Source organism: Erythrolamprus reginae, chromosome 5 (assembly GCF_031021105.1).
Source record: "Erythrolamprus reginae isolate rEryReg1 chromosome 5, rEryReg1.hap1, whole genome shotgun sequence".
Taxonomy (NCBI): Eukaryota; Metazoa; Chordata; class Lepidosauria; order Squamata; family Dipsadidae; genus Erythrolamprus; species Erythrolamprus reginae.
Window position 1 is genome coordinate 85,390,738 of NC_091954.1, and position 72,089 is coordinate 85,462,826.

General features: G+C 39.4%; 1 protein-coding gene across 1 annotated transcript; it reads right to left on the bottom strand.

Moving 5' to 3' along the window:
- Window positions 1–2,221: 2,221 nt before the first annotated feature.
- PCOLCE2 (procollagen C-endopeptidase enhancer 2) lies at window positions 2,222–43,182 on the bottom strand. The gene is made up of 9 exons (XM_070754095.1): window positions 43,031–43,182; window positions 36,440–36,545; window positions 14,549–14,804; window positions 13,760–13,884; window positions 10,031–10,167; window positions 5,994–6,148; window positions 5,296–5,379; window positions 4,335–4,502; window positions 2,222–2,509 (listed from the first exon to the last, which is right to left on the bottom strand). Exons 1-9 carry the CDS (start codon window positions 43,132–43,134, stop codon window positions 2,379–2,381), a joined length of 1,266 nt encoding a protein of 421 aa, XP_070610196.1. The 5' UTR covers window positions 43,135–43,182; the 3' UTR covers window positions 2,222–2,378.
- Window positions 43,183–72,089: the final 28,907 nt, after the last annotated feature.

Sequence of the window (72,089 nt, forward strand, 5' to 3'; positions counted from 1 at the left end):
TGTACAACTGGGTATCATCGGCATATTGATGATACCTCACCCCATGCCCTTGGATGACCTCACTCAGCGGTTTCATGTAGATATTAAATAGCAGGGGGGAGAGGACCGACCCCTGAGGCACCCCACAAGGGAGAAACCTCGGGGTCGACCTCTGACCCCCCACTAACACCGACTGCGACCGACCAGAGAGGTAGGAGGAGAACCACTGAAGAACAGTGCCTCCCACTCCCAACCCCTCCAGCCGGCGCAGAAGGATACCATGGTCGATGGTATCGAAAGCCGCTGAGAGATCAAGGAGCACCAGGACAGAGGACAAGCCCCTGTCCCGGGCCCGCCAGAGATCATCCATCAATGCGACCAAAGCAGTTTCCGTGCTGTAGCCGGGCCTGAATCCAGACTGCTGAGGACCTAGATAATCGGCTTCATCCAAGGACCGCTGGAGTTGAAGTGCCACCACCTTCTCGACAACCTTCCCCATGAAGGGAAGGTTGGAGACTGGACGGTAGTTATTAAGCACGGCTGGGTCCAGGGAAGGCTTCTTGAGGAGGGGGCGCACAACCGCCTCCTTATAAAGTGGCGGAAAGGACCCCCTCCCCAAGAAGGCGTTGACAATCTCCTGGACCCAGCTCCGTGTCACCCCTCGACTGGCCGAAACCAGCCAAGAGGGACACGGATCCAGTAAACAGGTGGCGGAACTCACAGCTCCAATGGCCTTGTCCACTTCATCAGGTGTCACCAAGTCAAACTCCTCCCAGACAGATGGACAAAGACGTTTAGCCCCAGTCACCTCGACTGACTCATTGTCAGTCGACTCTGTTTCACAATTGGAGTCGAGGTCCGCTCGGATCCGGGCGATTTTATCAGCGAAAAACGTGTTAAAATCCTCGGCACTACTCTGCAAGGGCTCCCCAACTCCCCTCTGATTAAGAAGGGAGCGGGTTACCCTAAACAGAGCGGCCGGGCGGGATTCCGCTGATGCAATCAAGGCGGCATGATACGCGCATCTTGCCGCCTTGAGCGCCACTTTGTAAGTCTTAATATGAGCTCTTACAAGTGTTCGATCGGATTCGGACTTACTCTTCCTCCATCGCTTCTCCAGACGTCTCTTCTGGCGCTTCAACACCCGGAGCTCCTCGTTGAACCATGGAGCTCTACGGGGTCTAGTGCCGCGGAGAGGTCGCAACGGCGCAATCCGGTCAAGAGCCTCCCCTGCAGCCTTGTTCCAGGCCTCAGCAAGAGACTCTGCCGAACTGTGGACAAGTGTATCTGGAATAACCCCAAGCGCCATCTGGAAGCCTTCTGGATCCATCAGGCGTCTGGGGCGGAACCTCCTAATTGGTTCCGCCTCCCTGCGGGGAAGGATTGGAGCCAGGAAGTTAAGCCGCAGTAGGAAATGATCTGACCACGACAAAGGCAGCACTTCTAAGCCCCTTAATCTCAGATCATTACTCAGTTGCTCAGAGAGGAATATCATATCGGGTGCGTGCCCACCCTCGTGAGTCGGACCCTGAACTACTTGAGTCAGGTCCATGGCTGTCATAGTGGCCATGAACTCCTGTGCCAGTCCAGAGGAACCGCCAAGCAACAGCAGATTGAAGTCCCCCAGGACGATAAGTCCGGGGAACTCCACCGCCAGCCCGGCCACCTCCTCGAGCAGCACAGGCAGGGCTGTTAACACGCAGCTGGGAGGCAGGTACATGAGTAACAAGCCCACCTGAACCCCTAAGTCCAACTTCACCAGGAGGGACTCGCAACCCGCAACCTCTGGAGCAATGAGCCTACGCAGGCCAAGACTCTCCCTGGCTATAATAGCCACTCCTCCCCCCCTTCCCTGGGGTCGAGGTTGGTGCCATACCCGAAACCCAGCTGGGCAAATTTCAGAGAGAGGAACTCCTCCCTCCGGGCCCAGCCAGGTTTCGGTCACACAAGCCAGGTCGGCCTCCTCATCCAGGATCAGATCCCGGATGAGGAGAGCTTTATTTACCACCGACCTGGCATTGAGTAGCAACAACTTGAGCCCAGGGCCAGAATTACACTCATCACCAGTGCTTTGAGTTAAGCTCATGGAGCCTGAAGAAGGGATCGCTACTAAGCAGCGATTCCTCCTTCCCCTGGAACGGCTAGCTCCATGGCTTCCGCCATACCTGCCTCTCCCCAGCAAGACCGGGATATTTTGACCCTCTGCCACCCCAGAGATAAGTGTTCTTTCAAGTTGCTGAAAGGTTTGAAATACACTTTGATTACTTGCAACACAAATCAACCAATCAGTTAGGATTATATTGCTATAAAATCCAGAAAATATATCAATTTGGAAAGTGCAAATTTTGTGTTTGAATTTTTTTAAAAAAAGATAACAGATGGCTTCAAAAGGTCTTACATCAACACCTTTTGTTTTTTAAGGCATTCAGGATTTTTTGATTCTTAGTCTTGAAACTCATAGTAAAACTGCTGGGCAGGAGTTTACCTCTGCCATCTTCTTCTACCTGGCCCATAATGACGTAATTTAGACCTATTGAAAGAGAAAGAAATGATAAATTCTGCTTTACAGCCCCCTAAGGAGAATATGACTCAATTAATTCTTCAGATGCAACTGAATTCTTCAGATGCAAACAAAGACTTTAAAAAGCTCAAGTTATCAAACTATGCAATCAATACAAATATGAAAATATTGGTCAAATACAAAAATTGCTCAAATGTTTTATTCACTATTAAAAATCGCTTCAATTAAAATTTATTTGGCTCTATTTTCCAGAAGTCATTGCTTAGTTGCTTTCTGCTATGGTCTCTCATTTAACATTTGATAAAATGTTATGACCACAACTGGGATTGGAATTACCATTGCTAAACCATGAGTCATGCCTAATTCTATGACTTTTTTGACACTTCTTAATTAAGCAAACAACATGGTTGTTAAGTGAACTTCAACATCTGAAAGTCTGTTAGTTGGAAGCCAGATGGAAAGGTGGCAAATGGTAATCAAATTACCTCAGGATAGTGCGACCATCATAAATGCAAGCCAGTTGCCAAACACCTGAATCACAATCACGTGACTGTGGAGATGCTGTGACAGTCGTAAGTGCAAGGATCAATCACAAGTCACTTTTTTCAGCACTGTCGTAACTTTGATCAGTTGCTAAAGGAATGGCTGTAAATTGAGGACTATCTATGTAGCATTTCTGTAGTTTTATGCCACTAATCAGATAACTAGTTGGCTGTAGTGCTTATTTAGATAATTTTCATTCTAAAAATAGGATTCTTATTGAACATATCTTGTTGGTAAACTTAATCATGGCGAATGAGCAAGCATGAATTCTAATTGTCCCTAACCCTAACCTCTAGTAACCCACATTCTTATAATTGATACCCAGAAGATAAAGGGACCCTGCTTAGTGGAGTGGACTGTTCTATAGAGCAATAGTCCCCAATCTTTTTGCTATCAGGGGCTGGTTTTGTGGAAGACATGGATCCAGAGTGGATGGTTTTGGTTCCACTTGCTTGCCTGCTGCTGACCCACAGCTGTATGGCCTGGTTCCTAACAAATCACAGATCATTACAAGCCCATGGTCTGGGGGTTTGGGACCCTGGCTGTAAAATGCTGAGTAAGAAAAACAAGGCCAGATTCAGAAATAGGGCCAATCCTGTACAATTTTACAATTACTGATGCAAAGATTATTATCCCATTTACGCAAAGATTTTTTTTTAGTATTCATTTAATGTTTAGCTTTTCACTGTCATTTCAACACTGTGAGAACCAACAAAATGATTTTAACATCTAATTAGTTTTATTTAAAACAGAACAAGTCCATAGTCTAAAAATTACAATGAGCAATACAATCTCAAATCTTAATTTATATGCCTATGGTCCTAATAATAGAATAGAATAATACAGTTGGAAGGGACCTTGGAGGTCTTCTAGTCCAACCCCGTTTAGGCAGGAAACCTACACCACTTCAGACAAATGGTTATCCAACGCCTTCTTTAAAATTCCCAGTGTTGGAGCATTCAGAACTTCTGGAAGCAAGCTGTTCCAAGCATGCCTCTTTTAATTTATTGAGCTACCTATTCTTTCATGAGGATCAAAATGGCTTAAGCCATCATCCTGTTTCAACTCACCTATTTTATTCACATACAATATGTACAAAAACTAAAAATATGTTAAGATAAGCAAAATTTCTGGATGTTCTCACTCATTTTTCTTTTTATTGTAATTTAAATAATTTACTTTTGTTCTGTGATTGAGAAACTTAAATATAATTTCTGGGGAAATATAAGCATGAAACAATAAGGATGAATATAATTTGAAAAATTCAGAATTTGTCTTTAACTTTACTTACCTCTTCTGATAGCAGGACATTGTTTACAGACAACAATAATCTTGGCACTCAGATTTTTCCCTGCTTGTTGAATTGCTAAATTTCCTTCTTTGTATACATTAAGGATTGATACAGTTGCATATAAACTTCCACTTCTGATGTTGGTTGTGATAACAGATCCAGTTATTACTAAAAAGGACAATTTGGGAGGAATAGATTGAAATAATCTTTCAAAACAATGAAGCAGTTTTTTACACCATTCAGAGATGAATAAGCATAAATAGAAAATGTAATATGTATAAGAATATATGGATAACTAAATAAACAAAACTGGAGTAAAGTTGTTATTTACAGAATAAATAATGGAAACAAAATGCTATTGCATAGTACACCTTTAGTAACAAGAATAGCCGCAACTTAAATATCCATGTTTAACCATGAATGTTGGAATACATGAGTGTTGGCTTAATATATGGCATACAAATTGCATTTGCAATTTCTAAGATATGCATTGGCATCCTTCAGTCTCAAAAGAAAGGTATGATATTTATACTGAAAAAAGAGGGGATATGAACCTTTATCTGACATCATTAATTATAATGATACTAAAGAAACATATTCAGCGGATAGCAAGGAATTAAGAGCAAAGCACTATATACTATAAATTTATCACTTTGAACAAAAACAAAGAGCTTTCCAAGAAGGCAACATGCTGATGTTGTCACTAAATCAAAGTGTTCATACAGCAACAGTCTCCTTCTGTTTAGTCATTTGTGTTTAGATTGGAAAAAACATCTGACAAAAATTCAGTCTAAGTAAGGAACTAAGTCATAGAGTTCAGTGCAAGAGGTACAGTTGTATAAGATGAAAGAACTTCCTTGTGCACTAATGGTAGCTTACAGATAAATGCTTCAACCGTCTCCTACAAACATACTTCTGAAAGTCACTTTTTGGGGGGTGGGGAGAGGAAATCTGATCTTACCAAAATTGCTCAAACAGTAATTGCTCTCAAGAGTTCCACTCCTTTTGCATTTTTGCTGGCACAGGCTGACTGTAGGTTTCAAGGCTTTCAAAAGAGACCCAAAATGAAAAATTAAGTGTTTCAGAACTTTTCTAAAAATGACTTTCATTTTTTATGTTTTGTTTTTATGTTCAGTTACACAAAAAAATCTCCTTCAAAAACAAAATTCCGAACAATATAGACAAACCAAGTTTTACTTAACTAATGTTCTATACTAGCTCTGTATGAATTATACAATTATGTAGAACAGTGATGCCTGAATTCATGGTAGCACAGATGATGCTCCTACTGGATTCAATTCTGAAAGAATGTGCAACACCTAATTGGCAAAAAATAGTCTAATTTGTCGCTTGTGAATCCAGAAATTTCTCATGATTTTGATCAGAATTAAGGCAAAGACATTATTTGGGGGGGGGGGGGGGGGGAGGTTATTCTTGAATGAAGAATACAATTCCCATACTTAACCATTATAAGAGCAGATGAATTATCAAATATATGTCCACACAAGCAATACCCACGTGTGGTGTTCCTGTCATGTCTAATTAATCTAAATTATTTTTGGTCACTTAGTTACATTAAAATTATAGCAAATAAGAAAAAATGACATTATAATAGCTTGATTTTTTAAAATTCGATTTAAATGAAGATTCCATACTCACCTGTGATAGTAGGACGAGTTGTGGTGGTGATTGGTGATGTGGTAGTTGGTAATCTTTTGGGTCTGAATTTATAATAACCAATAAATCCATCAGCCGTTAAACTTAAATCAGACAAAAATTGAATAACCAACTCATTTTTTTCAGATATAATGGGCCTAAAAGAGAATAATGTTTTTATAATTAATAACTCTGCAGACCATAGTAAATATATAACCTGCACATATAAATATTTTGAATGAAACTGAATTTCTATATGGAACATACAGATTTACTATGAGAGAAAAATAAGCTTCACAATTCCTAAATAAATCTGTCTACAAATCTTACTTTAGCTCTTGGGAAAACAATAAGAAGAGAGAATAAGTGGATCTAAAACTGCTAATGGACCCATATACAAAAAGTGGAATTGTATAAAAATGCAAATGTTCAGCTTGTGTTAATCATTTAAAACAAGTTTTATAGTTAATTCAGAAATACTCTACTGGTATTTCTGTAGAACATCAAGAACCTCCATCTCTGTGTTAATATACCTATAGTGACTATAAAGCCTTAGTAAGCTACAACCTGGAATAATGCATTCATTTTGGTCACCACATTATAAAATGCATGTTGAAACTTTGGAAAAAGTGCAAAGAGGAGCAACTATTTTCCGAACGCCATCACTCTACTAAACAAATAATTCCCTCAACACTGTCAGACTTTTTACTAAATCTGCACTTCTATTCTACTAGTTTTTTTCTCATCATTCCTTTCACCCATTTCCTCCCATGTTGACTGTATGACTGTAACTTGTTGCTTATATCCTAAGATTTTTATTAATATTGCTTCTTCATTGCTTATTTGACCCCTATGATAATCATTAAGTGTTGTACCACATGATTCTTGACAAATGTATATTTTACTTTATGTACGCTGAGAGCATATGCACCAAGACAAATTCCTTGTGTGTCCAATCACACTTGGCCAATAAAAATTCTATTCTATTCTATTCTATTCTATTCTATTCTATTCTAAGAGATTAAAGGCCATAGGACGAATATATGAAGAATGGTTGCAGGATCTGGGTTTGGCTAGTCTAGAGAAAAGAAGGACTAGGGGGACACGATAGCAGAATTCAAATATTTCAGAGGTTATTGCAAAGAGGAGGGGGTCAACTTATTTTTCAAAGCACCAGAGGGCAGGACCAAAAACAATGGATGAAAACTAATCAAGGAGAGAAGCAATCTGGAATTAATTAAGGAGAAACTTCCTAACAACGAGAGCAATTAACCAGTGGAACAGCTTGCTGTTAGAGATTATGGGTGCTTCTTCACTGGAGGCTTTTAAGAAGAGACCGGAAGGACATTTGTCATGCGGTCTGCTTGAGTATAAGACGTCCAAGGTTCCTTCCAGCTCAATTCTGATTGATTTACTGATGATCAAGAGTGAAGAGGTGAAGACTGAAATTCACACTTAGACTCATGTAATTGGGTCTAAATTCAGTCTCAGCTTTCAAACCTGGCATTTTCATTTTCTTATTCCTATGCAGTCAACCTAATGTTTAGGACAAGCTCAGATGGGATAAAGTATTATAAACAATATCAAGACTGATGAGAGCATGATTGATTGAGATCAAGAGAATGGAAGAGAAATAAAGAGAAAAAAACCTGGGCTTAGCTAGTTGTTGAGCAAACTCACTGGTTTCTAATAGGCATAGCCATAGCATGCATTCTGTGATCTTAGACATTTCAGTTCTATTCTATACTGACAGACTGTAAATTGCTAATAAGTTGATCAGTAAGATCACAAAGTCAAGTATGATATTAGATTAATAACATGTGCATCACAGATTCAAGCATATTCTGAGCATATGCAATGGTGATCCTGGATAAGAAATGTTGTGACAACTATCTGTAAGGGCCAGTAAGGGCAAGTTATCAAATAATATCAATGTAAAAGCTCTTCACTGAATAACATGGAATAAACAATAAAAATATCTAATGTATAAACGTGGGCTCGCAGTAGCAGAATTTTTGTATCTATCGCTTTTTGAACACTGAGGTACAAAATTAGGATTTGGGAGGGGGGAAGTGGTCAAGATAGCATGATAATAGCAGCACATATTCTTCCCACTTCTTTTGTACATTTATATGCATCATGGTGTTTGTCTGTTGTTCTTAATCTTATTTAACCTGCACATTTACTTTAGAAAATTGAAAAATAGCACAGGATTATTTATAATTAACGTGAGTCATCAGTATTGTAATGAAACAATACTCTATTGACAAAATTTGAAGCTATAGTAACTTTTAAGGAAGAGAAAAATCAGCTTTAATCCCTAAATTTGGAAAGCTATTAAATAGATAAGCTCTCTTGAGGCTCTAACAGGCTTTCATTTAATATAAGTATAAATGTAAATACCGTATATACTCGAGTATAAGCCGACCCGAGTATAAGCCGAGGCACCAATTTTTGCCACAAAAACTGGGAAAACGTATTGACCCGAGTATAAGCCGAGGTTAGAAAATGCAGTGGCTACTGGTAACTTATAAAAATGGAAAACAATAAAATTACATTAATTGAGACATGTTTTAGAATATTTATTTTAAAGAAAACCAGTAAACTAGCTCTGTAAATTTAAAAGAGGGTAAACAAATTAACAATATTAACAATAAATTAAAAAGTAAAAAAAGTAGCTCGATCAGGAACAAAGCTAAAACCTAAGAGTTAAAATCCTTCAAAACTGGATTCCTTCTCATCATTAATTGGATTTACATTATTGTTCTGTTTTTATATATGCTGTGAGCCACCCTGAGTCCTTGGAGAGGGATTGCATACAAATCCAATTAAATAAATAAACAAACAAACAAACAAATAAATAAGTGTATCCAAAGAAGAGCTTCAGCATTAGCTGCTGTGAGGTTATCAGCATAGAAAACCAAATAGATAGATAGATAGATAGATAGATAGATAGATAGATAGATATAGATAGAAAGATAGACAGACAGACAGACAGACAGATAGATAGATAGAAATAGATACAGATAGATAGATAGATGATAGATAGATAGATAGATACAGATAGATATAGATAGAAAGATAGATAGACAGAAAGACAGATAGAAAAATAGATAGATAGATAGATAGATAGATAGATAGATAGATAGAAATAGATACAGATAGATAGATAGATAGATAGAAAAATAGATAGATAGAAAAATAGATAGATAGAAAAATAGATAGATAGAAAAATAGAAAAATAGATAGATAGAAATAGATACAGATAGATAGATAGATAGATAGAAATAGATACAGATAGATAGATAGATAGATAGAAAAATAGATAGATAGAAAAATAGATAGATAGAAATAGATACAGATAGATAGATAGATAGATAGATAGATAGATAGATAGATATAAATAGAAAGATAGACAGACAGACAGACAGATAGAAAAATAGATAGATAGAAATAGAGACAGATAGATAGATAGATAGATAGAAAAATAGATAGATAGAAAAATAGATAGATAGAAAGATAGACAGATAGAAAAAGAATTCCTGTCTAGCTCTGCCTCATAACACATTATTAGATCCTATCCAAGCAAGGACAGCAACTACCACAAAATACCATTTTTTAAACAGTTTAAATCCTTTCAAAGGAGGGGGAGGAGAATCTGACAGCAGGGGGCCTTTTTAATCCGACTAAGGGTAATGCAGATAGAGCAAGGAATAGTTACTCACCATTGCTATTTCCCCCTCTCGGTTGGAGCAAATGGCTGCCTCATTTGCTTGAGGCAGGGAGAGGAACTACGGCGTGCCAGAGGGGACAAAAGCTGGTGCCTCCTCGCTCTGGCTCAAGCAATGGCGCCCTCGTGTGGTGACTTTGTCAATGACCCGAGTATAAGCCGAGGCTGTGTTTTTCAGCCCATTTTTTGGGCTGAAAAACTCGGCTTATACTCGAGTATATACGGTAATATAAATATAAATTATCCATCACTTTGTTCCATCACTCTTGCAGAATTTACAAAAAGATGTTTAGTCAATGAGCTTACTTACGTTGGTGGACTGTCTCCGCAATATTTCCCAATTCTCCTGGCATCATTAATCTTGCCACCATTAAAAACTGCCACATAGTCATACCTGCAATAATTATCTCGTTCCAGATCAAATTTTTCAAATTTTAATTCTATGACCTGCAAGATAATGAGTGGCGTCGTTAAAGCACTTGTTAATTTATTACTAGTATGAAAATCTCTTTGAAATCTAAAACATATTCTGACCTACATCATTTAAAGCCATTCTTAAGCCACAAGGATTGTGTTACCTTTGTTTTAATTATTTTAATTATAAAATCCGTAGAAAAAAATTAAAACACTTGGTACTGGATAAAATAGGTCCTGGAATCACCTTCCTCCACAGGCATATATTTTATATGAACTGAATCGAAGTAAATCTGATATGTCATCCCTGATATATGGTTATATAAATAAATGAAAGCTTTTTATAAGTTTGGGGTTATGCTGGAAAATATTCTTTTATCTCAAAGGTATTACTTAGCATTGTATTTGCCTTTAGTCATTATCTGAATTTCCATACAAACATGAAAGACTGCTTAAGTAACTTTTAGGCAGGCACCTTATATTGGGCATCAGTAACACAGGAAGATGTCAGAAGCAGATAATCAAGTTACGGACAATGATTAAAGTTATCAATTGAGATTGTGCAGGGAAAGGCAATAGTAAACCACTCCAGCATTTTGACCAAGAAAACCACTGGGATACAAAATCCGAATGATTGATGATATAGTGCAAGATGATAGGCCCCTCAGGTTAGATGTCACTCAAATGGAGGAAGAGCTAAGGATCTTTCAGAGTACTATTGGCATTTATGAAGTAGTTAAAGTCTTTAGTTGCTGATGTAGGATAAAGATCTGAAGCTGCAAAGACAGAAATACAGTAGGAATGTGGAATCTAACAAATATAGAAATATAGAAAAGTTCAACATAATGAAAATAAAGTGAAACAACTGCAAATTGATCTCTTAAGCATCAGCTAAATGAGATAAACTGGGATAGGGTACTTTCAATCAGAGTATTACATTGTTTTTTACTCTTAACATGAAAAACAAAGAAGAACTAGTATTGCTTTTATAGTTGTATGCCGCCCGAAGTCTAAGGAGAGAGGCGGCATACAAATAACAAATAAGTAAATAAGTAAATAAATAAATAAATAAATAAATAAATAAGTTAGAAAAAGTAGAGCAAAAACAGTACCTGCCTGCAATATAATCATCAACCATATATCAGAAAGTCATAGAGCATTCCTCTAACAAAAGTTCATTAAATGCTTCCAACATTGGATTACACAATTTTTTCTTACAGTTCTTTATATAATTCTTCTGGTAAGCCATCCTCCCATTCTTTTGCTTCTCTTAACTGTTAACTTCATCATTGATGGAAGCGCAACTTTTTCTAAATATTGTTTTATTTTCTCTTCTGATATTGACTCCAGATGATATAAATTCTTATAGTAATTTTGCATCACTTTCTTCTTATCCTTGGTTTGGTAGTAAGTTTTCCCATCATTGTCCATTAACATATCTATAATTTATTTCTTTCCTATTTTTTCAGTTTATATGCCAACCATCTTCCTGGTTTATTCGCATTTCCCAAAATGTTTTGTTTAGCACTTTTAATTTTCCTTTTGCTAGATCTTCTTATTCATCAAGTTCAGTTTATGCGTTGTTAAGTCTATTTGATTCTTTATATCCTTTTTGTGGTTTTTGTAGTTTTACAGTTTCTTTTTGCAGTTCTGTCTCTAGTCTCTTATATTTTTTTTGTAACGTTCTGATTTTGTTACTTTTTTCTTTTAATTTTCCTCTATATGCTATAGATAAACTTCTAATATATGCTTTAGCTATGTCCCATACACTTTGTAACAATGTTTATTCTTTTCTATCTCTTTAAAGAAAAAGTCTAGTTCTCTTTTCATGAATTTAATACATTATTTTCCTTTTAATATTTCTTGATTTGATATCCATCTTAGTAGTCTCTTTTGTCCTTTCCATATAACTTTTATTTGGATCTGCCCAGTTATTTATTTCTATAGTTATTTCTTGAATATTAGCTTTCAGTTCCGCTGTAATCCATATCCTATCTATTCTTGATGAGGACATATATTTATTTGAATAAAATAAATATTGATTTTCTTTGGCATATCTTTGGCATTTCTGGCCAAATGTCTTGGCGGCTAGTTCTTCCGCCATTCTGAAGAAGGTCTTAGGGAGTATTTTCCTTGTTTTTTTGCTTACTTTTCTGGTTTTTTAGTCCATTTCTACATCTACAAGCACATGAAAATCTCCCAAGATACATGTATATTCCAATTTTGTTATACAGAATTCATGGATAGAAGCATATATTATCTTTATACTGAAAGAAGATGCAGATTTATAATAAATAAAAAACTATAAACCAATATGTTGTTGAATGCAGATTATAAAATATTTGCTTCAATAATGGCAGAAAGACTAAAACGATTTTTAAACCCATTTATACATCCAGACCAATTTTTTTAAACCTAAAAAACAAGTTAAAGATAACATGAGAATAATCTTGAGTGCTTTTGAGTATTATGAAGTACATCCAGAGAAACTAATGGTGTTGATTTTCTTAAATGCAGCTAGAAAAGATGGACTTTGGGAAAATATTTGTTAATATAATCAAGCAATATACCATAAACAAACAGCAAAAATAATTTTCATGCGCTTATAGATTTAGAAATGGACTAAAAAACCAGAAAAGTAAGCAAAAAAGTAAGGAAAATACTCCCTAAGACCTTCTTCAGAATAGCGGAAGAACTAGCCACCAAGGTAAATGGAGGTATGACTGAGAAAGTTAGCATTAAGAAAAGTACAAGAAAAGGATGTCCCTTGTTCCCATTATTGTTTATACTGACACTGGAAATATTAAACAGGAACATTAGACAAGATATGGAGATAAAAAATGTTGTGGTTAGCTCTGGCCCAGCACCTGCCCCAACGAATGTGCAGGTGGATGTGGAGGAAACATCCACATGCCGCAGGCCTGTTTTGCTCCCAATGAGATCTGCCGATGAAGCCTCCTCTGACCAAGGAAGCGTGAGTGTCAGGGAAGAGGGGAGTTTGGCAGACAGCCCAGGAGGAGATCAATCATCTGTATCATCCTTGGATTCTGAACAAGAATTAATGACACATCCACGCATGCGTAATGCATAGGAGACAACAAATGAAGGATCGTTACAGGAGAAAATGAGGCCACCTGTGGTTGGGTGGGGCTGCTGTAATTAGTGCTACAGATAAAAAGAACAGTTTATCTGATTCATTGTTTCGTCAAGATTGTGGTTTGTGTGCTGTTCAAGATTGTGTGTGGACTCTCTGGACTTTAGAATTGGACTCAATTTCCCAGTTATTGGGTGAGCAATTGGATTGCATTTAACCTGTGCCTTGTGTGTACCAGAAAATCCCTTTGACATTTAAAAAGGGAGCTGTTTCTGTTTTTCTGTTTATAAAAACTTTTGGGTTTTCCTTTTATCATGTGGTGTGTGTCTTCCTGGACTAATTACCCTATAATTACGGGCAGTTGAAACACGCCGGCAGAACAAAAGATATGGAGATTAAAAAGATCCAAACATATCCAGTTGGTTTTCATGCCTAAAATGGGACTAGAGCTCATAGCCTCCTGCTTTCTATCCTGTTGCCTTAACACTGGATCAAACTAGTTGGTTTTTTTTTAAAAGAAACACAGCTCACCTGGTTCTTTGGAGCCACAATGTGCCAGGAACAGGTCACTCCTGCTGGGTAATCACGATCAGGCCAATTAGGAGTTTTAAAAGATCCGGTTGGTTTATCTAGTCGTCCACCACAATATTGGTCTCCTAAAAATACAAAACACATAGCTAGTATAAAATATTTTCACATAGTAGATTTGCTCAACTCTCAAATGAATTCCATGGCAATCTACATCAAAGCTCATTATATCAGTAAATAATATACAAGTATTGCAATTACATTATTCTACAACTGGAACTATAGAAAAGTCACAAAGTGTCAACAAAGCTTCTAGCATTAATTCTTTATCAATTTCTTATTAAATCTTTATATGAAGAGAATGGTCTTTTAATCTATTAATTCTTTAACATTTTTTCCTTAATTGAAGTATATTTTAAAGGGAGCAGAAAGTGTAACTATGCCTCATCTCCTGTCACTAGCGGCCACATTTATTATACTGCTGAACTATATATTGGACTTTGGGGCTGAAGGGTGGATAATGCCTGATGGAATCAGTACTCATCAATACTCATTCAAACTTATTCATTTTCCTATGCTCTGGAAGTTTATCCTCATGCAAACAGACTAATTCTAACATGATTTTTAAATGTTAACTTTTTCTACATAAAGAATAAATTGTTTTAGATAAATGTTTTTTGGATGGCTGGTAAGCAAACCAAATTCTATATACAGTACTCTTGTCTTTAATACTTCTGCCATGAAAATACAGTATAAATCAGAAGATTCCACCTTTAAAAACTTGAAAAATACCTCTTTCGTGTGGTTCTGCTGCAGAATATTTTGCAACAAAGCCATTTCCAGCTGTATTGGCATCTGAAATCATTTGCACCAACATCTTATTGCTGTTAGCCACAAGAGCACCAGGCCTAAAAGTGCCACAGAACCGGCCAAGGCGCTGCCCATTGACATGGCCATTATATACATCCACAAAGTCATACCGACATAAATTATCACTTTCCAGGTCTATGAACCTAAAAGAAAGAACAACAACTTTCCCCTCAGGAACCTGTAGGGGAAAAAATACCAGCACTGAATAACTTTTTATTAACAGCTCTTAAGATATAAAAGCTATTTTTATATTATAAGCATTATCTTGTTATAAAATAGATTAGGCGTTGATTGCTTACCTGAACGCCTCTTCTCGTACGGTGAGCGGGTACAGCAGTCACATGGGTTGCTCATGTCCAATCCGGTGGAACTGAGCCTAGTATTAAAAAAGCTTGCCGGATCCGCCCCTTCCCCAGAATTCGCGAATCCATAGACTAGGCTCAGTTGTGAAGCTCTGTAGTGTTCAACTCTCATTGTTAGAGGAAGATAGATATAGAAAGGTAAAGAAGACACATACAAGGGCGGGAAGTGACTGCTGTACCCGCTCACCGTACGAGAAGAGGCGTTCAGGTAAGCAATCAACGCCTATTCTCCGTACTGAAGGAGCGGGTCCAGCAGTCACATGGGACATACCCAATAGATGGTCCCTAGGGTGGGATTAGCTTGCTATCGTGTGAGATAACGGATTGGAGTACCCTTCTGCCGAAGGCAGCGTCCGCTGAAGCGTAAGAATCAATTTTGTAGTGCCTGATGAAGGAATTTGGCGAGGCCCAAGTGGCTGCTTTGCAGACCTCCTCCAACGGGGCTTGAGTCGCCCAAGCGGCCGAGGTGGCTGCGCTCCTGGTGGAATGCGCAGTGATGTTCCTTGGAACTGAGAGGGAGGCCGACTCATAGGCCTTAGATATAGTCCCTCTGATCCAACGGCCTATTACTGTTGAAGACACTTTGGCCCCCATGACTCTGGGATGATAGGCTACAAAAAGTGCTTCTGACCTCCGAAAGGGTCCTGTGCGTTGGATATATATTCTCAGCGCTCTGGTGAGATCCAGGGTGTGCCATCTAATTGCCAAGGGATGGTCTCGTTGGAGGCAGAAGGAAGGTAGGACAATATCCTGAGATCTGTGGAACATGGAACTGACCTTGGGTAAGAAGGTAGGGTCCAGTCGCAAGACTACCTTGTCCTGATGGAATTGACAAAGGTCCTGCCTGATTGAGAGGGCAGCCAGCTCCGAAATGCGCCGGGCAGAGGTAATAGCCACCAGGAAGGCTACCTTAAAGGATAGGTACCTGAGGGATGCCGATTTTAGGGGTTCGTATGGTGCCTGCGTGAGGGAATGGAGAACCCGTGGCAGATCCCAGGATGGATACCTGTGGACCTTGGAAGGTCTGAGGTTGGCTATGCCCTTGAGGAATTCCTGAACTTCAGGGAAGGATCGGAGAGGCTGTCTGCGGGGACCCCCTAGGACAGATGAAATGGCTGCCAGATGACGCCGGAGGGTGCTGGTGGAAAGTCCTTTATGGAAGCCTTGCATAAGGAAGGAAATAATTCTGTGTATGGGGATGCACAGAGGGGAGAGACCTTCCTGTAGACACCACTGGTGAAACTTGGACCACGTGTGGTCGTAGATTCGATTGGTCGAGCCCCTCCTGGCCTTTAGAATGACCTCCACTGAATCGGGGTCATGACCACGCAGTTCTAAATCTCTCCTGATAACAGCCAGGCGGTGAGGTGGAACCACTCCGGGTCTGGATGGAAAGAGGCCCCCTGCCGCAGCATATCCCCCGAAACGGGGAGTCGCCAAGGGTCCTGGACGGACAGCTGTTGGAGATCCGCGAACCAGGGCCGGCGGGGCCAATGAGGGGCGATTAAGATTACTCGGGCCCTCTCGGTGAGGACCTTGTGAATCACGTCCGGGAGGATTGGAATTGGAGGAAATGCGTAGAGTAGGCCTGGAGGCCATGGACTCCGGAGGGCATTGATTGCTTCCGCTCCCGGGGATGGAAATCTGGAATAGAAGCGAGGGAGTTGGGCGTTCGCATTGGTCGCGAAGAGATCCAGGACTGGTAGGCCGAATCTGAGGGTGATTTGATGGAACAGGTCTTGATGGAGGTTCCACTCTCCTGGGTCTATCGTTGCTCGGGATAGCCAATCCGCCTGGACGTTGAGACTCCCCGAGATGTGATCGGCTAGGAGCGACTGGAGATGTTTTTCCGCCCAAAGGCCCAACTTGAGGGCCTCCCTCATGAGAGCCTTGGATCTCGTGCCCCCCTGTCTGCAGATATGGCTTTTTGTGGCAATGTTGTCGGTGAGAATGAGAACGTGCCGGTTGGGAATGCGAGGAGAGAAATGCTTCAGAGCCAGGGAAACGGCTCTTAACTCTAGCCAATTGATTGGCCTGGAAGCTTCCTCCGGGGACCACGTGCCCTGGGCTATCATCCCCTGGGCGTGGGCGCCCCATCCCGATAGACTGGCATCTGTGGTGATGACAAATTGATCCGGGCACCTGAACGGGGATCCTCTGTCCATGGCCGGAGACTTCCACCACTTGAAGGATCTGCGAACACTCAGAGGGATGACAATGCGTCGATTTGAGTTGCTGTGCCCCGATCTCTGAAAAGGCAACAGTAGCCACTGGAGTTCCCTAGCATGAAGGCGAGCCCAGGGAATGATGCCTATGCATGACACCATCTTCCCCAAAAGGGAAGATAGAGTAACTATGGATACTGAAGGATTAGATAAAATGTTAGAAATTAACTCCACTATACTGAGTTTTCTCTCGGGAGAGAGAAAAACCTGGGAGGATTTTGAATCAATAATGGATCCCAGGTGAGAAATGGAAGTGGAAGGTTGGAGGTGACTTTTATCAAAGTTGATGGAAAATCCATGGTCCTGAAGGACTGACATGGTGACAGAAAGGTCTGTTTTCACTCTCTCTAGGGAGTTCCCATGAATTAAAATATCATCAAGATAACATAAAATGTGGATGGGAGACGCCCGGATATAGGCCGCCAGGGACCCCAAGAGCTTTGTAAAGACCCGAGGGGCCGAGGAAAGGCCAAATGGCATCGCCCTATACTGGAAATGCCTGCCTTGAAAGGAAAAACGTAAAAATTTTCTGTGGCATTTGGCTATAGGAATGTGAAGGTAGGCCTCAGTGAGGTCTAAGGAGACCATGAAATCTCCCGAGTGAATGGCGGCCAAAATAGAAGACAAGGAGTGCATCTTAAACTTCCTATATTTGATGAATAGGTTTAGTTTCTTTAAATCCAAAATGGCTCTCCAACCTCCGGAGGACTTTGGAACCATAAATAGGATGGAGTAAAAACCTAGGCCCTTCTGACCCGAAGGGACCGGTTGAATGGCTCTGATGGACAAAAGATGAGAAATGGTCTCCTCCATACGGTTACAATCTGAGGATGACCTGGGAGAAGGGCAGGAAATAAAACGTTTAGGGGGAGGAGAAATAAATTCTAAAAGAAGGCCTGTTTGAACAGTGTCAATGACCCAAGGGTCCTTGGAGGTGAGACGCCAATTAGAGGCGAAATGAGCTAGGCGACCCCCTATGGGAATGGAGGTAAGATTACCATCTAGGTTTTTTTGAAGCTCTGTTAGAGGAAGCTCCCCTTTGGAAACGAAACCCTCTACCCCTGGAGTTCCTACCTTGGGAACGAAAGCGGGGGGAATACTGACCTGGAGATCTCTGATAGGAAGCCGCTTGATCTTGCTGGCGCCCTGGGCGACGAAAGGACTGCGTTTTGGTAACCTTTTTGGTGGTTGGACCCAAAACCTTCTTCTTGTCCGTGGTCTCCGTGAGGAGTGGATCCAGAAGATCACCGAAGAGAAGGTCGCGCTTTAAGGGGCCCTGGGATAACTGCCACTTTTGGCGAACTCCCGCTTGCCAAGGGCGAATCCATAGGAGTCTTCTTGCCGTTGTAGAGGCTGCAATAGACTTAGCAGAAAATCTAGTAGATTGCAAGGTGGCATCAGCCACGTACTGGGCAGCTGCAAAGACCTTGTTGAAGTCTTGTTGACCTCTCAAGTCATCGGGAGGAATGTGCTGTTGAAGTTGGCGAAGCCACAGCAGCATGGCTCTGGAGAAGAAGGAGGCCGCTGCCGAACTTTTAATGGCCCAGGAATCAGCGGTGAATCCTCTTTTGAGCATTTGCTCGATGCGCTTGTCCTCTGGGCGGAGGACTTCCTCCGCCTCGCCTGGCACAGCCGCTGCCGAGTGAAGAATCTTGACAGGTTCATCTGGTTTGGGAAAGGATAGAAGCTCTTCATAGGAAGAGGAAAGTTTATACAACTTTCTGTCCTTGGTGGAGGGATTAAGGCCAGAGGCTGGAAAATCCCACTGTTTGAGTAAGGCATCTTTAAACAATTTAGGCATAGGAATTACCTCGTTATCCTCCTGTTCCTCTGTGAAGTAAGGTAAATTCTCCTCCGGGGGATCAGTGGAAGTGGAGGCTTGTTTCTCCTGGGCCGCTAATCCCGTAGAAATTCTAGCTTTGAGGAGGAGAGATTTGAATAGTTGAGAAGGAAAAATAGTAATTGGAGGAGGGACTTTTATTTGGGATTCCTCATCCTCTGATAAGCCCTGAAAAGGGTCTTCATCCTCCTCTACATCCTCATATTCATCCTGGGAGGAATCTGAATCATCCTGAATAGGAGCTCTGACCGCTGGGGAAGAACCCAAGGGGCGGGAGGAACGAGAAGGAGGAAGAGGTAAAGGAAGCTCATTGATGGTGGAGAGTTTGGCATCAATGGCTTTGGACAACACAGCAAAAATAGATTGGAACTCAGGAGGTAAACTGGAAATATCAGCAGAAATGGCAGAAGAATCCCTAAAGGCCTGGGAGGATCCTGGCTGGGGGGAATCTTCAATAATATCTGGTTCCTCTGGACCTATGCCCCATAGGTTAGGTTGGGGTCTGTCTAGGTTTGGCTCATCCAGAGATAACACAGGGACCCCAGAAGGAGGCAGACTAGAGGCCTCTGGTGGGTCTTGACTACTGATTACTTGGGCCTGCACTTTCAAACGTTTTGCTGATTTGTCATGGATTTTTTGTAGGGCTAGGTCCCTTCTCTTCTCGGCCCTGGTGACCTTGGTCGAGGGGCGGGCCCCTGGAGAAGAGGAGGAAGAGGCCTGGGGGATACTAGTAATCTCATCGCCTGTAGGCCTGGCCTCTCTGGGACCTTTAGTTGTGCCTCTCTTGGGAAAAGTAGCCATAGTCTGACAATTAACAGAAGACAAGGCTGAGCCAATAACTGAATTATAAGGAGAAGATTTCAAGGACTTCCCAAGAGGAATGGATCCTGCTTCGAGGCCTCGAAGCTGCTGAAACGTGAGGACAATCTGGGCAAACCCAGAGTTCGTGCCCCCAAATCCAGCGGGGCCAGCCTCCCTAAACTTTGTAATTAAGTAAACCAAGGCACTCTGGTTGGAGGCTTAGCCGGTGGAGAATTTAGCCTGGGACCCCCAAGGCCCGCTCCCGGATCCACGCGGTGGACTGAGGCCTACGCGGCTGGCAGAAGGCCAACACGAGAGGCCTAGATTTTAAAAAAAGGGCGCGAAGGCCTTCGCGCCGAAAAGATCGCTCCGTAGAATTTCTTAAGGGAAAAGCGATCGACTAAGTCCAGGAGACTAGAAGGCGTCTCACTCCGCAGGAGGTATTTTATAAGCCCTTAAATATTTTGTATACAATAAATAATCAATAATTCAATGGATAAATACTTGCACCAGGACCTCCAGGCCAAAGGATTAGAAGAATCCACAAGCGGCCGCAGGAATCGTAACCGGCAAAACCGCCGGGGGAAAACGAAACCGCAACTTCTCCCAAGGAAAAAAGCCGAGCCGCTTTTTTTTCTTTTTTTCTTTTAAACGGCTGGCGCAATTAGTGCAAGTAATTAAATAAAGACAATAAATCTTACTACTTTTTGAAGGAAAGATCGAAGGGAAGGTGTTAGAATGTTGAACGAGCTATCACAATACAACCGCAGGATATGCGAACTGAGCGAATTCTGGGGAAGGGGCGGATCCGGCAAGCTTTTTTAATACTAGGCTCAGTTCCACCGGATTGGACATGAGCAACCCATGTGACTGCTGGACCCGCTCCTTCAGTACGGAGAAACCACTTTCTCAAGCCTTCTCATGTGCAGTCTTTACCTCCCCTTTCCAATTTATCAAACATTATTCAAGCTTTGTTTAATGTAATATTACCACTTAGCAGTGATATTTTGAAATAAAATTATCTTTGGGTTATCTTAAATACTTTCCAGAGGAAGCTTGGACTTTTATTGATTTATTTAAATTATTATAGAAACATAGAAGTCTGACGGCAGAAAAAGACCTCATGGTCCATCTAGTCTGCCCTTATACTATTTTCTGTATTTTATCTTAGGATGGATATATGTTTATCCCAGGCATGTTTAAATTCAGTTACTGTGGATTTATCTACCACAACTGCTGGAAGTTTGTTCCAAGGATCTACTACTCTTTCAGTAAAATAATATTTTCTCATGTTGCTTTTGATCTTTCCCCCAACTAACTTCAGATTGTGTCCCCTTGTTCTTGTGTTCACTTTCCTATTAAAAACACTTCCCTCCTGGACCTTATTTAACCCTTTAATATATTTAAATGTTTCAATCATGTCCCCCCTTTTCCTTCTGTCCTCCAGACTATACAGATTGAGTTCATTAAGTCTTTCCTGATACGTTTTATGCTTAAGACCTTCCACCATTCTTGTAGCCCGTCTTTGGACCCGTTCAATTTTGTCAATATCTTTTTGTAGGTGAGGTCTCCAGAACTGAACACAGTATTCCAAATGTGGTCTCACCATCATTCTATATAGTGGGATCATAATCTCCCTCTTCCTGCTTGTTATACCTCTAGCTATGCAGCCAAGCATCCTACTTGCTTTCCCTACCGCCTGACTGCACTGTTCACCCATTTTGAGACTGTCAGAAATCACTACCCCTAAATCCTTTTCTTTTGAAGTATTTGCCAACACTGAACTGCCAATACAATACTCAGATTGAGGATTCCTTTTCCCCAAGTGCATTATTTTACATTTGGAAACATTAAATTGCAGTTTCCATTGCTTAGACCATTTATCTAGTAAAGCTAAATCATTTACCATATTACAGACGCCTCCAGGAATATCAACCCTATTGCACACTTTAGAGTCATCGGCAAATAGGCAAACTTTCCCTACCAAACCTTCCCCTATGTCACTCACAAATATATTAAAAAGAATAGGACCCAGAACAGATCCTTGTGGCACACCGCTTGTAACCTGACTCTGCTCAGAATACTCGCCATTAACAATAACTCTCTGATGTCTACGCTTCAGCCAGCTGAAAATCCATTGAACTATCCAGGGATTAAGTCCAATCTTCACTAATTTATCTATCAGCTCTTTATGTGGAACCGTATCAAAGGCTTTGCTGAAGTCCAGGTAGGCAATATCCACGGCACCACCTTCATCCAACACCTTTGTGACATAGTCAAAGAAATCAATGAGATTAGTCTGACATGATTTGCCTTCAGTAAAGCCATGCTGATTTGGGTCTAATAAGTTATTGTTTTTTAGGTGCTGATTTATCCTCTTTTTGAGTAGAGTCTCCATCATTTTAACTACAACTGATGTCAAGCTAACTGGCCTGTAGTTACCAGCTTCTTCTCTACTGCCCTTCTTGTGAATAGGCACAACACTGGCCATTCTCCAATCCTCAGGAACTTCTCCTGTTAACAAGGATTGGTTAAACAAATCAGTCAGGGGGGTAGCAATGACACATCTGAGTTCTTTAAGAACTCTGGGGTGGATGCCATCTGGACCCATTGCCTTATTTATCTTTAATCGTTCAAGTTCTTCTAAGACATCGGCTTCTAAGATCACTGGAGCTGAATCCGTACAGCTGGAAGCAATGCTATATCCCTCTATAGTATTATTTTGTAAGGTGTCTTTTGAGAAAACTGAACAGAAGTAGCTATTGAAATGGTCAGCGATCTCCTTATTCCCATTAATGCATGTATTATTCCCGGTACTAAGCTTCGTGATGCCGCAGTTTTTCTTCTTCTTATCATTAATATATCTGAAGAAGGTTTTATCCCCCTTCTTTACAGATTTGGCAATTTCTTCCTCTTTTGAGGCTTTAGCAGCATATATTATCTGTTTCGCCTCCTTCTGTCTCATTTTATATACCTCCCTATCAGCTATACTTCCAGACTCTTTATACCTCCTATAGGCAGCCTTTTTTTCATTGACTATAGCCCTTACATCATTGCTAAACCATAGCGGTTTCTTCTTCCTTTTACCTTTAGTTATTTGTCTTACATACAGTCCAGTGGCTTTTAAGATGGCCTTTTTAATACAGTCCACTGGATGCTCGCTCCTGCCATTTTATCCCTCCCCTTTAATTCATTATCTAAATATTCTCCCATTGCATTAAAATTTGTTTTTCTGAAATCCAATACTTTGGTTGCATTATAGGATTGCTCACAATGAGTTTTTACATCAAACCACAAACATAGATGGTCACTGCAACCTAAATTTTCTCCCACCTTGACATCTGAAACCCAATTCCCATTCGTAAAAACTAAATCTAGAATATTCTCCCCTCTAGTTGGTGTCTTAACCAGCTGTGCCAGAGCTGCTCCTGTAAAGGCCTCTACTATATTCTTACTTTTGCATGTAAGGGCACTGGGGATATTCCAGTCAACATCAGGCATGTTGAAATCACCCATAACCACAATATCTCCCTTTACTGCCATTTGGGTAATTTCATCCACCATCTTGTTGTCATATTCCTCGGATTGCCCTGGAGGCCTATAGATCACCCCAATTCTAATGACAGAACCTTCTTTATTTTGCATGCAAATCCAGAGAGTCTCTAGATCTTGACACGTATTTTGAATTAGTGTTGTTTTTAGACTTTCTTTAATATAAATGGCTACTCCACCTCCCCTTCTCTCTATTCTATCCTTCCTATACAGTGTATATCCTGGTATGGATATTTCCCATTCATTAGAATCCTTAAACCATGTCTCAGTTATGGCAACCAGGTCCAAATTATCTCTAGATATTATGGCCATTAATTCACAGAGCTTGTTGCTCAAGCTTCGAGCATTTGTGCACATTACCCGAAGAACATTATTTTCGTTATTAGTTTGCCCCTTATCATCAACAACTACATCTATATTATTTGCAGCTCCCTTTTCATAAGCTTCCAAAAACTGCTTTATCCTCATTGGTCGGGGACAGAAATCACCCACATCAGTTACATCTCTATCCCCTTTACCTAGTTTAAATGCCTGTCCAAAAAAGTTCTGAATTCCTCACCGAGCACCTGGGTACCTCTGTATGATGGATGCAAACCATCCCTCTTAAACAACTCCCTATTAGACCACCTACTGACATCATGACTTACATAGCCAAAACCTTCAGCTTTACACCACTGCCTTAACCACACATTAAACTCTCTGATACACGTTGTTTTATCCTCTTGGCCACAAACCGGTAACACCTCTGAGAAAGTCACTGAATCAGTTATTTTACCCAGCTCCACACTTAGACATTGAAAATCTCTTTTTACTACATTAACATTTCTCTGGGACAAATCATTTGTGCCAAGATGCACCACCACATCAACGTTATTACCTTTACTCACAGTCTTAACAATGTTTGTAATCCGCCTCCTGTCCCTGCTGGCAGTGGCCCCTGGGAGACACCTCAGCACCTTAACCACATCCTTGCTCTGTCCCAAATCAACACCTCTAACGGTCGAATCACCCACAAGAAAATGTGTCCTCTTTTTATTTCTACTAACTGTACTTGATGGTTTGGTGACATTTGGTGACATTATGCCACTTTAATCTTAACTACCATTTCATTTTTTTGCCATATTTTTACCATGTTAATATAAAGTGTGCCCTGAGTCGCCAAACTGCACAACCACAGAATCCTTTGTCCATTAAAACTATGCTTGTAAGGATATGAAAACTATGCCAACTATTATTAGTATTGTCGTGCTGGGGAAACATTCACATTCTTTACCATATGAATAGAACTCTCCTATTGGCAGCAGACTCTAATTAAGTATTGAAATATGGGTTTTAAATTCAGAAGTCACCCCTTCAATTTTTGTTCAAATAGAAATTGGAGTTAGTTTTTAGATATCTTTGTTTACCTTTGGTATGTCATTGGGAAACATTGAGATATGATCCTATGGGAATTAGCATTGCAACCAAATATTTTTACCATCAGGATTCACAGTACTCCTATATTAGACATTCCAATATTTTACAGTAAATGAGAAATAAGAAATGTGGAGCACAAATTGTATACATTCCTTAAAAAAGGATGCTTGGGCAATGGGAACCTATCTACTCATTGTTGTGGTTCCGTCTGAGGCCCCTCAGGGAACGGCTGATCTTCTGTCGGTTTCCAGCTCAGAGGGAGAGGATGAGGAACAGGAGGTGCAGGCAGACGAGGAGGAGGAATCCCAGGCTGAAGAAGAGGGAGGACAGCCAGAGTCCCCCCAGAGGGAGCTCTCCCCAGCAAGCAGCCTGGATTCCTTAGAGGAAAATGCACAAGCCATAATTGATCTGCGACAGAGAAGAGCTACACAGCGAAGGGACCAATTGGCTAGGTACTTTCAGCATTAAAGAGGCAACAGCTGGGTTTGGGTGTGGTGCTCTGTGGAAAGGCTAAAAGGCAGACCCACCCTTCCTGGCTTGTGGAGTTTTATCTTTGAGAGTCTTGGGACCTGGCTGTGAACTTTGGCGTCTTGGAATCCTGGTTTGTGCCTTTGACTACTGAAACCTTGGGGTGGGTGTGCCAGCAAGAAGCTTGCTGTATTGTCTGGACATCAGGACTCTGCTGTAAAGTATTATAGCCTGTCTGTTGGGAAGAACAGGTTTTCCTCTGTGTTTATTTTTTCCAGCTATAAAGTACTTTTGCTTTTACCAGTGTGTCTGGCTGTTTTTTCCAGTTGGTGTTGAGGTCTGGGGGAACCCAGACAGAACACTCATAATCTCAATATATAAAAACAAAAACCTCTCACACATTAATCATGGAATCTGCAGAACCGTAAAGCTTACAAACTTGAAATGTTGTTTCAAAATGATAATTGGAGCACAAGTATTTCTTATATTATTATTAACAAATTCTGATGCTAAGGAGTTCTACTACCCACTCCCCACCTGAAAAGAAATTTGATCCAAATGGAGAACACAAGCAGTGATGTTTCAGTTTCGCTTTTGCTTTCATTGCATCAAGCAGCTTTACTACAGAACAGTTGAGCTAAGCCACACATAGACTCCTTCCTGTCTCCTTGCTCACACAGCAAATATTGTTTCAGTTTCCAAACACCCCCAACTCTCATACACACTAATAGGATGCTAGCCAGATGAATACCAATTGATGCTGGTAGGCAAAAAGATATTTTTTTCTTAGTTCAGATGAATCTCTTCCTTCTACTGTAATACCAGTTAAAGGGAAAAGAGGCAAAAAGAGGAAAGTATTTACAGATATGTTTAGGAAAACACAAGCAAAGAAAACTGCCTGTTTCTCCCATGGCCAGTTCTATGTGGCATGCTCCAGAGTCAGTTCATCTGACAGCCTGGTCATCCTCCAGCCAGAGAGCAAAACCAGGAATGTTGTTTACAGGGAGGTGCTGAGCAATTCATCTGAGGGATGAATTGAAAGTCTATGTTATGCAAATAATGTCTTCATCTGTAACAAAAACTTAGCTTATAATCTAATGAAATAATACATACCCCCTTTTAACTGCTCATTAATTTTCAAGCTTTAAGTGTCAATTTATCAAGCTCCATCACATAGAAACATAGAAGTCTGACGGCAGAAAAAGACCTCATGGTCCATCTAGTCTGCCCTTATACTATTTTCTGTATTTTATCTTAGGATGGATATATGTTTATCCCAGGCATGTTTAAATTCAGTTACTGTGGATTTATCTACCATGTCTGCTGGAAGTTTGTTCCAAGGATCTACTACTCTTTCAGTAAAATAATATTTTCTCATGTTGCTTTTGATCTTTCCCCCAACTAACTTCAGATTGTGTCCCCTTGTTCTTCATAGTTTCCTAGTGAAGCATGGGCATTTAGCTAGTTATAGATAATTCTCAACTTACAACCGTAATGGAACCTTCCCTTTCTTGTCATAAGTCTTGGCATCATAAAACAGGCCATTCATATGACCAACTCAATATTATGATCTTCTTTTGCAGAGATCAATAACCCAATTGTTTGTTGTAGGGTCTTTTTTGCTCAAAGTTGGAAGCAAATGCAGATTTTCAGCAAAGGTGTTATAAAACACAGTTACATGGCCATGGGACACATCAAATGGCCCGAAGTGCAGTTGCTGAGTGCCTGAAAGGCAGTTAGGTGACCACAGGGAAGCAGCCCAATTGTTGAAACTGGGACTAGGTTATAAGTAATGACAAGGACATCTGTCATAACTACCAGTAGGAGCAATTGCTAAGCAACAGTCTTAAATTGAGGACTAGCTGTAGCTAAAAAGCATCAATTTATCAAAACATTAACTTTATGTCCATGTGTGTGCACACAGTTCCCACTATCCCTAATCTGTTTTGCTATTTTGTAATAAATGTTCTCTATTGGTATTTGAAACAAAGCAATCACTAAGCTACTATTCTACTTTATAAGAAAGCTTACAAGGCAGAAACATTAAAATCAGGTGCATTCTTTGAAGTGAAGATGATGCTAGAGGTTGATACCATTCAGCATGCCATTCTCCATTTTTAATTTTAAACAATTACTTTAAAATCTTAGAGAGATGAAAGAAAGAGCCTGTTGTCTATCATGGAAGGTACACTGGTGCTTGTGGATAATATGCTAGGGATCTCAGCCTGAAAGCACATGCACACATGCACAAACACCCACATCCGCAGTATTATAGAATCCTTATGAAATTTTCCAGAGTAATTTTTCAGACAAATTTAGTACTATGTGTTAAGAAGGGAGAACACAGTAAAAAAGAGCAAGGGCTGAGAAGAGCGCCAGGAAAGTTGCTTAGCCATATCAAGAATTTTATTTTCAACTTGCCTTCCATACTTTAAGTAAAATGAAATACCAGGGCAATATAAGGAAACAAAGAAGAATTAAGGGAAGAGAGTATGTTTTGGCACTACTACAACAAACAGTTAATGCAAGATGATATGCATAAGCCATATTGAAAGCATTACCATTTGTTACTCACAAATCATAGATGCTGGGGATAAAATTAGGGATAAAATATAATTTAAATTGAACAAATTGGTACACTGAAATGCTTCAAGAAAGATAATAGGTTCCCGGACAGAAAGCTAAAGCTTTCAAAGAAGGCAGAGAAGTGAAGATAACACCAGAGAAGATTAAAAACAACGCAAAACCAAATCTTTGGCAAAAGCAAACTGCATGCAAAAATGTATCCCCAGGAAGCAAAGACATTAGAGGCTTGATGCCAATGGAACTTGGAAGAGTGTCAGACTTTTCTTCTAAGGCAATCAACCTTGCAAAATCATGCCTGTCAGCTCCACTAGATAGATCCAATCAGGAAATCTACTGCACAGGAAAACCATAATCTCACTTTATTGAGATTGGCTGTAAAACAGAATCTTGGGAATCTGTGCTATATCTGCCCTTGTTCTTATATCCAGCATATAGGATTTGCCTGAGCTGCTTCTGAATACTACTTTGCCCTGAACATAAAGAGTATGCCAACCTGTTTCTGCTTTTTTTTGTCCTCTACACAGAACATTATAGAAAATAGTTGGGCTCCACAGGCTGGAAGAAATCAAAGAGCTCTCTGAGAAAGAAGAGCAGTTTTGAAGCAATGGGTGTTTCCTCCTTAAAAGGAATAGACCTGACATGATGCTGCAAGGAACATATTGTCTACATTGGGTCTATATCTAGGATATGATGTCTATTCAAACTGACCAACAGTTATCCTTTAAAAAAAAAAATCCATCTAGGATGGATGGTATTGCCAGAAGATACCTTGATATACAGTGGTACCTTGTCTTATGAACACCTCTTCATACGAACTTTTCGAGATATGAACCTGGTGTTTAAGATTTTTTTGCCTCTTCTTCCGAACTATTTTCACCTTACGAACCTGAGCTGCCGCCGCTGGGATGCCCTGCCTCTGGACTTATGTTGCCAGCTGATGCACTGGGATTCACCTGAGCCTCTCCTCGTTGGGAATCCCCGCCTCTGGACTTCCGTTGCCAACCGAAACGCCTGTTCTTGAATTGCTGGGATTTCCCCTCGCCTCCCCTCGCTGGGATTCCCTTCATTTTTGCCGGCGCTGCTTTGAATCCCAGCAACGCAAGAACGGGTGCTTCGGCTGGCAATGGAAGTCCGGAGACGGGGATTCCCAGCAAGGGGAGGCTCAGAGAAATCCCAGCAATGCAAGAACGGGCACCTTGGCTGGCAATGGAAGTCCGGAGGCGGGGATTCCCAGCGGCACCAGGCAAAAGGGGTGACTTTTGGGATGGGGTTGCATGCATTATTTGCTTTTACATTGATTCCTATGGGGAAAATTGATTCTTCTTACGAAAATTTCTACTTACGAACCTGGTCACGGAATGAATTAATAATAATAATAATAATAATTTATTAGATTTGTATGCCGCCTCTCTCCGAATTAAGTTCGTAAGACAAGGTACCACTGTACTTGGATTTTAGGTGACCCTGGGCAAAAATGTGAAGGAACCGGAAGAACAAATACTACGCTCCTCAATCTTTCCAACTGACAAAAAAGAGAAAATATGATTATAATATAAAATAGAAAAAACAAAAAAACCCATGAGAAAGCATAAAAACAAAACAAACAAACAAAAAATGTCTCCTAATTTTTTCTGCAACAAATAAAATTAAAAATTGACCTCTTACTCTATTATAAAAAAGCTCACTTTTTCTATTACCTATTATTATCTCTTGTTCACATAAATGCGTTTAAAAAAATAAAGAGAAATAGAAAGCTTTGCATTATTGTACTTTGAGAGCATGGGAAAGAAAGGAGAACATGCTTTATTCAGCATAGTCAGCTACTGAAAATTTTGCAGAATTTCACCACAAAATTTTAATAAATTATTTAACCGTGAGCTTCCAGAGGAGAAAACATGGACCTGAAAAAAATTGACTAAATGCGCCATAGTTGGAAAAACAGTTAGTGAAGAAACATGATATAAATCTCACAAACAAATTAATGATAATGCTGATACTATGAACCAATCTTCTCATACAGAAAATCACAATTCTCCTTATCTGGCAAAGGCAGGCACAGGTGTTTGAAGAGCACCTATTTTTTTCAAAATAGCAGTAAGAAAATTTTAATAACAGGCAGGAGTAATCTGGGGTTCAGCTTAATTCCCCTAGTAGTTGCTGGGCTGCCTATTCTTAGAAGGATTACTAACTGCCCAAATCTTCACAACCATTTAAAAAATACTCTTCTAAAACAGAACAGGCAGGAGCAGTCAACCTACTAAAATATGGACAATAGGGGAGGAGCAGTAGGATTGGGATGGTAGGCACAATGGTGCACTTATGTACACCCCTTACAGATGTCATAGGAATAGGGAGAGGTCAACTGTAGACAATCTAAGATTAAAGATGGCTGTTGCATAGTTAATTACTACGGCTGGTTGTCACTTCATGACTGCTGCTTTTGCCAGTGGTTTATTCAAATATTGAAAATCTACTTGAGCAAGAAATGCTCCCCAGTGAAGGAAGAAGCTCATACAAGCAATAGAAAAAAGAGAAGGGGATAATAGTTTGATTCAACTTTGCAAAGGTATATATGTATACCGCCTTGAGTTTTCGGAGAAGGGCGGCATACAAATCTAATAAATAATAATAATAATAATAATAATAATAATAATAATAATATAATTTTAAAAATAATTTTAAAAATAATTTTAAAAATTATAATAATTAAAAAAAGGAAAGAAAGTATTGATCATCGACATCGCAATCCCAGGGGACAGCAGAATTGAGGAGAAGCAGCTAGAGAAATTAGTGAAATACGAAGATCTAAAAATCGAGCTGCAACGACTCTGGCATAAGCCCGTGAAAGTGGTCCCAGTGGTACTTGGCACACTGGGCGCAGTACCAAAGGATCTCAGCGGACATTTGAAAACCATCAGAATTGACAAAATCTCCATCTGTCAATTGCAAAAGGCCACTTTACTGGGATCGGCAAACATAATTCGCCGCTACATCACGCAGTCCTAGGTGCTTGGGAAGCGCCCGACTGGCGATGAAATATGAAATCCAGCATAGTGATCTCGTTTGCTGTCTGGTATTGACATAATATAATAATAATAATAATAATAATAATAATAATAATATAAAGGTATAATATGGATACAAAAGTTATGAGTAAGGGTTTTTGAATGAATGAATGACTGAATGACTAAATGAATGAATAAATGAAGAAATGAATAAAATTATTTTACATCTTTTCTAAGGAAAAGAAATAGAAAATATTTAGAACACAGGAGTACCTACCAGGAATCGAAAAAGTCAACTTGTTGGCCCCAACCTTGGAATGGAAGCTCTACTCTGTTTATATGTGTTGTAAGGCCTATAAAACATGGTGAGATTTTGAATGCATAATAATGGTCCCTATCTTGACTTTTATTGTCTCCTTTGCAGCTATCCTTCTTTGAACATAAAGGGTCAGTAGTACATATACTAATCCATTTTGAGTTTTGCAGCACTGCAAGGTATATATTCCAAAGATTTCTTTAAAAAAAGATCTCTTTCAGCTACACTCAGTTTTGTTTTTCAATTACTTACACAGAACAGGAAGAGAAGCAATCATTTCAAGAAATAGAATATTTTGCCAAAAAACCCGGATAACTCACTTTTTCAATGGACAATTAATTCAAAACACTTCTGTATGTTGCAATTGTAATAGATTCTTCTGTTTATATTAAAATTGTCTATTTGAAGACTTGCATTTATTTTATTTATTTATTTAACAAGATTTGTATGCTGCCCAACTTCAATGGACACTGGACAGCTAACAATATATAAAACAGTATCAAAGTTACAATATTAAAATAAAATATAAAGATAATTAATTACCCTCCTACTAACATTCATACACTCAATCATTCATGGTCCCAGGCCTGCTGGAAAAGCCAGGTCTTAACAGTTTTCTGGAAGGCTGGTGGGGCAGGGATAGTGCGGATCCCAAAGGGTGGGAGCTGCCACAGAGAAGGCTCTTCCCTGTGGCCCTGCCAACCAACATTGTTTGGCAGATGGGACCTGGAGAAGGTCAACTCTGCGGGCCCTTATTGGCTGCAGGGAAGTATGAGGTAGCAGGCAGTCCTGTAAATAGTCATCCTAAGCCATGCAGGGTGTTGAATATTATTTTATATTATATTCTTAAAGACTCAATGACTAGATTGAGTATTGTTTTTCCGAAATCACTGAGGAGTGACAACAAAGAAAATATTTTAAAACCATTGGTATGTGATGCCTTGTATTTTGCACTCTACAAATTGCTATATAAGAGACAGTAAGAAAAACAATTCAGGGAGTACTATACTTATGGATAGTATCAAGCCTATAATACAATGTGCTGAATGACTGGCTTCTATAGTTAGTAAAAAATGTACAAGAGAAATAAAAGACCGAGGCTCCACTGTAATGTATTATCTTGTTATTCAAAATAACCTCATTGTTCAACATCATTGTTATGTCAATCACAGCAATCTCAACCCTATTTAGTATTAAATTCCTGATATTCAATTCCTGCTTCTGCAATTATGAAGTTACATAATTTTATTTATTTATTATTAATTTATTTGCCACTGTTCCTACATAGGGTAACTTTAAGAGAAGAAATATAGAATAATGATGTAGTAATAATAATGCAATGTCATACTTTAAGCAAAGACTGGAAACATACTAAACAGGGTAGAAATACCAAAAAGCAGCATTTGGAATAGCAACTAGAAGTAAGAAAAAAGCTACCAAATGCTATAGCAGACTTGCATTAAAATATGTAGAGTTTCATGAGTAGGAGAAAAGATTCCAGGCAATGGAGCAAACAGCCAATGTCTCCTGAGCCTGTTTCTGAGAATAGAAATGAAAGCTGTCTTAAATCGATAGCAGCAATACAATATCTGCCCCAACTTCTAAGAAATGCATCTCTCCACTAAATGGTGGAGAATCAAGTACGGATTGGTTGTCATTCTATGAATCCTTCTTGGTCTTCTTTGATTTTGTCACCAAACCCCCAAAACGTTACCCTTAGAGTCTTAGACTGTCCACTGTTGACCTCACCTGATTCCTAAGAGGTCAGTAAGGGGCATGCATAAACGCACCAGCCTGCCTACTGTCCCTGTCCTAATGTTCCTTCTTATCAGTACCCATCTTATAGCCATGTACTGTATATTACAAATACATATTTGACAAATAAATAGATAAAATAAATACATAAATAAATAAAATGCTATCTTGTAAGATCCATATCCTAGTTTACCATGTAATGTGCCTGGTAGATAGCTCATTTATATGTGAACAGAAGCATTGAGTGACAATTTGACAAGGCACTCTGTCTCCATTTTTATATAATGAGAGAGTAACAGAGCTGCTTCAGCCTGCCAAAATCTGTCAAGCAGGACCTCTGTGTGTAAACCATGCTGGCATTATTGGTACCAGAATCATTGTGAGCAACTCAGCCTAAATTAAACCTTACGCAGTAGCTGTCAGATCTGCTTCGCTCGGAAATTAGGAAAGTAAAACTCAGAGTCCATTTTGAACTTCAAAGGTCACTTTTACTAAATCAGAAGTGAATTCAACAGAAGAAAAGCAAAGTCTGAAGAAAAAGGCGCGCAAGATGCCTATTACAAAGTAAGCCCAACACCCCCATTTGGCAGTCCACCCAATCCAAAATGTCCATAAGCATCAGGTGGGCGCATCTTCGCTGGCATGTCACACTTCTGGAATGCACAGCCATTAACCTTGAGTTGCTGATAAGAAGATCTGCTCTGTGCATCTGTACCAGACTCCAACTCCCCCCATCCTTTTCTCTTTCTCATACAAAATCAAAACTCCCATGGGCTCCTCCAGCATGCTTCCCCCCCAAATCCCAAATGCCTCCCCCCGCCCCATTTCCTAATGGCAGCCGATGCAGTGAAGATATGAAGAATAATGCAGAGAGCCCGATAGTAGCTTTGCAGCAATCCAGTTTATAGTAAATTTAGAGTAAGGCTCCAGTGAGTGTGGTGCTTATGGCATCATCATACAATGCACAGAAATAACAATGTGATTCAACAGAAATTTTTGGGATGCCAGGGACTGTTTAGTGCTTCAAAATAAAGGAATCACCTTGTTTGATCTAGGAAAAGCATGTTTCTTCAATTGTGTCCATCTTTTTTCTTTTCATTATGACCTGATAAAATGCTTTTCTAAGATAAAACCTAATGCATGCAAACATTATTCCAAAGGCCCTACATCTTTCAATTACCCAGGAACCAATTTGGTCTAGTGATTAAGATACCAGGCTAGAAACCAGAAGGCTGTGAATTCTAGTTCCACCTTAGCCATGAAAGAAAGCTGTGTGATCTTGGGCCAGTCTAAACTGCCTCCCAAGGGGGGAATTATTGTTGTGGGAAAATAGAAGGGGGAAAGTGTATTGGATTATTTATTTACTTACTTACTTACATTATTTGTCAACAAATATAAGGAAACAAGTATGAGCGTAGACATAGATACATTTAAAAAATGGCATAAATAAATTGATATAAATAAGCAAAACGTAGCCATAAACAAATGATTACATATAAATGGGAACAGTAGGACAGGGACAGTAGGCCCACTGGTGCGCTTATGCATGCCCCCTTAGGGACCACTTAAGAAACATGTAAGATCCATGGTAGACATTTTAAGGTAAAAGGTATGGGGGTTAGAGAAACTAACAATTGGATCAGGTAAAGTATTCCACACATTTACTATTATATTGCTGAAATCGTATTTTCTGCAATCAAGATTAGATCAGATAACATTTAATTTGTATCTACTGATAGCCCTTATGTAATTGCGGCTGAACTTAAAAGATTATGACAGATAATCTTGTGTACTAAGATTAGTTTGGAATATAGATGGTGTAGTTCAAGGTTATCCAGGCCTAAAATTTCAAACCTAGCGGTGTAAGGAATTTTATTGCGAGCAGAGGAGTTGAATACTCTTCTTGTAAAACACCTCTGGACCCTCTCTAATGTATTAATGTCCGAAATACAGTGTGGGTTCCAGACAGGTGAGCAGTATTCAAGGATAGGTCTGGCAAAGATTTTGTATGCTCTAGTTAGCCGTATAACGTTACCAGAGAGAAAACTTCATAAAATAAGGTTGATAACTCTCACTGCCTTTTTGGCAATGTTGTTACAATAATGTTGAGATGTTTGCCATCTTGAGTTATTTGTAAAAATAATAAAGGTGAGATATGAAAAAATGTCCTAAGATATGTGCCACAAGCATTGGTTTAATGGCATAGATGCGCCATAAAGCAAAGTTAAACTTTAGAAAAACATTGTTTCTTAAAACCTTACATATGGAAGATTCCTTTCTTACAGAAAAGTAGACATTCATAGAATCACAGAGCTGGAAGGAACCTTGGAGATTTTCTAGTCCAATACCGTGACCAATTATTGTCCAATCTTTTCTTGAAAATCCCCAGTGATGGAGCACCCACAATTCTGGGAGGCAAGCTGTTCCATTGATTAATTGTTCTCGCCATCAGGAAATTCCTCCTCATTTCCAAGTTAGACAATGAGCTTCCACGTACTGCTTCTTATTCTGTGTTAGGTGTTATGAAGAGTAAACCTTTCCCCTGTGACAGCCTATCAAGTATTGGAAGATGGCTACCATGACAGGTCTAATCTTCTCTTTGTTGGGTTAAACATACCTAGTTTCTTTTATTCCATGGAGCTGTCTATGAAGTCCAATCCAAACAAGTGTTTTTACAAGTGTAGTATCTAATTACTTTGTGAGCCGCCCTAAAGGGGCGGCATACGAATCTAATAAATAAATAAATAATAGTAAATGTTTGACAACAACTGTTAAATTTTATCAACCTTCATTAAAGTATAATAGAATGAACATGGAACATACTCATTCAGTTTTTGTTCTACAATATTATTGTGCTCCAAATCTCATCTTTTTCTTGCAGGTTGCATAGTGTACTTTTAAGAAATGTTAAGGGAGAGCACATATACATCTTTTTTCATGGGCATTCTTAGCAGAGAAAAAAATATATAATAACTGTCCCGCATATAATTTTAGAAATGTAGTCTTCAATCTATTACCTTTCCAATAATGCACAAAAGCTTTTCCTTCTAAGGCATTTATTGCCCTCAGTTTCAAGAATGGCAGAAAAGGAACACATGGTCTGGGTTTGCATAAACATTAAACAAGTTGAATGTGGATAGTTAGCTTTCAGCACATTGTGGAAACTTTGGCATTTTTAAACATTTTGCATAAACATGGCCATCACGTCATAAATACTTCAAATAGGTTTTGGTTTAGAGCAAGAGTTCAAAGTCTATTGAAACGACCAGCTAAGCTTTCGTCATACATAAAAGAACACTATACATACCATCTATAGGTGATTGAATTTATATTAACATTTGTGAAGAAATATCAAATGTTCTGTTTTTGGTTGCTGCCTAAGATATTAAGGTCTCATATTATAGACACTCATCACATAACTGAAACCAACAGTTAGCCTGCATATTATTCTTTGTAGGGGAGAAGTTATCATATCAAACTTTCTTACTGTGATTTTCCAGGTACATTTGCTGTTTGGAGGGTAGACCCCTGGGAATCCTTCACTTCCAATAAACCCTGATACTCCAGTTAGAACACCACCACATTTGAAAGCCCTGGGAAACAAAGAAGAATTATTTTTGAGATAGCATGATCTGGTCTAGATAAAACAAGAGGCATCTACTATGCCATTGTCAAAATATATAGAATCTTTGTTAAAAGCATTTAAAAGGTATCTATCTCTATTTAAAATATATTGTGATTTTATCGCTTTAAATGGATTATTGTGTGCTCTCCAATCATTTCCAACTCTAAGCAATCATATCTGGGAAATACAAATATATTATTGCTGAGTCACGATTATTTTAACATGCTGTGGTTGTGCGTGCATGTGAAAATGCAGGAAAAAAGCAGACATAGATTATATTAGACGCATCAGATGTTGAATCACTTAATTTCAGGTCATATGTCCTGTGTCAACAACCACATATTTGCACATGTACACACCCTGCCAAAGCGGTTTTGCAGTTGTATAATAGCATTTATTATAAGAAAGTAGTAACTATAATATTATAAATATATATAAGTTGTTTTCTTCAAAATGTTTGGAACGTACAGTATTTGATAACAAATCTTCTCAAAACATATTTATCCTGGCAAACAATCTTTATTTCTGCCACATCGACATAATCATCCCTCACTTTTTTCCCATCTACTCTTTCACAGACTACAGTACTGTCCTCTCTATGCCTTTCTATACTTGCAAACATACCTTTGATGCAACATATAGTACCTCTACGTTCATGCATTTTTCCTCAAACTTACTTTTTCCTTCTTCCCTATCCACTCTCTTCTTCCACGTATTCATTTGCAATTTGATCCTCATTTTTTCAGTATGACCGAACACCCTGACCTTCTTTCAGATTGGTTACTTTTATTTTATTCAATGTTTATTCAGTTTGCTCTTAATTTTTTATTTTATTTCTTGTTTTATCAGATACACTTCTTAGCTGTCCCATTCTCACTGCCACTCGATTTATCTGTATGCTTCTCCTAAACCAGTGAGGACAAACCTTTTTTCCCTCAGGTGCCAAAAGAGCATGTGTGTGTGCTATCGTGCATGTGTGAGTGCCCACACCCATAATTCAATCCCTGGGGAGGGCGAAAAGAGCTTCCCCTGCCCCCCAGAGGCCCTCTGGAGGCCAGAAACGGTCTGTTTCCCAACTTCTGGTGGGCCCAATAGGCTCATGTTTCGCCCTCCCCAGGCTCCAAGAGCTTCCCTGAAGCCGTGAGGATGGTAAGAATGCCTTCCCCATCCCCCTGGAGGCTCTCTGGAAGCCAAAAACACCCTCCCAGAGCTTTGTGCAAGCCAAAAATAAGCTGGCTGGCACACACATGCATGTTGGAGCTGAGCTAGGGCAACCGCTCATGTGTCAGCAGGTATGGCTCTGATTGTCACCTGTACCACCCGTGCCATGGGTTCGCCATCACTGTCCTAAACTAACAAGTTTCTATTTTTGCATTATGAACTTAGCAGTAGCAAACTTTTGTTGCACTGTATGAACTCAGTTTTGGCTCAGTTTTATGCCATGAATGCAAACAAGGCTATTTTACTCCAAACGCTATTCTATGATAGGATCTCTTATTTAGGGACTATTGTGGAAATCAACATATTGTTGCCCATGTCTCATCAACTGTCTCATCAACAGGGCACTGTCTTGACAACCTCTCAGGAGTGGTGTAAATCAGATGATTTTGTCACTGGATGCTTAACTTAACATGATTAAATGACTAAACCTTGCCTTTTGTCCTTAAAATGGAGGTGGATGCCTAGTTTGAAGTTCTGGAGAGTCCTGAATTATTTTATGATGGTTCGATGCAGTTCTGCAACTGGCAATTCATCTAACACAAATCCACAAATTTCTTAAAGGTCTATTCAAGACAAATGACTATATGCACATGTAATATTTGCACATACTGTATATCAGGGAACAAGACAGATTTTGGTAATATATGTTGCATCAAAGTTTTGCTTGTATCTACCAAATGTCCTGCTGAGGATGCTGCTGAACAGAAACCGTTTATTAAATATAAATAATAGAATTAGAATAAAATTCTTTATTGGACAAGTGTAATGGGACACAAAAGGAATTTGTCTTTGGTGCATATGCTCTCAGTGTACGTAAAAGAAAAGATACATTTGTCAAGAATCATGAGGTACAACACCCAATGATTGTCATTGGGGTCAAATAAGTAATGAAGAAACAATCAATATTAATAAAAATCTTAAGGATAAAAGCAACAAGTTACAGTCATACAGTCATAAGGGAAAAGAAATGGATGATAGGAATGATGAGAAAAAACTAGTAGTAATAGTATTGCAGACTTAGTAAATAGTTTGACAGCATTGAGGGAATTATTTGTTTAGCAGAGTGATGGCAAAAAAAACTTTTCTCATGTCTAGTTGTCTTGGTGTGCAGTGCTCTGTGGCGACTTTTTGAGGGTAAGAGTTGAAACAGTTTATGTCCAGGATGCAATAACTATGTGACCTGCATTTTGATTACTTAATTTTAAATTAAATTAAAATGCAGCATTTGCTTTGGCCTATCATTCAAATTCAGGTGCTTGGCAAACAGAATATATTTACAATGGTTGCAATATCCTTGGATAACATGTTAACATCTCTACTGTACAGTATTTCAATATACTCCTTCCATATTAATTTGATCTCTCTTGGTTATTATCTATCCATTAGCATCCTTAGCATACTAATTTGAGGAAGGAACCTTTTTTTGAAACTCAGGGATCTTTTGAAAGACTTTGTTCTTCTATGTCTGTTTCCATTATCATTATCTTTACAGGCATTGTTGTAATGCTGTTTCTTGTCTCTTCTGAGATTTTTGTCTTCTCCTCAGTAATTTTCAATTTGTTCTGATGTCTTGTTTATTTTGTTTCTTTCTTCATTTTTGGCAGTTTCTTTTCACTTTAATCCTTAATGACTTCTTTAAGTTTATTCCATAATTCTTCTGGTTCTGTGTCAATGAAGTTCAGTAAGATGCTTAGTCACGGTTAAAGAAAAACAGGAATGAAAGTAGTGGAAAGTTAAATTTGGATGATATGATTGAGTAAGACCCTGAACAAGAACCGCCCTGTGATGAAGGATATCCAACATTTTTCTTTCACAGGTTCTTCTCATCTGAGGCATGTCTCTAAAATAATGTCTGTTTTACTACTGCAGCCAACTTGACACCAAAATGGAAACAGATGAGAAAACACATATAATTTGAAGTATACTGAAAGAAAGTCCTGTACTGTCAGGACATCCCGGATTCTGTAAACAGACTCAAGTTGTCATTTGCTATTACTTCCATCTGTCATACAGATGGGAAGAGAGATCAGCCGAGACTCTTTTCAAATTGCTAATTGTGGGGCTTGTATGCCTTTTAGGAAAGTATCAAATTCCCATCAACCATTCTAAAATTAGGGCATCACTTGGAATTCTCCAGTTTGCAAAAAAAAAAAAAAAAAGAGTTGCAGGCAGTTCTTGACTGACCTCAATGGAGCCCAAAATTTCTGTTGCTAAAAGTGAGACAATTAAGTGAGCTTTCCCCCTTTTACGAACTTTCTTGCCACAGTTGTTAACGGAGTCACTGCAGTTGTTAAGTTAGTAACAATACTGTCAAGTGAATCTGGCTTCCCCATTGACTTTGCTTGTCAGAAGGTTGCAGAAGGTGATTGTATGACCCTGGGACACTGCAGCCATCATAAATATGAGTCAGTTGCCAAGTGTCTGAATTTTAATCACATGACCACGGAGATGCTGCAACCGTCATAAGTATGAAAAAGAGTCATAAGTCACTTTTTCAGTTGTAGCTTCAAACAGTCACTAAATGAACTGTGGTAAGCAGAGGACTACCTGTAATCAGGAAAGACTTAATGAACTCAATCTGTATAGTCTGGAGGACAGAAGGAAAAGGGGGGACATGATCGAAACATTTAAATATGTCAAAGGGTTAAATAAGGTTCAGGAGGGAAGTGTTTTTAATAGGAAAGTGAACACAAGAACAAGGGGGCACAATCTGAAGTTAGTTGGGGGAAAGATCAGAAATAACATGAGAAAATATTATTTTACTGAAAGAGTAGTAGATCCTTGGAACAAACTTCCAGCAGACGTGGTTGGTAAATCCACAGTAACTGAATTTAAACATGCCTGGGATAAACATATATCCATCCTAAGATAAATTCAGGAAATAGTATAAGGGCAGACTAGATGGATCATGAGGTCTTTTTCTGCCATCAGTCTTCTATGTTTCTATGTTTCTATCACAACCTCACCAGCATGTTAATGATGATGCATCATCTTAAAAATAAAAATAACACCAACCCCGCTGATAAGGGAACTTGGTAATGCCATATATAAAACTATAACCCAGTCTTGCTGAGAAAGAAGGAAACCCTAGAATACATTGGGGATTCCCAAGAATTTGCAGAAATAAATTTTAAATGAGCCCTATGGGGGCAATCTTACCACTAGTTTCTAATGAGGGTGGATTTCATTTAGTAACCACAATGTGGTATAGTGGCTAAGGTGTTGGAGCAAGGAGACCCAAGTATCAGCCCATCCTCAGTCACAGAAGCTCAGTGTGTGACTTTGGACCATCACCTTCCCTCAACTCAACCAACCAACCAACCACATATGGCTTTTATGGGAAAGAGGAGAAGGGAACATTATGTATCCAACTTGAGCTCCTAAATGAAAAATGAAATACACACTGAATCAAAAATGCTTTCTGTGTTTTGAAGAAGAAGAAAAAAAAGGAGAATTGAATGGAATATTCCCCAAGACTACATACTAATTGGAACTGAAAAGGATTTACCCAGCAATATTTTCTCCACGTAGCTCTTATGCATGTCTAACAACATTGGCTTCCACACATATTACAAAGCAATATTGCATGATTTGTATGATTTAGACAAAAGGATGAATTAGGTTTTCCATACATCTGTGTAAGATAAACATAAAGCATCTCTGAAACTCCTTATTACATTATATGGCCTTCTTCATGTACATTGCAAATGAATAATCTCTTCATTCCAATTTGCAATAAATACACATTTTGTATATTTAGACAGACTACTATCTCTGCAAATATGTGCTGGATAATTGTGGTTAGCCAGGATGAACATGAAACAAACCCCGATGTTATGCAAGTGTGAATTACCATTCCTTCCCTCAAATTCAATAGTAACCCCTTTCAAAATAAATCACCCTTATGAAACTAGACTCAAGAATTCAGGGATTCTTAAGACACAGCTACGCTTTTACCCTTGAACAGTGATGGCGAACCCTTTTTTCCTTGGGTACTGACAGTATGAGTGTGCGCTATCGCACATGCACGAATACCCACACCCATAATTCAATGCTTGGGGAGGGGGAAAACAGCTTCTCCTGCACACACACCCCTGAGGCTCTCGGGAAGCCAAAAACACCCTACCAGAGCCTCTGTGTGAGCCAAAAATCAACTGGCTGGCATACACATGCACTTTGGAGCTGAGCTAGGGCAATAGCACCCGTGCCACATGTTCGCCAACACTGCCCTAGATACTCCTTCCCCCTTTCGAAATATCTCAACATTGTTAGAAGAGGAATACACACTCTGCAGGTGTTTAGAAAACTCATTTTCATCTTCTCAAATATTCCAGAAACCAAAAAACACTCCCCCCCACACACAATGCATTTAAATTTGCAGGGTAGAGAGACTCACCGCACACCCTCCAGGCCAAGGTTTATTTATTTTATTTTATTATTTATTTATCAAACAATTATAGGGTGATAATTTGTACATATTAAACATTAGATTAGTAATGATAAGAAGTAGACAATAGGACAGGGACGGTAGGCACAATGGTGCGCTTATGCTCGCGCCTTACAGACCTCTTAGAAAGGAAGAGAGATCAATTGTAGATAGCCTAAGGTTAAAGGTTTTGGGGTTAGGAGTAGAAACCACAGAATCAGGTAGTGCATTCCAGGCGTTGATTACTCTATTGCTGAAGTTCTCCAACCTTGGCTGCTTCTGGCTGGGGAATTGTGGGAGTTGAAGTCCTCCAAGCTTAAAAAGTTGCCAAGGTTGGAGAACCCTGCTGCTAGGCTGCAAATGCCTTCCGAAACTTGCCCTTGCGCGATAAAGGAGACTTCCCCCCTCCCTTTTAACTGCAGGCCCGGGAGAAACGCGGGCTTCGTGGAGAGGAAGGCGTGAGTTGCCTCCTCAGGACAGACGAGGTCCTAAGGTGGGGCACAGAAGAAACCACAGGAAAAGTTAAGAGCGAAGAAGGGAGCTGCGCGAGTATGGTAATCCTCGAGGCACCAACGTCTCCCGTGCCACCTCGGACGTGCCAGCCAGCCAGCCAGCCAGGCGGGAGGGAGGGAGACCCCTGGGCTGCCCTATCTGGCCGAACAATAAGCCCTTGCGGCAACGGGGGAGACTTATTCCTCATTAAACCCGGGGACGTTGCGCGCGGGCGGGGGGGCGGGAGAAGCGGGACAAATAAGCAAAACGAAGCGAAGCTGACTTGCATTTCTCTGACTCTGAGGGGAGTTTACCTCGGTCTTTGCAGCTGCTGGCGACTGTTGGCGGGCTGAGCGGCCGCCAGAAGCAGGAACCCCAGAGCCAAAGAGCGCGTGGCTGCGGCGGCCGCGTCTTGCATCTTCCTCCCCCGCTTCGGCCCCCTCAACGTGGAGATTCGTTCGAGGCCACCTGCGCAAAGCGCCTTCTCCCCACCCCCAAATAAAATAAAATAAAATAAAACCACCCCGGGGCGCCTTTATCGGGAATATCCCATTTGTTCGCGGAGGAGAGAAAACCCCCCGCGTCCTGCTCCTTCTCCTCTTTCCGACAGAGGAGGGGGAGCGGCCGAGAGACAAAACAGACGCCCCCTCAAGCTTTTTCTTTTTTTTTTACCTCACCGTAAAAGCGGCGGAGGCGTCTTTGAAATCAAAAGTTGCGCCCCAGTTTTTTCTCTAAGCGTTTTCCCAGGCGGAGGGAACCTTCCAATGAAATTGACCGGTGGAACTCGCGCCACCAATTCTGGGAAGATCTACAAGTTTAGAAATCCCACCCCCTTCCCAAGACGCCAAATCCCATTTGCCTCAGCGTAGGGCTAGGGGCCAGAATTGATGGGAAATGTGGTATAAGTGGATATCTGTGGAGATTCTCCGTCAGCCAGGTCACGGCTGTCCCAAAGGTGCTTTTTCAAAAGGCTGCTGGACTTTGGTTTTCCATGAAGACGTTTCGCTGAACTGAAAAAAGCTTCTTGGATGAGAAGCGAAAATACTTCTAGCTAAAACAACGTCAAGTTGTCTTTTGAAAAGGCACCTTTAGGGTAGCATAGCTGGAATACTGCAGCTTCTTCCTCCCTAGGTTCATAGGGTTCAATTAGCCTCTCCCAATTTGGTGCTTTGTCCACCCTATATGAGACATTAATTCTCACATTGCACTATGGCAGATCCTTATTGCCATGCTAATTACTCAGGGACTACAAACTTGAGGATTGATAAAAATTCATTGCTGGGAGTCTGAGAGAAAATGCTTTTTGGATTAGGCTTGGATGTGTTATTGAAATTATCCCCCAAATTTGGGATTCTTAAGAATTAATCAGGAGTAGTGTTGGAAGAGAAAAAATAAATAATGTGCTGTATTCATTCCTAGGTGATATTCTGACTATTCATAGAATTTGCTTATTGATTTACTGATTTTGTTAAACATGTATTAATAATATTAGATTTGTATGCCACCCCTTTCCGAGGACTCGGAGCAGCTCTCAACACGTTTATGATTACAAAGTATAAACATGATTGTGTATATATAAGGAAATTTTATGAATACATGGGCACATTAGGACAGGAACAGTACAGATCTCTTAGGAATGGGGTCAGGTCAACAGTAGACAGCCTAAGGTTAAAGGTTTGGGGAAGGAACTACGGTCACATAATGTATTCCAGGTATTGACCACTCTGTTGTTGGAGTCAATTTTTTGGCAAGCAAGTTTAGAGGGGTTTACATTAAGTTTGTATCTATTGTGGCCTCTTGTATTGTTGCAGTTGAAGCTGAAGTTGTCATTGACAGGTAGGGAATTGTAGCAGATAATTTTGTGTGCTATATCTAGGTCAGACTGAAGGTGGCGTAGTTCTAAATTATCTAGGCCCAAAATTTCAAATTTGGTGGAATAGGGTATTCTGTTGCAAACAGAGGAATATAGTACTCATGAAATATCCCTGGACATTCTCAATTGTATTAATGTCCAATATGTGGTGTGAGTTCCAGATAGATGATTAAGTGTTGTATCACATGATTCTTGACAAATGTATATTTTATTTTATGTACCGTACGTTGAGAGCATATGCACCAAGACAAATTCCTTGTGTGTCCAATCACACTTGGCCAATAAAAATTCTATTCTATTCTATTCTATTCTATTCTATTCTATGAGCTGTATATGAGAATTGGTCAAGCAAATGTTTTGTATGTTCTGGTTAAAAGTACCATATTAGCAGAGAAGAAGCTACACAACATTAGGGTAACCACTCTTAATGCCTTCTTAGCAATGCTGTTGCAGTGGGCCCTAGCACTTAAATCATTAGAGACAAAGTCCTTTACTGAGTGAGGATCATCAACAAGGTCATGATCATCTAGTTTGTATTTTGTGTTCTGATTATTTTTGCCAGTGTAAGACTGAGCATTTGTTGATTGATATTTGAAGTTGCCATTCTGATATTCTTTTTGAAGGATTGTAGTATTGTTGGTGGTGTGAATAGTTTTACATTATCTTGCCTGTGATTGGCTCTGACATGTTTTACTCATCCAATTTTTTGACTTAGCATGATGGCACGCTGACCCATATGGCTGGGTGTTCACCATATGCAAAGCTCTCTTCACCTAGTCTAGTGTTCGTTGGAAGGATGAGATTCAATTTCATATGACATTCAGTCATACTTATAAATACAATAACTGTTGTGTTCGAAGGATAAAACAGGAGTAATTAAAAGTCCAAAACCACACTTGGGGAACCAAATACAAACTTGTAATACACAGTTTCTTCATCAATACCACCTATTATACATATGGCTTTAAATTATGACGTTAGTTTTTAATTACCGGTATGTTGAATGTACTTCTGAAATTATACCATGGCACACATTCGGGCTTGTTAACATACCTATTTCCTACATTTGGGGAATGTTTTTATGTAACATAATATCCATCTTACAGAAAAGTTCGCTTGGATTAATAGGAGCTCTTGTTGATGTTTTGATCAACCACCGTTAAGTGCAAACATTGTACAAAATAGACCAATTCATAACTTTAGTTAGAAACAAGAAGCCACTTTTTATTACAAGTTCATAAAGGCAAAATTGCGGCTTAACTATATTTGCCCCATAGATACTAAAGCAACTGCAGTTTATGAATGTGAAGCCAAAATAAGGATCAACAAAGTGGCAGTCTCCGATATTATGCAAAACATTTCTTTTCTGCTTCCTAAATTAGTGTTTTGTCTCTAGGAACCTGCATAAACACTGTACTTGATATGCTTTGAACACCTGGAAAATTGATCGTGTCTTTGAGCTTTTATTTCCCCTTTAATCTCCTTACACTTCTGGCTTCCAGGTTTTATTTAAAGAGTAATTACCAGCCAAATACATAGTATGTATGTACATATCAGACATTTGCTTATATGTTTTTGTTCACCTTACCAGTAGAACTCACTGTCCTTGTACACTTAATATGAAGATCTGCTTATCCAAATTATTCCTGTTGTTTGTGTATCTGGTAGTTCATGAAAGAGTTGGGAAAGATGTTCTCTCAAAGTCTCAGTTTAATTGTTTGTACACTTTCTTTATGATTTCAAAAAACAATTCTTTACAACTGGATGTATAACAAAGTAGGACGTAGGAACAGTTTAGATGGAATGTATGGTAAATCAAAGGAACTTTAATCTTTAAATCTTAATGTAAATAATATATACTGTTCAAAAAATAAATTAAAGAGAACACTCAAATAACACATCCTAGACCTGAATGAATGAAATATTCTCATTGAATATTTCATTTGCACAACCATTCCATTTGCACAACAGCATGTGAAATTGATTGTCAATCAGTATTGCTTCCTAAGTGGACAGTTTGATTTCACAGAAGTTTTATTTACTTGGAGTTATATTCTGTTATTTAAGTGTTCCCTTTATTTTTTTTGAGCAGTGCCTATAATAACAGTGGCTATGAATGAATGTCCTTTTGTTTTGTTTTTTCATTGGTGAAGGCATCAATCAGGTTTTGGGTGGTGACATGATGACCATGGTGACCAGTTTGACAATAATTGTTGAGAACAGCTAACAGCAGGTGGCAGTATCTGGCAGAGTTTCTCTGAACTCAAAAAAGCTAAGAGGGTCAGATCTGGCTAGCCCTTGCATGTGAATTACCAAGAAATCTCCTAGATGTATGAAAATGGGGGGGGGGGGAATCTGAAAGAAAGCAACTCAAAATCAATTATATATTGTTGTCAGTGGTGTTTTTATTTGATTCAATAAAATAATGGAAAACAATAATATAGTTTCACAAATATTAGGACATGCCTAAATACAAATAGTATCAAGAATTATATAATCTAGATTGAAATTTTCTCCACAATTATAATTTTATACTAAGATCAAAGGAGGAACTTGGTATGTGTCATGAAAGGCTTTTCTATCCCTAACCAGACCTAATTGTGTCATATACAAAAAAAGTTTTTTTGCCAGTAACCATATATGCTAATACTACCTTCAGATTCACAAATCAGGTATTAGATACTCTCCTTGGAATCCTGAGGCTAACTAAATCCAAGAAATACTAAAGTTTGGGGAAATTTCTTTATTTTAAGACTGGAATATAAAAGTAAAATAATCACTAAATAGAAATAAAGAGATGTAAAATACCCTTTATTGCCCTGAAGGACTTGTCTGAATTTTTGCAATGGCAAAATGGCAAATGCAATGGCTTAAAAGAGATTCCCTATTAGTACTTCCCCTAATATAGCATTATTTTCTTTGACAGATCTACATATTTTCATTACAAGATATGATTGTAAAATACTATATTTTAATCATATGCTTCAACACATTAAGTTGTTTATAGACTGGTGTTTAAAATTTTGATGTTAAGGTTGCCCTTTTTTTCTTTTTGTGGAAAGTGATTTGTTCATTTTTATTGCAGAAGTAAGCATTTGAAATTTGGTTTGTTACATGTTTAAATCGATTCAATCTTACCAATTTAATTTTAATATTGTAGGAAATCCCTTCATGGCACCGGACCAGATTATCTCAGGGACCGCCTTCTGCTGCACGAGTCCCAGCGACCAGTTAGGTCCCACAGAGTGGGTCTTCTCCAGCTCCCGTCAACTAAACAATGTCGCTTGGCGGGACCCAGGGGAAGAGCCTTCTCTGTGGTGGCCCCGGCCCTCTGGGACCAACTCCCCCCAGAGATTAGAATTGCCCCCACCCTCCTTGCCTTTCGTAAGCTGCTTAAAACCCACCTCTGCCGCCAGGCATGGGGGAATTGAGATACTTTCCCCTAGGCCTTTACAATTTTATGCATGGTATGTCTGTATGTATGTTTGGTTTTTATAATAATGGGTTTTTAACTGTTTTTAGTATTGGATTATTATTATATGCTGTTTTATTATTACTGTTAGCCGCCCTGAGTCTCCGGAGAGGGGCGGCATACAAATCAAATCAAATCAAATCAATAAATCCCACATGTGAAAATAAATGCTATTGCATTTTTTTCTTACAATCTTTGTAAACAGCTATTTTACACCTGCAAAACAAATAAACCTAAGATGCATTTTACATCATTGTATGACTTACTGTGGTGTCACTGATATACATACTATATACATTTTTAGACACCAGTAGACTTATGAATGCAGCTTATTATCCAGAAACTTTAACTTCAGAGGCTCACTTTGAATTCCTTCTGACCACAGAGAAATTTGTACAAGTCTTAATTTGATATCCCAGACAATATTTTTGCTGTACAGACTGCACTTTGCAGACCAAATATGACACTGTCTGAACATACTGCATACAGTTATAAAAAGATAATTATTGGGACAAGTAGTATTATTGATTTTGATAACAAAAATATAGTCTACTTCTAGTTTATCTGCTCCTAAACATGATAATGAGAAAAATGACAAAACAGATATTGTGTGTTAAACCATGTTCTATCTTTTCATAGTTTTGTTGCAGCATCACATACAAATATACAAAGGATAGCACTTATGTTGCAATCTCTTTATAATGGATGGTTGATCACTTGTTTGCCCCCTCCTGTGTTGTGTGTGTAGATAAAACTTTAAATTTAAAAAATTCTTCTATTTTAGTTACTTTAAAATAACATTTTCATTGTACTCACACTGGCTAGGAAGAAATCAACAGACATAGCAGGCCTTCCATATTCTATAGGTTTTGTATTGCTAAGAGTGATAATTTGTTCTATATGTAAGCAAATGAAATTGAATTTCTGTTCAAATGCCTTTTTCTTTTGTGAAACCAATTGGCCAGGATGTGGGGCAACAATGGAATATTTTTGAAGAAGGAACAAACTTGGGGACAGTTGAATATGAGAATGTTAATGCCTTAGGAGAAACTGAAACAGTATGTAATTGTTTAGGTCTTGCAGTAACTGAAATCATTGCTTGATATGTAATATCTATTGACTCAACCTCATGGAGAAGGTTTTTAAGTTTCCATCTCTGAGAAACTGATGTAGACGTTAATTCAATAGTTAGCAGTATGATTTTGGAGGTATTAGATGCTTAACTATCCCAAAGGTGCTTTTTAAGAGGCAACTGTTTTTTCTTTCTTAAACATCTAGATCAGGGCTGTCAAACTGGCAGCCCGTGATCTAGATGTGTCACGCACCAGGCCAGGCCAACCGCAGCTCCACAAAAAAACATCATGAAACATGACAGCAATGTGATAACACAAGTTTGACACACGTGATCTAGCTGCTTAACCAGATTCCAATTTTTAGCATCAGTATATGTATTATTTAGTGTTAACATTTATGCCGCCAGGCATGGGGGAATTAAGATATTCCTTCCCCCTAGGCCATTACAAGTTATGCATGGTATGTTTGTGTGTATGTTTGGTTTTATTATAAGGGTTTTTAGTTGTTTTATTAATTGGATTTCTACATGCTATTTTTATCATTGTTATTAGCCGCCCCAAGTCTGCGGAGAGGGGCGGCATACAAATAAATAAATACTGTAAATAAATAAGTAAGTAAGTAAGTAAGTAAGTAAGTAAGTAAGTAAGTAAGTAAGTAAGTAAGTAAGTAAATAAATAAATAAATAAATAAACACTACTTTATCATATGAGTATGCTACACTATAACAGTTGCTATACCCTAAGGTTACCTACAACAATTCTCAGATCATATTTTCTCCTGGGGATATTACTGTTTCTTTTTCCAGTATCTCATTGTAAAGCATCTCTATTTCCTTCCTAAACATTTAAAATATTTTTTTTTTAAACTTGGATTGTTATTCTATTATTAAATTCCCTTGACTATGCTTGTTAAATGAACAATAGGAAATTTACAATAATACTGTTATGAATAGCTTCCACCTTGAAAACACCTGCTGAGATAACTAATTAAAGTCATGACTACAAAGAGCTTACTTTGTTTCGATGGATGTCATATTAATTCATCATGTTTACAACTTCATTGCATCTGTTTATCTTTTTCACCTTTTTCTTTTTGCTGATTAGTACTTTCATATTAGAAGGAATTTATGATTTGACTGTTTGCGTTGTTTTGGGTTAATGTAGATTTCCCTTGGAATGTGTTTGCATCATTTTTATAGGGTTTATTTTAAGCATCAATATAAAATTTAATACTATTTAAATTTTATATTGATGCTTAAATTTCTAAATTCATCAATACAGTGTTCCCTCGATTTTCACGGGGGATGCGTTCCGAGACCACCCGCGAAAGTCAAATTTCCGCGAAGTAGAGATGCGGAAGTAAATACACTATTTTTTGCTATGAACAGTGTCACAAGCCTTCCCTTAACACTTTAAACCCCTAAATTACAATTTCCCATTCCCTTAGCAACCATTTAGATTATTACTCACCATGTTTATTTATTAAAGTTTATTAAAAAAAATTTATTAAAGGCGGATGAAAGTTTGGCAATGACATATGACGTCATCGGGCAGGAAAAACTGTGGTATAGGGGAAAAAACCGTAAAGTATTTTTAAAATTAATATTTTTGAAAAACCGTGGTATAGGCTTTTCGCGAAGTTCAAACCCGCGAAAATCGAGGGAACACTGTAACTCAATTACAAAACAGATGTTTGTACCTCTATTTTTTGCTAAAGTCTGACCAAATATAGCTGTTATCAGAGTTTCAGTAATTAGTAATTTTATGCAGTTTATTAGAAAAGTACTGTTGAACTCAATATATCTTACTTCAAAGAAGGCAATTACAGTATATGATCCTTTATATATGTATAAGCACTGTGAATATTTTAACAAGATGAAATAAAATTAGTTTCTTCAATGCCATTTCGCTAAGATTTATACAGTCCTTTAAACTATGTTGGTGAGATTACAGAAAAACTATCAGGTTCCAGAGCCTAGATAGCTAAAATCTCTTCTCACTGTCTGATCTGTCTGGGTCACTCCGGAAGCTATGACCAACCCAAAAAGATAAGCCAGACACACCGGTTGAAACCAAACACAGTTTTATAATGGTAAAGAGAAAAGAAGTCAACAGAAAATGTCTTTACAGTTCAGGAAAACACTGGCACTCCAAATAGATACACGAAGGCAATTGTTCATACAGAAACACAGGATCCTTAATGCCAGACGAGGCTGTTGAGCCAACAGACACACACCTCCCACCAATCTTCAAGGCTGCTGGGCCACGAGCCAGGAACAAAAACGCTGAGAGAAAATGCAGATAACGTCAACTCCCCTTTGATAACACTCCACGCTGCCGGAACGGTTCTCATGCCTTATAAACCCTTCCCTGCTAATGAGGACCACACCCAACCCCCTGGTGTTCCTCATTCAACACTGATAATATCTACGCAGTTGATTTCTCCTTTGAGTTATGCGTCTCTGCCGCATACTAATGATGGCTTGTGCGTCATCATCCAAGGACTCCAGGGAATCACAGCTACTTGCCCGAGACAGCCCCTCCCCAGGGCTCCCAGGCCTTGCATCACCTTCACTTTCCTGACTGCTGTCTGCACTGTCTGACTGCAAAGAACTCTCCTCTCCACTCTCAGCCTCCCCCGGGCATGGAGCCAGCAGAGACGCAGCTGGTCTTTGATCTGGCTCAGGCTGAACCACAACACTGTCCAAACGCGCCTCTCAGCTGAACACGCCTTCCAGTTGGGCTGTTGTTGGAGCACACCCCTTAGGGGAGCTGCCTCCTAAAGATACCTCTACAGCAGAAACTCGAGTTCGGGCTAAACGCGTTCTCCTCCTGGGCGATGATGCCCCCGCAGCAGAAAGTGGAATCCAGGCTGAACGCGCTCCTCTCCTAGATGTCTCCTCCGCTGGAATGGTAGCCATGATGCTTCAGGGCTGAAATGCGGCCTCCCTACCTGGAAGACAAAAACCAGACTGTAACTTTTGGGTTATTGCACCCTCCCCTTGGCTTGGTAGGATTATTCCTATAAAATGTGGCCATTAAACAACTAGTCTTTACATTCTGATATGGGACCCAGGATGCTTCTGATAATGGATACCCTTTCCACATAATAAGATATTAGGTACATCCACGATGTCTGCGAGCATCAAGTATTGATTCTGCTTCAAAATGTGGCTCCCTCTTTCCCTCTATAGGACCAGGTGGTGGGGTGAGAGCTCCCTGGAATGACGACATACACATGGGGCGCAGCAACCTGTTGTGAAAGATAAAGTGCGTTTTTCTCAATAATGGAGGGAGCTTTAAGCGGACAGTAACAGGGTTTATAATTTGAATTATCAGGAAGGGGCTGATATATTTTGGGGCAAGTTTTCTACAGGGAACCTTTAGGTTTAAATATTTTGTGGATAAGTAAACTCTTTGCCCTACGTGGAATGGAGTTTGTGGACTTGATCTTTTGTCTGCTTGCTATCATGGGCTTTCCTAGATATGCCCATGTCTCATCAATACTCCGCGACCTGCACTGGCTGTCGATCAGTTTCCGGTCACAATTCAAAGTGTTGGTTATGATCTCTAAAGCCCTGCATGGTATCGAACCAGAATACCTTCGGGACTGCCTTCTGCCGCACGAATCCCAGCGACTGATCAGGTCCCACAGAGTTGGCCTTCTCCGGGTCCCGTCAACAAAACGATGTCATCTGGCAGATCCCAGGAGAAGAGCCTTCTCTGTGGTGGCCCCGGCCCTCTGAAATCAACTCCCCCCGGAGATCAGGACTGCCCCCACCCTCCTTGCCTTTCGCAAATTACTGAAAACCCACCTATGCTGCCAGGCTTGGGGGACATAACTGACCCTTAGCTGTTTCATTTTATGTATGATTTAATTGGATGATACGACTGTTTTATAATGGGTTTTTATAATTGTTTTTAATATTATATTTGTGCTTTGTTGTGAGCCGCTCCGAGTCTTTGGAGAGGGGCGGCATACAAGTCTAATAATAATTATTATTATTGTTATGTCACTGAAATGAAAAAGGGTTTAACAGGGTCACTCACCATGGGATCTTTCTCCCCCTCGTCCTGACTTCCAGTAGTCATAACTTCTTCTCACTGGAGTGGTAGGAGGACTTGCCTGTCTTGTTCCATGTGTCTTCTCCAAGTGTCTCCTTTCCAGACACTTTTTTGTGCAGTATTGCATCTGGTCAGCCGTGTTGTCGTGGTTACCTTTGGGTCCGGTTCAAAACAATATTGCCCGATCAAAATACTATTGACCTGGTTTCCTACACCGAAAGCAAACCATTGCACCCCACACTAGGCCTGACCTAATAGGCGTGGAGGAGGGTTGGACAGTTATTTGTGGTTGCAGCCCCAGTCGGGCTGCAAGGTGAGCTTATCGGCACCACTCACCTCCCATTAAGCAATTATCTTGGAATAAATCATGATTAGGTGGCTAAAATCTTTCCCCACGCTTGTGTAACAGCAACGCGAATGTGTCAAATGGCCATGTCTCCCAGCTGGGTTATTGTCCAAGCGCCTCTCAACTGAGTGTGCCTTCCAGACGGGCTATTGGGGGGGGGACGTTTGCCCAGGTTCGCCTGGTGCACCAGTTGCGGCCCTATCTGGACCGGGACTCACTGCTCACAGTCACTCATGCCCTCATCACCTCAAGGTTTGACTACTGTAATGCTCTCTACATGGGGCTACCTTTGAAAAATGTCCGGAAACTTCAGATCGTGCAGAATGCAGCTGCGAGAGCAATCGTGGGCTTCCCAAGGTATGCCCATGTTACACCAACACTCCGCAGTCTGCATTGGTTGCCAATCAATTTCCGGTCACAATTCAAAGTGTTGGTTATGACCTATAAAGCCCTTCATGGCATCGGACCATTATCTCCAGGACCGCCTTCTGCGGCATGAATCCTAGCGACCGGTTAGGTCCCACAGAGTTGGCCTTCTCCGGGTCCCATCAACTAAGTAATGTCGTTTGGCGGGACCCAGGAGAAGAGCCTTCTCTATGGCATCCCCGGCCCTCTGGAACTAGCTCCCCCCAGATATCAGAGTTGCCCCCACCCTCCTTGCCTTTCGCAAGCTCCTTAAAACCCACCTCTGTCGTCAGGCATGGGGGAATTGAAATTTCCCTTCCCCCTAGGCTTATAGAATTTATATATGGTATGTTTGTATGTATGAGTGGTTCTTTAAATTGGGGTTTTTTAGATTGTTTTTAATATTAGATTTGTTTACATTGTCTTTTTATATTGTTGTTAGCCACCCCGAGTCTTCGGAGAGGGGCAGAATACAAATCTAATAAATAAATAAATAAATAAAATAAAATAAATATTGTCTGAGCGTGCCCCTTATGTGTAGTCATACAGGTGGCCCTTGACCTATGACTGTAATGGAGCTTGCCATTACTATTTCAAACAGAGACAAATGTTAAGTGAGACAGCCTCCTCAACAACTCTCGCCCCCTGCCTGATGCCAACTTTTGGACACAGGCTTCAGGTTTCCTAGGTTTTTGCCGCCTGTCTGACTGCCTTTAGGACCCAGCTACATGTGCTGTAGCTGCTTTTTCTTTAGCGCAGATTATCTTTCAACTTCTAGACACAAAAAACTTCAGAAAGGTTTTCTTTGCTTGTTTCCTTCCTTTCCTCTATCTTTAACCTGACAGTGACTCATCAAGATAACTTTACAGATTTTGTCACTCTCTTCCTAGGCATGCCATAAATTTAGCAAATTAACTGGTTAAAAGGGATCGAGATTGGAGGAGCAGAGCTGAAAAGTTTAGTTTTAACACCTAATTTGTTTATGTGTGTCGGGGAATAAAGCTCTGTTTGGCTCAGTTTTGTTGTTTGTTTGTTTGTTTTTAACTGAGGGGGAAAGCAAGATAAAAGTTTGGCGAACTTCACCCTTACTTCCCAAAACCCAGCAAGAGCCAGAAGAGATCAGCCAGTTGGATCAGAACCAGAATACAACTGAAAGGGAACTTGAATGTTTTGTAGTCCAGCCCCCTGCTCAAGCAGGAGATCCTATACCAGTGATGGCGAACCTATGACACAGGTGCCACAGGTGGCATATGGAGCCATATCTGCTGGCATGCGAGCCATTGCCCTAGCTCAGCTCCAATGTGCATGTGTGCTGACCAGCTGATTTTTTGCTCACACAGAGGCTCTGGGAGGGCGTTTTTGGCTTCCAGAGAATCTCCAGGGGGCTGCAGGAGGGCATTTTTACTTTGCCCCAGCTCTAGGGAATTTATTTATTATTTTATTTATTTAGATTTGTATGCCGCCCCTCTCTGCAGACTCGGGGCGGAAGCCTTTGGAGCCTTGGGAGGGAGAAACATGAGCCTACTGGGCCTACCAGAAATTGGGAAACAGGCCCCTTCCACCCTCTAGAACGCCTCCAAGGGGTGGGGGGAGCTGTTTTTGCCCTCCCCAGGCACTGAATTATGAACGTGGATACTTGCATATGCACGATAGTGCACACGCACACTCTTTTGACACCCTAGGAAAAAAAGGTTCGTCATAGAAACATAGAAACATAGAAGTCTGACGGCAGAAAAAGACCTCATGGTCCATCTAGTCTGCCCTTATACTATTTTCTGTATTTTATCTTAGGATGGATATATGTTTATTCCAGGCATGTTTAAATTCAGTTACTGTGGATTTATCTACCACATCTGCTGGAAGTTTGTTCCAAGGATCTACTACTCTTTCAGTAAAATAATATTTTCTCATGTTGCTTTTGATCTTTCCCCCAACTAACTTCAGATTGTGTCCCCTTGTTCTTGTGTTCACTTTCCTATTAAAAACACTTCCCTCCTGGACCTTATTTAACCCTTTAATATATTTAAATGTTTCGATCATGTCCCCCCTTTTCCTTCTGTCCTCCAGACTATACAGATTGAGTTCATTAAGTCTTTCCTGATACGTTTTATGCTTAAGACCTTCCACCATTCTTGTAGCCCGTCTTTGGACCCGTTCAATTTTGTCAATATCTTTTTGTAGGTGAGGTCTCCAGAACTGAACACAGTATTCCAAATGTGGTCTCACCAGCATTCTATATAGTGGGATCATAATCTCCCTCTTCCTGCTTGTTATACCTCTAGCTATGCAGCCAAGCATCCTACTTGCTTTCCCTACCGCCTGACTGCACTGTTCACCCATTTTGAGACTGTCAGAAATCACTACCCCTAAATCCTTTTCTTTTGAAGTATTTGCCAACACTGAACTGCCAATACAATACTCAGATTGAGGATTCCTTTTCCCCAAGTGCATTATTTTACATTTGGAAACATTAAACTGCAGTTTCCATTGCTTAGACCATTTATCTAGTAAAGCTAAATCATTTACCATATTACAGACGCATCCAGGAATATCAACCCTATTGCACACTTTAGAGTCATCGGCAAATAGGCAAACCTTCCCTACCAAACCTTCCCCTATGTCACTCACAAATATATTAAAAAGAATAGGACCCAGAACAGATCCTTGTGGCACACCGCTTGTAACCTGACTCTGCTCAGAATACTCGCCATTAACAATAACTCTCTGATGTCTACGCTTCAGCCAGCTGCAAATCCATTGAACTATCCAGGGATTAAGTCCAATCTTCACTAATTTATCTATCAGCTCTTTATGTGGAACCGTATCAAAGGCTTTGCTGAAGTCCAGGTAGGCAATATCCACGGCACCACCTTCATCCAACACCTTTGTGACATAGTCAAAGAAATCAATGAGATTAGTCTGACATGATTTGCCTTCAGTAAAGCCATGCTGATTTGGGTCTAATAAGTTATTGTTTTTTAGGTGCTGATTTATCCTCTTTTTGAGTAGAGTCTCCATCATTTTAACTACAACTGATGTCAAGCTAACTGGCCTGTAGTTACCAGCTTCTTCTCTACTGCCCTTCTTGTGAATAGGCACAACACTGGCCATTCTCCAATCCTCAGGAACTTCTCCTGTTAACAAGGATTGGTTAAACAAATCAGTCAGGGGGGTAGCAATGACAGATCTGAGTTCTTTAAGAACTCTGGGGTGGATGCCATCTGGACCCATTGCCTTATTTATCTTTAATCGTTCAAGTTCTTCTAAGACATCGGCTTCTAAGATCACTGGAGCTGAATCCGTACAGCTGGAAGCAATGCTATATCCCTCTATAGTATTATTTTGTAAGGTGTCTTTTGAGAAAACTGAACAGAAGTAGCTATTGAAATGGTCAGCGATCTCCTTATTCCCATTAATGCATGTATTATTCCCGGTACTAAGCTTCGTGATGCCGCAGTTTTTCTTCTTCTTATCATTAATATATCTGAAGAAGGTTTTATCCCCCTTCTTTACAGATTTGGCAATTTCTTCCTCTTTTGAGGCTTTAGCAGCATATATTATCTGTTTCGCCTCCTTCTGTCTCATTTTATATACCTCCCTATCAGCTATACTTCCAGACTCTTTATACCTCCTATAGGCAGCCTTTTTTTCATTGACTATAGCCCTTACATCCTTGCTAAACCATAGCGGTTTCTTCTTCCTTTTACCTTTAGTTATTTGTCTTACATACAGTCCAGTGGCTTTTAAGATGGCCTTTTTTAATACAGTCCACTGGATGCTTGCTCCTGCCATTTTATCCCTCCCCTTTAATTCATTATCTAAATATTCTCCCATTGCATTAAAATTTGTTTTTCTGAAATCCAATACTTTGGTTGCATTATAGGATTGCTCACAATGAGTTTTTACATCAAACCACAAACATAGATGGTCACTGCAACCTAAATTTTCTCCCACCTTGACATCTGAAACCCAATTCCCATTCGTAAAAACTAAATCCAGAATATTCTCCCCTCTAGTTGGTGTCTTAACCAGCTGTGCCAGAGCTGCTCCTGTAAAGGCCTCTACTATATTCTTACTTTTGCATGTAAGGGCACTGGGGATATTCCAGTCAACATCAGGCATGTTGAAATCACCCATAACCACAATATCTCCCTTTACTGCCATTTGGGTAATTTCATCCACCATCTTGTTGTCATATTCCTCGGATTGCCCTGGAGGCCTATAGATCACCCCAATTCTAATGACAGAACCTTCTTTATTTTGCATGCAAATCCAGAGAGTCTCTAGATCTTGACACGTATTTTGAATTAGTGTTGTTTTTAGACTTTCTTTAATATAAATGGCTACTCCACCTCCCCTTCTCTCTATTCTATCCTTCCTATACAGTGTATATCCTGGTATGGATATTTCCCATTCATTAGAATCCTTAAACCATGTCTCAGTTATGGCAACCAGGTCCAAATTATCTCTAGATATTATGGCCATTAATTCACAGAGCTTGTTGCTCAAGCTTCGAGCATTTGTGCACATTACCCGAAGAACATTATTTTCGTTATTAGTTTGCCCCTTATCATCAACAACTACATCTATATTATTTGCAGCTCCCTTTTCATAAGCTTCCAAAAACTGCTTTATCCTCATTGGTCGGGGACAGAAATCACCCACATCAGTTACATCTCTGTCCCCTTTACCTAGTTTAAATGCCTGTCTAAATTCCTCACCGAGCACCTGGGTACCTCTGTATGATGGATGCAAACCATCCCTCTTAAACAACTCCCTATTAGACCACCTACTGACATCATGACTTACATAGCCAAAACCTTCAGCTTTACACCACTGCCTTAACCACACATTAAACTCTCTGATACACGTTGTTTTATCCTCTTGGCCAAAAACCGGTAACACCTCTGAGAAAGTCACTGAATCAGTTATTTTACCCAGCTCCACACTTAGACATTGAAAATCTCTTTTTACTACATTAACATTTCTCTGGGACAAATCATTTGTGCCAAGATGCACCACCACATCAACGTTATTACCTTTACTCACAGTCTTAACAATGTTTGTAATCCGCCTCCTGTCCCTGCTGGCAGTGGCCCCTGGGAGACACCTCAGCACCTTAACCACATCCTTGCTCTGTCCCAAATCAACACCTCTAACGGTCGAATCACCCACAAGAAAATGTGTCCTCTTTTTATTTCTACTAACTGTACTTGATGGTTTGGTGACATTTACGACAACTTCCCCTTTGAACATCCCCTCATTCTCTGCCTGAGGGACCTTGCTAATAACTATCATCCTTACTATTTAAATCCGCAAGAACACTATAGGAATTCGATACAGAGAGACCAAAATTGCTATGTTTTTGCTCAACTGCACGCAATCTTCCTGAACCGACAGTTGTCCACACAGCCCTCCTCCTCGGGGGTCGCTGTGGAAGTGGAGGCTGGACACATGGCTGCATTACAGCACGTGGCTGGGACAATCTTTCCACTTCTGACTGCAAGCTACAAACTAAGGACTGCAATCTAGAGATCTCGCCATCTAACCTAGATGTCCTTATGCAAAGAGGGCAGTACCCCAAGTTCCGCAAGGTGCTACGGAAGACAACAGCCAAACAAATGTTACACTGCACCAAGCCAGTCATCTTAACAATGTATTGAAATACAAGTACTTAGCAGGAAAATCAACAACCCCTATTGCTACCAAACTTTGCTGATTTTGGTTTATAGTTATTTGATTCGCGCGCCATTAGGCGCGCGGGCCACTACCTTCCTCTCCTTCTCTGTGATCTGAAGTGCAAATTAAAATGGCTTTTTCCTGCCTTTTATACTTCCCAGTCTAATCCTGCCCCAGCCTAATCTGATTGGTCTGTGTTTGAAAACAAACTGCTAATAAAATTGTCTGTAACAGCCAGTTATAAATGCCCCTTCTCCTTGAATTCAAAAAATGCAAATGCAAAAAGTAAACAGCACTACCTTCCTCTCCTTCTCTGTGATCTGAAGTGCAAATTAAAATGGCTTTTTCCTGCCTTTTATACTTCCCAGTCTAATCCTGCCCCAGCCTAATCTGATTGGTCTGTGTTTGAAAACAAACTGCTAATAAAATTGTCTGTAACAGCCAGTTATAAATGCCCCTTCTCCTTGAATTCAAAAAATGCAAATGCAAAAAGTAAACAGCACTACCTTCCTCTCCTTCTCCGTCATCACTGTCCTATACCATTTCAGACAAATGACTCTCCAGTATTTTCTTTAAAACCTCCCGTAATGAAACACCCACAATGTCTGAAGGCAGATGTTCCATTATTTAATGGTCCTCCCTGTTAGGAAGTTTTTTGTCAATTTCAATTGGGGCAGAAAATTCCAAAAGCAGTTGCCATTTCCACAAAGAGTTATTTATTGACTGATTTTTTCCAATACACAATGAGGGTTTTAGTGGGTATACACATAGTAAAATACATAATGAAGGTTATAGAGGAGATACTCATAATAAAATATATCTAAGAAAGAATAGAAGATATAGGAATAAAACATATCAATGAAAGAATAGAAAAAGAGATATAGGAATAGAAGAAAGGTATAGGAGATATAGGAGAGCAATAGGACAGGGGACGGAAGGCACTCTAGTGCACTTGTACTTGCCTCTTACTGACCTCTTAGGAGTCTGGATAGGTCAACCGTGGGTAATCTAATGGCAAAGTGTTGGGGGTTTGGGGATGACACTATGGAGTCCGGTAATGAGTTCCATGCTTCGACAACTCAGTTACTGAAGTCCTATTTTTTACGGTCTAGTTTGGAGCGGTTAATATTAAGTATTTAATATTGCAAATGTGGTGCTGGAAATGGCGGCTGCTTTCAGGAGGCATGGAGAATAGGCCGAAGCAGGCCAAAATGCTGTCAAGGTAGGATTGGAGCAAAGAGCGGGGTGGGTGAGTGGGCACTCCAGTGTTCTTGTGGTCGATAATTGATGATTGTGGGGGAATTGCAGCTGTTGTAATTTTGAAACAGGAATGTATGCAGTTTTGGAGGGGTCTGTGAAAATTTTAAATGGCTAAACTGACTATTGCATCTCAGGGACTACCCACATTTCCAGGTGACAAATCAGTATTAATCACAAAGATTCATTAGATGTAACTTTTATTCTTATCCAAAAATTCCCATTTAGTTCTTTCTGAGCTGAATGAATAATGTACAGTGACAGGGTATCTCTTTCCTCCCACTTTTTAAATATTAAAATGATGCACTGTTTTAAGGCTTTAAGAGAATGGGGTTTAATCTTGAAGGTATTTCTTTTATTCAAGAGGAAAAAAATATTTCACTGTAACTCTAAATGAGAATGATAGGGTGTAAAACAAATGGAAAACAAGTTGATTTTGTTCCAATAAAGGATGGGAATACTAAATACAAAACCAGCCAATTTCTTATTCAAGCTTATTAAGTTAAAGAAAGCACTGTGCCTAACTTGGCTCTGCAGCATAGAACAAGTACAAAAAAATAATAATCATAAAATGGCATAGAATCAAAAGTTGGAGAATTGTAAACTTAATTCCAGTCTAGTAAATAAACAGATACTGTATATTTATCATGAGACTGAAGTCAAAATTCTATGATGAAAATCTTCTGGCTGAAGAATACAAATTTGGCCAAAATCCCTTTACATTTTGGAAGATTGGATACACCAATTCCCTAATAAATACATCCGAGATACACTGACAACATAAGTGGAATTGGCAACAGTAATATTTGTGGAGAACATACTTACACTGAAAGTACATATTGTAAATCTTTATCACAGCAAAACAGGAGAATGGGAAATCAAAGACAATTATTTAAACCCTGTCAGGTACAAAATAAAATACATTAAGCAACATTTTTAATAATTAGGTTTAAAGTTCTAAAGCTAAAGGTCTCAAAATCCTCAGTTCTGTTCTGCATCGCAAACAAGACAAAGCAAAATAATTACTTAACCAACCATAGAAAGACAAGAACTGAGCCCATTGACAGTAACATTTCACTCTTCCTCTGATCTTGACATCTAACTCTAAGCAGACATTTTATGGTGGTGTAAATCAACCACAATTGGCCGTTTCATTACAGCAGCCAAAACCACAAATCCTGGTTTCAATCTACACACTAAGTTGAATACAACACACAAAATCTGAAATATTTATATATCTCATATTCTGTGATTTTTGTTCCTCAGGATCACATAGAATTTTACATTACCGAGGCATCTTCACTATTGTATCAGAATAGAAATTTTCTCTCATTTACAGCAAAGGGTGGTGATTTAAGAACATTTATCTAGGAGAAGATTCTGCTTTTATAGTCTCTAAAATGGATCATGGATATGCGCTCATATTAGGCCTTTGCCACCACAACATCTCTTTAATAAGATATTGATCACTTCTATTTTCCTGTTCCTACTTGAAATTGAAATTATACCTATTGACGTGATGTTTATTTTCACATCTGCAAAGTACTATAACTTCATTTCGCCTTCAATTTGTATACGTAGATTCATTAATCAACTTATAATTTTATTATTTGCCATTTTCATGGCCCAAAGATTATTTTCTGGGCATAGTTTCAATGAATTTCCTTTACTGCTAAGGCATATTTCTGTTCTCTTATTAAATTAGAAGCTTTTTGCTATGTTTATTTTATTTATTTATTTATTTATTTATTTATTTATTTATTTATTTATTTTGTCCAATACACAATGAGGGTTTTAGTGGGTATATATCTATATGCACATAATAAAATACATGATGAAGGTTATAGAGGAGATACTCATAGTAAAATATATCTAAGAAATAATAGAAAAGAAGATATAGTAATAGAACATATCAATGAAAGAATAGAAGAAGAGATATAGGAATAGAAGAAAGGTATAGAGATATAGGAGAGCAATAGGACAGGGGACGGAAGGCACTCTAGTGCACTTGTACTCACCCCTTACTGACCTCTTAGGAATTTGGATAGGTCAACCGTAGATAATCTAAGGGTAAAGTGTTGGGGGTTTGGGGATGACACTATGGAGTCTGGTAATGAGTTCCACGCTTCGACAATTCGGTTACTGAAGTCATATTTTTTACAGTCAAGTTTGGAGTGGTTAATATTAAGTTTAAATCTGTTGTTTGCTCTTGTGTTGTTGTGGTTGAAGCTGAAGTAGTCGCCGACAGGCAGGACATTGCAGCATATGATCTTGTGGGCAATACATAGATCTTGTTTAAGGCGTCTTAGTTCTAAACTTTCTAGGCTCGGGTTCGAAAGTCTAGTCTCGTAGGGTATTCTATTTCGAGTGGAGGAGTGAAGGGCTCTTCTGATGAAGTATCTTTGGACATTTTCAAGGGTGTTAATGTCTGAGATGCGATATGAGTTCCAAACAGATGAGCTGTATTCGAGGATGGGTCTGGCAAAAGTTTTGTAAGCTCTGGTAGGTAGTGTGAGATTGCCAGAGCAGAAGCTATGTAGGATTAAGTTTACATATCCCTGTACCATGTAGCTTTAATCTTTTCTTTTATAGAGCACTTCAGTCTTAGGCTCAATTATAAAGTCTGCCTATTTGAAGATTATCCAGTTCAAAGGGGAGGCAATACATACCATCTTAGGAACAGCTTTCCTATTTCCCATTATTATGATACCATAATGCTTCAAATGCTCATATATAAGATCCTTCTCAAAGAGAAGTCATTGTCTGCATCTTTTTCCAAGTGTTGGGTTCCATGGCAACTGCAACTTCAATTTTTCATTCATTTATACATGGAGATATTTCCCCAGATATGGACAGTACAAAATTTACCTCCTAGTTCTGTGACAAAGTATTACTGTGCAAAATGTAGACAATCTCATCAAAGGCATTACATCTGCATCTTCCACAAAAGTCATTACAAGTGTTCCCTTGATTTTCGCGGGTTCGAACTTTGCGAATAGCCTATACCACGGTTTAAAAAAAAATATTAATTAAAAAATACTTCACGGTTTTTTCCTATACCACGGTTTTTCCCACCCAATGACATCATATGTCATCACCAAACTAATAATTTTTGCAAATAAATAACCAAAAAAAAATATTGTTAATAAATAATTATGTTTATAAATATCAGGATCACTAAGTGTCTTATTCAATGGTGAATACCAGTAATAATGGTGAGTAAATGTTGTTAAGGGAATGGGAAATGGTAATTTAGGGTTTTAAAGTGTTAAGGGAAGGCTTGTCATACTGTCCATAGCCAAAAATGGTGTATTTACTTCCGCATCTCTACTTCGCGGCAATTCGACTTTCGCAGGCGGTCTCGGAACGCATCCCCTGCGGAAATTGAGGGAACACTGTATTACCATTCCGCCTCCTTAGTTGGATGGGGAGCTCAGTTTCAAATTTTCTGCATCTAAGACTCGTAAAACTTCCATGGCTGTTTCTGCAACAAGACTGTTCAAATTGTATCAGATAGTTCTGTGATGACATAGTAGATAAAGAAGCTGTAAACTCCTAATCTCAATTCGGTTTTTTTCCTCATCTTACATCACAGATATGACAGTGTTGCATTGATGATGAGTTCATTTGGAATCTATATGCTGGAAAGTAAAATGTTCTTGCTGAAACTTCAGCTATACCGGCATGATATTCAAAATCTGAGTCTGGAGATCTGGGTGTTTTATAAACACAGTACAGTGTTCCCTCGATTTCCGCGGGGGATGCGTTCCGAGACCGCCCACGAAAGTCGAATTTCCGTGAAGTAGAGATGCGGAAGTAAATACACCATTTTTGGCTACCCCTTAACACTTTAAACCCCTAAATTACTATTTCCCATTCCCTTAACAATCATTTACTCACCATTATTACTGGTACTCACCATTGAATAAAGCACTTAGTGATCCTGATATTTATAAACATAATTATTTATTAACAATAATTATTTTTTTTGTTATTTATTTGCAAAAATTATTAGTTTGGCGATGACGGATGACGTCATCGGATGGGAAAAACTGTGGTATAGAAAAAAAACGCGAAGTATTTTTTAATTAATACTTTTTGAAAAACCGTGGTATAGGCTATTCGCGAAGTTCGAACCCGCGAAAATCGAGGGAACACTGTATTGTAAATAACCAATCAGTCTTTCAATTGAGGAAAATCCACATCTGATTCCTTTTTGATATGACTCAAAGACAACCTTCACAGCTAGAGCAGAACAGATCCCAGATTTTTTTTCTTTTTTTGGAACAAATCCTTGTTTTAACTGTTCCTGTATGCTGTCCATAAACTGGGCAAATATCAACAGAGGCTTAATGAACTGCAATGTTTTCAATGAGTCACTTTATTCTTGCCCATTGAGAGTACATTTGCTTCCTGTATCATCCACTAACTCTTCATTAACAAGGACAGGTTTTCCATCCAGACAATTCCCTCTACATTATGGTATAAGAGATTCAATTCTGCAATCCCCTAGAACCCAGTAGAACATGTTATTTTGGATTCGCGTCAGCATATCACTATGCAGCTAAATAAGAATCTCTACAATGCAGTGTCCTTCACAATTGGCTTTTTATTTAAAATGTACCATAACCCTTTTCACCAGCAGTGAGATGGAATAAGGTGTCATCAATGTGAGCAGCTGCCCCACAAGAGGAAGCTATTTCCCCAACCCTTTGGTTTATTTGGACCGGGACTCACTGCTCACAGTCACTCATGCCCTCATCACCTTGAGGCTCGACTACTGTAACGCTCTCTACATGGGGCTACCTTTGAAAAGTGTTCGGAAACTTCAGATCGTGCAGAATGCAGCTGCGAGAGCAGTCATGGGCTTCCCCAGGTATGCCCATGTTACACCAACACTCCGCAGTCTGCATTGGTTGCCGATCAATTTCCGGTCACAATTCAAAGTGTTGATTATGACCTTTAAAGCCCTTCATGGCATCGGACCAGAATATCTCCGAGACCGCCTTCTGCCGCACGAATCCCAGCGACCGATTAGGTCCCACATAGTGGGCCTTCTCCGGGTCCCGTCAACTAAACAATGTCGTTTGGCGGGGCCCAGGGGAAGAGCCTTCTCTGTGGCGGCCCCGACTCTCTGGAACCAGCTCCCCCCAGAGATAAGAACTGCCCCTACCCTCCTTGCCTTTCGTAAACTCCTTAAAACCCACCTTTGTCGTCAGGCATGGGGGAACTGAGACATCTCCCCCGGACCTATTCAATTCAATTTATGTATGGTATGCCTGTATGTATGTTTGCTTAAATAATGGGGTTTTTTAATATTTTAAATTGTAAATTATTAGATTTGTTATGAACTGTTTTATTGTGTTGTGAGCCGCCCTGAGTCTACGGAAAGGGGCGGCATACAAATCTAATAAATAAGTAAGTAAGTAAGTAAGTAAGTAAGTAAGTAAGTAAGTAAACAAACAAACAAACAAACAAACAAACAAACACTTTTGCTCTTTTGAGGCATCTCATCCTGAGAGGTACACATAGGCTCTGTATGATATAATTTCCCATTTTCCTGTGCTGCTGACCTAAAGCATTGTTTCTGGAACAGCACAAGAGTTTGGGATGCCTGCTGGAAGGATTGTGGATTGGCCTACTGCAATTGCAGCAGGCAAAATGTACTGACACAGGTTGTTATGCAGAATGTAGTTTCATCATACTGAGGACACTAATTTCTTCTACATCTGGATGGTGCCTAAACATACTTGGCAGAGTTCAACTGTGGAGTTTGCAGAGACCATGGGAACATACTGTACACTTCTCATGAGTCTTCTGATTGTTTATGCTCCCCTCCCACTCTTCCTTACCCATATTACCCATTTGGCTGGCATAACAATAGGATATGTTTGATCCCAGGACAGAGAACAGGTCTGTTTTCCTTAAGAACGCTTAAAGATGGTTGAACGAATTGCTCCATTCTAACACAAGAATTTTCAATTTTTTTTTACTTTGACTTGTCTCAATATTTAATGATTCAATTTTTATTAGCTTTCTGGATCAACGACCAAGTTTATATGAGATTCCATCTGATTTCATTAGGGAAACGCTTGGCTCACAATACTGCAAAATGCAATATGAACCATAATACTGCAAAAAAAGCAAAAAAGGAACAAATAAGCCCCCCCTCCCCAAACCTATAACTGTCTTCCTCTTCTATTCCCCAATACTGTACAGTGTTTCCCAACCTTAGCAACTTGAAGATATTTGGACTTCAACTCCCAGAATTTCCCAGCCAGCAAATGCTGGCTGGGGAATTCTGGGAGTTGAAGTCCAGATATCTTCAAGTTGCCGAGGTTGGGAAACACTGCCCTAATAGACTGGTGCTCATTTTAGCTGCATTGGAAAACAAGAAACAGCCTTACATTAACTTAATAATTGGTCAATTTTTTAAATTTACCACTAATGGACAGCAATTCTCTTGATTTCCAAGCAGGTGTCTTCCACAGTCCATGGATTGTACTTACAACTCTTTCCATGTAACGTGGATGAACTTCCAATGACCTGTGAGACTGTTCATCTAGTTAAACAAATCAAAATTAGTTTTAAATTAAATTGTTAAATTTGTTATTTTTAAAAACTTTAGTGAAAAGTACAATTCCTATAGTTAAATCGTTAAGATAGATTATTGGATAAAGACAATCAAACTCTAATTTAAAAAAAAAACTAAGATAATGTACAAAGACCCATACTGTGCAATAAAATCAGCTGCAAAATTAAATATGTAACAAAAAACTAGAAATGGGAAAAATTGAATCATTTAAAAAAAGACAATTAGGAAGAACAAGTCTTACTTAAGTTGATGAATGAGCACATTATTAACTTTGACATTTCTTTCAAAAAAGAAAAAAAACTACACATGTAATGATTTATTTAACCATGGTTTTCTGAATAAACCACATATACCTACATTCACATGATATGCTAACACACATGTCTCAAATCAGTTTAATCAAATTGCAGCAGAGGTATTGGGGGATAGCTGGCTTTGTCTCTCATAATCATCACTTAGTAACAGTGATTCTATCATGATACCAGAACTATTTCCATTCCATCTGGTTGTTATAAGGACTAAAATGTTTAAAAACGAACTGGGGTTTACATCCTTCTCCATTTCTTTTGTACAGTGTTGTAGAAGCCAGATTTGAAATTTCAGCTGAACGTAAAATGACCCCACCCCCAAAGATTACAAATACACATTCTAGGATGCTGCCCAGCTTCTTGCTTTGCCAACTTGGGTTGTCAACTCACACTGAAGAGAATCTTAAAATACTTTCCCTTACCACTTTATTATGGAGGATGGGCATATGTAAGCACTAGCTGTATGTGAGAGATACACACACAGCTGGCCAAAATCAATCCATGCTAGAGTTTTTAAAAGTATACTGTGAAAATCCACATGACATTTCAAAAATAAATGTCTTCATGGTCTTTGTTCTGTGTACATTGCTTTTGACCAGTGTCTATTGATGCCCAGTTTATTATGTGGGATTGTAAATTCTTTAAAACCTCAAAACATGCTTGTAATTGTTGGTTGCCAACATTCCCATCTTAGGCTGAGTCATCCAGGGGAGATAACTAATGGCTTCACATTTGGATAGGGCATCTCCTAATTTTTGATACTTGCAAATGAAGACAAATATGCATGTACCAGGATAATGTTGCAGGATCCAATCTGAGTCAGCCATCGGGACCAAAGGTTTACTCTTCCAAACTTTGCTTAGCATAATGCAGAAACCATTATTTCTGGCTTATTATAATATATTATCATTCTCATGATAGCTTTGTTTTCAACCTACAGCAAAAACCCCCATCTTTTATGTACGGTAATTCACAAAGTTGTGAAGATAAAACTAGGACCCTATATATTACTAAAATGTTTGGTGAAAATTTGTGATTACAAATTTAATATTTGTGAATTCAACCACGTCTCGCAGACAAATATAATTCTGAATATTGCTCTATTTAATAAGAGAAAGAATTCTGATATTTTGTTAAGAGGCTTCTTGGTACTTAACTTGCATTTAAGGCCTGTGGAAGTTAATTTGATTGCATTTAATTTTGAGGAAGCTAGGTGGGTGCATGTCTAGTATTGGTTGTGGTGGTGGTTGAGACATGGGCCGTTGTTTTTTTAATGAAGTCCGAGTGGTAGTCAATCTTTAAGTCGGTTTCTCCATATTCTCGGTGTGTTTTGAGTTCAGTGAGTAGTTCATGGATTTGTTTAGTATGGATAAGTCTGGCCTTGAGCAAAGTTTGTTAAAGTTGGTGTTACTTCTGACCATTTGGTTGATAGCATGTATGAATTTGCATTTGCTGGTCTCGTTCTTGCAAACGACTCTGCAGAAATGTAGAGCCACTGAGCCATCACCATACTTGAACTTCGGGCCGTTGCAGGAAACATCGATAATTTATTTGGGGGAGATGGTTGGTGTCTGACAGTTGCTGCTGATGTTGTATACCTGTGTAATATCATTAGCTTCATTGTTGTCCTCAAGACCAAATAAAATAGCATAGGGACATTTTTGTTCTTGTTCTAATCTATGGCATCTTTGATGAGTAAGGAGATGTTATTTGCTGAATAGGGGGCTGGTTGTGGTTGTTGAATTGGAATAAAATTTTGATTTGGTTGAATTGGATGTTCACTTTCCTGTGTTGAATTTTTGTTTTCAAGAGATGCTAAATATGTTTTTAGATGTTGTTAAGGAATGATAGGATAATTGTTTTTTGTATTGTGAAGGGATGATAGTCGTGTTTCCATGGTGTTGAACCTATCAAACTAAATTTGACTAATTTGGGTTTGCATGATGCACAGAGGCTGGTAAGTGAGTTTGGGGGTGTTTGTAGAAATTGGACTACGTTTTCAGTTAATTCCAAGTGTGAGTGGTGGGTGCACTTGTTGTTACATAGGTAGTATCTCATGATATTCTCATTCTCCTTGGAGATATCTGTACATAGAAAGCATTTGGAGAGGTCATTTGTGTCATTGGTAGATATGTCTTTCTTTTTGATTGTGCCATTGGTAGAGATAGCTATCTTTTTGATTGGTTGCTTGTTAGCAGATTTTTTTTGTTGGCATACTTTGTTCCAGCAGCATAATTTAAAAAAATAATAAAAGAGAAATGAATCCTTACGTGGAAAGTGGTCCTTTTTGCACTGTTAATGCAATTCAGAAGCTAAAAGCTCTAAAAAACAAGAACAAAATGAGAAAAATGTTCCAGTATATTCTTTGCCATTTTAGAAACAAAGGTAATAGTATAATTTTTAAATCTTAGTTGACTTTAGATATCTTACAAATAGTTTTGTTGTTTTTATTGCTGCAGCCGCCTCCCGGCTAAAAAGAACAAAATCTTTGGCATTAATATACTCATGCAGGGTTGAAATAAACTTAAATGTGCTACAGTAAGTAATAATTCCCCAAGCCAAACCCATAATGAGTATATTATTTTGTTTAATGCAATAATGGCAAAGATCCAACCAAAAACATTCCTGGATGTACAGCTGGATTCTATCATCATGGAAAGATTTTATGTAGACCTCAGAATGGAGGAGGCTGGAACATATCCAATTTGAGAATTATTATCAAGCTGTACAGTTAAGCCATGTCTTCATTCATTATGGAAGACCCTTAAAAATAATAGGTTCAAACCATTATGAGCCAAGTAATTGTGTAAATCAATATTTTTTTCACCCAGAAAGTTTTCCTAGAATAAAAGATTATATTTGGTTCCCTAAAATATACTTATAATAATTATAATTATAATTTATTAGATTTGTATGCCGCCCCTCTCTGAAGACGCAGGGCGGCTCACAACACAATACACAATGTACAAATCCAATATTTAAAAAAAACAGATTAAAACCCTTATCATAAAAATTAATCACACAACCCAAGCTAACCATACATAAATCATAGTAGCTACGGAAAATATCAACTTCCCCAAGCCTGACGACATAGGTGGGTTGTTAGGAGCTTGTGAAAGACAAGGAGGGTGGGGGCAGTTCTAATCTCAGGGGGGAGTTAATTCCAGAGGGCCAGGGCCACCACAGAGAAGGCTCCTCCCCTTGGTTCCGCCAGACGGCATTGCTTAGTCGATGGGACTCGGAGAAGGCCAACTCTGTGGGACCTAACCGGTCACTGGATTCGTATGGCAGAAGGTGGTCCCGAAGGCATTCTGGTCCAATGCCATGTAGGGCTTCAATTTCAGAAGAGTAAATATTGAGTTTTGGAAATGGCTACTCTTCCTTTAACTTCTTTAATAACATATTGTGATAAGGTTAATCATTATGGCCTAGCTCAAAAGAAAATGTTGAGATGATTAACACTTTACTGATGAAATTATTTTTACAGCAATAGGGAGCTTTTCAATAAAGATTGACTGTAGCAACAAAAAAGTAATAAATTACCATAGTTTCTCTAATAGTCAACTCCAATCTTTTTAAAGTGATACTTTTTTTTGGCACCAATATCTACCTTTCCATTTTTTGTATTAGGAATGTTAGGTAAGTTATTTTGCCCAGCACCAATTCCCTATCTTTTTTGTCTTTGCATCATGGATTCAAGTTAGTTGCTTGATAATGTTTGTTCAGTAAAGATAATAAAAGGGGGGGGGGTGTTAGGGTTTTATTTTCAGGGCCACTGTTGTTTAAATCACTGATCAAAGGGCTGGCACAAGTATCACCTAAGAGTTCACCTTCAGCTTTGAGGCATTCATTTAAAACAAAAAGCTGCTATTCAAGTGTGATAATCAGGTAGTAGTTACCATATCTCATATCTATCATATCTCAAGACCTAAAATGGTCACCTAACATCAAAAATATCATCAAAAAAGCACAACAAAGAATGTTCTTTCTGTGCCAGCTCAGGAAGCTCAAACTGCCCAAGGAGCTGCTGATTCAGTTCTACAGAGGAATCATTGAGTCTGTCATCTGCACCTCTATAACTGTCTGGTTTGGTGCTGCAACCCAACAGGACCGACACAGACTTCAGAGGATAATCAGAATTGCAGAAAAAACAATTGCTGCCAATCTGCCTTCCATTGAGGACCTGTATACTGCACGAGTCAAAAAGAGGGCGGGTAAAATATTTACTGACCCCTCGCATCCTGGACACAAATTGTTTCAACTCCTACCCTCAAAACGTCGCTACAGAGTACTGCACACC

What these genes read in the sequence shown, in the direction of transcription:
- PCOLCE2 (XM_070754095.1), bottom strand. Translation starts at nt 43,134, where the DNA reads ATGCAAGACGCGGCCGCCGCAGCCACGCGCTCTTTGGCTCTGGGGTTC. An exon ending in AACTCGTCCTACTATCACAG is followed by an intron (nt 5,380 to 5,993) that starts GTGAGTATGGAA and finishes CTCTTTTGAAAG; the next exon opens with CCTTGAAACCTACAGTCAGC. An exon ending in TTACTGTTTGAGCAATTTTG is followed by an intron (nt 4,503 to 5,295) that starts GTAAGATCAGAT and finishes TGTCCTTTTTAG; the next exon opens with TAATAACTGGATCTGTTATC.